At 40.0% G+C, this 72,089-nt stretch overlaps 1 protein-coding gene and 1 long non-coding RNA gene across 2 annotated transcripts; one reads left to right on the top strand and one right to left on the bottom strand.

Moving 5' to 3' along the window:
• Positions 1-28,767: 28,767 nt before the first annotated feature.
• Positions 28,768-32,920, bottom strand: SLITRK2 (SLIT and NTRK like family member 2). Its single transcript, XM_068152208.1, has 2 exons — positions 32,751-32,920; positions 28,768-32,248 (listed from the first exon to the last, which is right to left on the bottom strand). Exon 2 carries the CDS (start codon positions 32,203-32,205, stop codon positions 29,632-29,634), a length of 2,574 nt encoding a protein of 857 aa, XP_068008309.1. The 5' UTR covers positions 32,206-32,248; positions 32,751-32,920; the 3' UTR covers positions 28,768-29,631.
• Positions 32,921-51,775: 18,855 nt separating this feature from the next.
• On the top strand, positions 51,776-59,272 carry LOC137448089 (uncharacterized). The gene is made up of 3 exons (XR_010988979.1): positions 51,776-51,902; positions 57,849-57,920; positions 59,208-59,272. It is a non-coding gene; the product is annotated as an uncharacterized lncRNA (long non-coding RNA).
• The last annotated feature ends 12,817 nt before the right edge of the window (positions 59,273-72,089 follow it).

Consider the following 72,089-nt stretch of genomic DNA (forward strand, 5'->3'; position numbering starts at 1 on the left):
TGGTTGTTTTATTCATTCCTAACCATGACTCCAAAGGACTTATCAACTGAACGTCATTATTTCACTCCCCTCTAGGGGTGGGTGCTTACCAAAGGAGAAGAGTAGCAAGGGCAAAATGTTTCAGATATTTCCTTTCCCTGCTACGTAAGTCTTATAGAGCTGCAACTATGCATCCACCCACGTGCCACACTTGTATCAGAAGCACATTGTTGACATTTGCAAGTCTTTCCCACTGCAGTAAAAAACACAGGTATAAAAATGGTAAGCACTGAGACATTCCCAGTCTTTAAATACAGTTTCCTGAGTGTGTAATGACTGTTACTGAAGCATGAAAGAATAGTCTTTGCTTTGCTCCTATTCACCAAATTCTCCTCCACTTTCCCAGAAATTTGCTCCAACATGCCAAAATATATAGTTTTCTGAGTAACAGCCTATATTAACAAACACTAAGGTTAAGAGAATTTGAGATTCTTGAAATGTGATTTAATTTACACGACTGTAGTCCGTGAATATTAACTACTAAATTAAACTAAATTATTCAGTGACAAATTACATCAGGCACCTACATAATATCAATAGGTATTGCCATTATAGTAATTCTTCCAAATAGTAGGATGCAGGCAAACACTGCATTAGTACTTTGGCTCAAGGTGTTCATTTGCAAATGAACCATTTATCATGTGAAAGAAATGAGAAACAGCTCCAGGTGTCAGATTGCAGCAGTGTTAACTGCTGCTCTTTGATGTGACATCCTCTAGACCTAACGTCAGTAGGAGTAATAGAGGGGGAGAGTGGCCATTCCATTATTCCGGATGAATTAAACTCTTGGCTGCTGCTATCCAAGTATAAAGCTTCTAGTGATCCATAACTTGCATTAATGAAAAAGACTGATATGATAGGTGTTTTCTTCCAAACTTTAAAAATATATCCTCTATAAATACAATATCCTCTCTTGTCTTCATTTTTTTTTCTTTTTGTAATAATACTAATTAGAGGTGGCCTGACCCAGGGAGTGCTGAAATTAACAAGAGCCATTCTTTTGTTTTCTATTGACTTTACACTGGCTTTTATAGCAACATGTAACCGAATTTCCATCAGGGACATAATTTATTCTGACAACTATAGAATAAAATTAACAATTGGAAGGTTATTGCACAGTGCAGCATAAGGGAAAGATGTGCATCCTTAGTCACATATAACTGTAGAGCTTATTGCCAAGACTTATGCTTACAGAATCTAGGTAGTATGAAAGAAGATAGTATGAAAGAAGTTTGTGCTTCATCCAGAGACTTCTGCAAGGCCTTGAAGGTTCTTCTTCCCCACTGGTTTTCATAAGTTTAGAAATAGTTTGTTTCAGATGAAAATCAACAACACAATCTCCCCTGTTTACAAGGTGCCTTAGAGTAATACCTTCAGTGCTCTTAACAGAATATTGATGTTACATGGAGAAGACCTGCTGGATTACTTTGACCTGACAGTTTGACATTACAGCTGTATTGATAAAGTTTACTTCTTTGCCTGCTCTCCAACGATCAAAGATGCTTTTGTTTCTTCACCCAAGAGCGATCTGCACAGTACAATGGACTCAGGTTAGGCTTTTTCCCTCATTTATTGCTGAGTCTTTTGAAAATAATAATTATTTTGTACCATCCTAAAGAAGTCTCATCTGTCCTTAGCATTTATTGTCCCATGACATGCCTCTCTTTTCTCCTTTGGATAGTTTAAACACATTTAGATATGTTTCACAGTCTCCCCTATCTAACCAGAAGAATATGGAGGTCAGAGCAAAATTAGCTCTTCTTTTCTCAGCTTTGTCAGTCTTGCTTGTAGTCAGTCTGCAGTGGAGCCATGTCAATGGGAAACATTTCACATCCCAACAGTATGATGTAAACCTGGAGCTATTTCCTTTCTATTTCAAATGCTGAATTGCTCATTTGTAAATGAGAACCCAGAGCCAAAATATGAGTCTTGACTTTGGCTGCACTGTAGTGTTCAAAAAGCCTTTCTAGTTTCCAGCTCAATGCAAGCCTGGAAAAAAAAATCTCTTAGTGTTTACTGAAAGACTGATAAAACCTTTCTAGTCAACAAGGACAAAGTTTACACAATTGCACACAATCAGTAGAGAAATTGGAGATTACCCTAACACTGAGGGAAAAAAAAGGAACTGAAAATCAAATAATTCAATAACACTTTGTTTTAAGGCCTGGGATTTAATTTAGCACAAATGTGAGGCCACCTAGATCAAAATTTAACTGATGGTTGCAGAATTGATTATTTTTTTTCCCAGTGCATGTTGCCATTTAATGGCCATTTTTAAATTTACATGAAGGACTTTTCAGTGTCCAAAGCTGCATGTAATATTGCAATTATTGAATCCCTGGTGTTCAGTATCACCTAATTACTTGTAATATTTAGGGATCTGGCTGATGGTATTACAGAAAGCATCAAAGCACTGTAAAAATTTTTAGTTAATATAAGGCCATCAAAGCAAGATAAGAAGTTTTACCCTAAGCCCTGGAAGTTTAAGATTTTAGGTACAGTAGAAGCAGATTTGCTGACAGAACAGTGTTATATTAGTGTACTAACAATTATTTCTCCTTGTTTCCATAAGCAAACAATTTATCTGTCATTCCTTACATTTTTTGAATAGGATTTGTATACTTCTAAAGTTAGTGGTCTCAAGACACTCAACTCTTCTCCCATGGGAGACCATCATTGCAAGTGTGGAAATAAAATAAGTTTCCAAAGTTGCCTAGCTTCTAAAGGATTGAGAGAGTTTTGTAAATGTAAACTTTGTTATTTATGTTAGCCCAGCTAACACTGAAACAGTGATTAAATAGTTAACATCCCTATACTTAGCAACCCTATGAAGTATATACTTCCAGACTGAGAACATACTTTAGGCATCCTTTGTGTTACCATTCACAATCTCATCATCATTTTGGCTGTGCAGTTCATTTTAGTACCCTCTATCCAATACCAGAATGGACAGCTGTTAGTGAGGTTTGCTATCAAGATTACCAAAATTCTACAAAACTAGGGTCAAGGATTTTAAAATATCAGAGTTTAAAATAACTGGCAGTGATGATTGTTCCTTTACAAGTGTTTCCCATTTCTGTTTTGATATCAAGTCAAAATTCCAATTCTGATAAAGTTATGATGACAGAATCCCAAATTTGTCATGTTATGACTGCTTCCTGTTCATATGACTAACACTACGTGCAGATATGATTAAACTACAGTAGCAATAAGTGATTTAAGACCAGTTTTTCCTAAAAGGTCTCACCAGACTGTGTTTTATCCAACCTCAAGGTTCTGCATTATCATGATTGAGTACTCTCCAGTTCTGGCCCCCACAGTTTAGGAAAGATCTTGAGTTGCTGGAACACGTCCAGAGAAGGGCAACACAGCTGGTGAGGGGTTTGGAGCACAAGCCCTGTGAGGAGAGGCTGAGGGAGCTGGGGTTGCTTAGCCTGGAGAAGAGGAGGCTCAGGGGAGACCTCACCACTGTCTACAACTACCTGAAAGGAGGGTGTAGTCAGGTGGGGGTTGGTCTCTTCTCCCAGGCAACCAGCATCAAAACAAGAGGACACAGTCTCAAGCTGTGCCAGGGGAGGTTTAAGCTGGATGTTAGGAAGAAGTTCTTCATAGAAAGAGTGATTGGCCATTGGAATGTGCTGCCTAGGGAGGTGGCAGAGTCAACATCACTGGAGGTGTTTAGGAAGAGACTGGATGGGGTACTTGGTGCCATGGTTTAGTTGATTAGATGGTGCTGGGTGGTAGGTTGGACTTGGTGATCTCAAAGGTCTTTTCCAAACTGGTCTGGTCTGGTCTATTCTATTCTTATTGATGTGTTTCTGGTATAACACAGAGCTCCCAAGTATTCCTTGTTAAATAATAAAGAAAAAATAAGAAAAGAAGAAAAGAAAATTAAAAACCAAATTAAAACATAAAAAGAGCATAAACTGTTCTTTCTAAATCAGTGTAGTTTAGTAGTGTCCTTCTGAGTCATCCTATGGCTGTGACTGTAGGTCAAGATAATTCCCAGCACTCTAAGAGAAAACCTTTTTCTCCACTCTTCTGAGATTAATATTTCTTACTAATGAAATATCAAAGTCATTTAAAAACCATATAAGTCAGTGAGCTCACTGTAAATATGAAAATTGAGGAGTTGGTACAAAAATGCTTTATATTTTTATACATTAAAAGTTTTGGTGCTTTAGAAGATAAACTATGTAATTTATTCAGTGTGTCTTCTGTCAACAGCATTATGAAACATTTTGGATGCTCTTGCTTCTCTTTTTATTTTTACTTTTGGTACAAATAATATCTAGATATTGTTATAATAAGGAGAAGTAATCCAAGGTAACCTGGCATGGCTTCCTGGAGAAATTATTTGTTAAGCTGAAGAAGTTGTGTGTCAGCAAAAAAATATCAAATTCCATCCCAAGGAGTAAAGAAACATTGATGACTTATATGACCCCATACTGTGTGCATATGGTCATCTGTCTTCAAGAAAGATGAACTCAGAACAGAGCAGGCTCAGATGATGCTATGAACCTTAGAGAAACAAAGTACTTGTCTCAACAGAAGATTCCAGATAGCTACAGCTTGTCAAGCCTTCTAAGAAAACGGCTGTGAGGAGAAAGGAGAAAACCTGTAAATTCTTAATATCTGTAAAGGTAAAGACAAGAGACATGAAGGGTGCTGCAAAGCACACTGGCAAAGAGAGACCCAATGAAGAACACATTGGGTCAAGAAAAAGTGGATATAAAATAAATATTAAATAATTAGGGGTGGGGGTGGGGGTGGGGGGGAACACCAAAACAACAACCACCAAACTATTGGAGAAATCAGATTCTGGGATTTCAGGGAAATTTGTAGGGAAAAACACCTAAGCATATTGAGAAACTGGAAATGATGATAGGAAAAAAATGATTGTGATAGTGCATTTTGAGGTTTCTTTGCTGTTGCTTCAGAGTAGGCAGCTGTTCTCTGAAGATTTGTATTAGAACTATTTAAAAAGCTGAGTGAGGACAAGAGCTTAAGAATTAATATTCAACATCTTACTTCTGGATTCCACACAATGTCAGTGGGAATAGTCAGAAGCTTCAAAATGTTGTTCTTCTTCCTGAACCCATAGACACAAGAATGATCCAAGAGGAAAAGATACATCTCTGCCACATTTCGTAGAAAGAACAAATCTTCAGGCTGCAAAATCAAAACTTACCTGAAACAATACCACTCATTCAGGAGCTCAAAAAAAACCAACAAAAAACTGTGCTTCCAAGCAAATTAAAAGAATGAAATAGAACAAGAAAATGGAGCTAAGCCATTATAAAAGCTAACACACCAATTTTATTGTAGAAAAAATAAAAAAGGGGGGGGGGGATATTCAGCACAAAAAGCATCAAAGATCTATTATGAAAAAACCACTGAGCTTTAAAAGCACATTTAAGCCAAAAATAAAATGACCTGTTCCTTTTGGTACTTGCCTCATGGAAATGCTGCTCTGAAATTGTTTTCCTGAGCATGGAACAAAGACTATGCTTTATTGTCAAGCTTTTGATATTATATTAATAACCCATTTCCTTCCTGTTCAAATTATATGTCCTGCTGTGGATGATGCTTTCTCTGCTAATAATATTAAAATGAAAATAGCACAAACTAGTTATAAGTCAGTTATGGCTCTTGCTCGCTGTTGGAATCTTCACTTCTAACCGTTCCCTCTGCCCTGCCTATCAAATCTATTCACAGCAGCAAACACAGCTTGTGCATTGCAGTGCAAGTTTTCTTCTTTTTCCAGGCTGCATGAAATTTTTAGCAATTTTTGGTATTTTAATGTAGATAACAAAGAGGCTTATAGGAGCATGGGCTAGAAAGGAACTTCTCCAGATTAGAAACAACCTGATACACTTTATGCATAAACCAGAAGGCTCAACACAGATTGTGTGGAGCAAGGAAGTAGAGACCAGAGAAGCTGGGCATTATAGCTGTTTCCAGCACAGCAGCACCTGTAGTTTCCTATAGTGCTTGGAGTGTTTGCAATTATTATGTTTAGGCTGGGTGGTAGGAAGAAATTCTTCAGAGAGTGATTGCCCATTGGAATGAGATGCCCAGGGAAGTGGTGGAGTTGCCATCACTGGTGCAGTATGGGAGGAGAATTGATGGGGTGCTTGGTGCCATGATTTAGTTGATTAGATGGTGTTGGATGATGGGTTGAACACGATGATCTCAAAGGCCTCTTCCAACCTGCTTTATTCTAGTCTAGTCCATTCTATTCTAGTCTAGTCTATCAAATGCTATATGTAAGCCAAAGTCCAAAATTGAGCAGAATGAGCGAAGAGATTGGTTATAGTCAGCAGGTTAGAGCTGGAAGTTCTTTGTGTTTTTCTCCCTGTTTTGGCTAAATTACTTCTCTGTGTGCAATAAATATCTGAAATGAGATTATATGGAAATAACAATCTGAGTTGACAATATGGTTTGTAAGTGGAATCATACTAAGTTTTGAATTCTACACCTCATTAGTTTCCAGAGACAATAAAGAGAAGAGAAATCCTAATCCCTATAGATGATGTCAAATTGGAAGCTCTGAAAACTGACACAGGGTCTTCAGTGGATCCTTCTTTCTAATATGTTTGTTTGTTTCTGATGGTTTAATTGAACAAGAAAAATCTTAGGTATGAAGATGAAAAAATCATCAAGAAGGTCTTTTGGAAAAGACAGATAAGTCAGTGACAGAGCTGGATGTATGATGATCACAGTTGATGTCTGTTCACATGAGCAGAGGTTATAAAACTGATGGGAAAATGAAACACCAATGACCCTTCACAGTGGTGTTTGAATATATGTTGTTTTACACACTTAGGACACAGTAATTAGGAGATAAGATGAGTAGTTATTACTGTTTCCATTAGCATAATCACCATGGCTTTCTGACTCATGTCAGTCCTCCCAGTATATTCAGCCAGTTTCTAACCTGATTTGTGCCATTTGTGCAGCACTGACATTGACTTTTCTGCTGTGCTTGAACAGCATTGCTTGTTAGTCGGTGGTTTCCTTTGCTCATCCCTGTTGACCTCAATGTTTCAGTTGATATTACTGCCTGTAGCATTCTGGCACAGGCGATTGCAGTCAGTAATTTTTGTTTCTGTTTTCTAAAACTAACTCAGTAACATACTCCACTGACATTGCATTTACATTAATGACCGCCTGCTAATGGGGGAAGGTGGGGAGGAGGTGTGTTGCCTTGCATTTCTTATCTGACCTAATTCTGGAAGTCACCAGTTTTTGTGTTTGAGGCTTAGGAAAGGTCTGAGACATAAATTTTTGGGAGCCAAGAAAATACTCCGAGGAAGTAACACTGACTTGTTCATATAATCCTTTAGACATTTGCTCTTGCCCATTTCAGGGAAAAGTTGCAAGGAAATGGTGATCTATCTTCTGATTGCAAAGGCAATTCAACCTGTTTGTTAGCTTTTAAGCAGATACTGTAGAGATCCACAGCTTTCATCTTACCAGGGTTTTTTTTTGTTTTCCATGACTCCCTTCAATTATGTTTCATAAAAAGATGCAGGTTGCAATTTTTGCCATCCAGAAGGGGTAGAAAGATCCCTTCTGAGCTAGCATAAAGGGAAAATAACTAAATAATGCAGATACTGATTAGCTGAAAGTAGACAGAAATGTGTGTTAACATATGGCGACAGCTAATGATGGCTTGCTTTGTATAAAAGACTTCTATTTGTCTGTGCAAAGGATCTCACCACAGTAGCATTGGCAATATTTAGTGTGATGCCTCATTTTTTTCCATTTTTTTTTGTTTCCATGATAGCTAGAGCTGAATTTTAACCAACTCTATTTTCTGTGGCTTAGCAGTAAATCTCATCTTTGGTTATACATCTCATTTGCAACGCACTTTTTTCTTGTAGTGATTTAGTGCAGTTCAGTTGAAAGATGCAAAACGAACATGATTTGCTGGCGACTAAACCAAAACAAATGTCCTTTTTTTTCCACCTACCAATCTTCACATTTGCCATTAGCATTGTGCAGAGCTAAACAGAGGCTGTGGAACATATGTGAGGACTCAGTGTTACGGGCAGAGGAGAAGCACACCCACTGGGCAATTCAGAAACTAGGGCAAAAATTGCTGTTTCACTCACTCATTCTCTGTAATTAAAAGTATTTTATGAAAAGGCAGTAGCACTTATTTCAAAGCTGTTCTGTAGCTGGGTGTTTGTGGCAGGTAGGCTGAGCACTTTAAAAGAGCAATGGATGCGTGATAATGGGTAGTGGCAAACAATTCAGTGCAAACAGGAAAAAGAATACACCATGAATGGTCACTTTTCTCTAAAGACTGGGTTAATTTACTTACAGGCCATTTCTGTTTGCACTGTTCCCATCCATCACTTGAAGTTTTGCAGACTGAATCAATCACCTGAAAGGTAGTTGTAGCCAGGAAGGGGTTGGTATCTTCTCCCAGGCAACCAGCACCAGAACAAAGGGACACAGTCTCAAGCTGCGCCAGGGGAAGTTTAGGCTCGAGGTGAGGAGAAAGTTCTTCACCGAGAGAGTCGTTCGTCATTGGAATGTGCTGCCCAGGGAGGTGGTGGAGTCACCATCCCTGGAGGTGTTCAAGAGGGGATTGGCCGTGGCTCTTGGTGCCATGGTCTAGTCATGAGGTCTGTGGTAACAGGTTGGACTTGATGATCTTTGAGATCTCTTCCAACCTTTGTGATACTGTGAAATCTTACACCTCAACAAAACCAGGTATACACAAGTGGGGTTACTAGCAGTCTTAGATTAGTTCTCTCTATTAAATATTTCTTTCCTGGGATAAGCATGGAAATAAAAGACCCTGTTTATTATCTCTTTAAAACATAATTTTGAGCATCCTCCTTTTTGTTACTCTTGTTGTTTATTTACTAGAGTCATTATGAATGTCATTAAATTCTTCCTCTGAATGGTTGAGGCGTTTTTGCAAACAAAGGTGTGGGTTTTGTTCAGAGTTATCAAAATTACCCATTGACAAGGGAATATTTCCCAATCAGGCCTAATTATAATACTTTACATGCTATTCCCTGTTCTATTCCTTACGCTTCTTAATGTCTTTTTGGATTTCTAGCCATAGCTAAAGTCTTCATTAAGCTGTCTGTAATAACATCCAAATCTCTTTCCTGAACTGAATAATTAATTCCAAATCCTTTCCAGTTTCATTGATGTTTTAATGCTTTTCATGTATTGATGGCAAGTCTCATTTGCTGTCATGATCCTGGTGAAGCTCATCCATCAGTACACAGTACCAAGTAAGACCACAGGGCCACTAAGTCTGGAAACATTTCACCACATAATTAATGTTTAAACTGCTAAAACCAGTAAGAACATCTTTTTTCCATTCCCACAAAACATAACTCAGTCTTTCCTAGTGATGGCTAACCAATATGTCTGTATACTCTGCAGGTTTTGCTGCCTTCCTATTCATCATCTTTTGCAGGAATTAGTATATAAAGTAATCTTGCATCTAATACAGAAAGTCAGACTATTGCTTTTACTTGTCAGAAAGACATTCTTAATTTCCTGTCTCTTTGCATATGGAGACCCAAGCACAATGTTTCCATAATCTGTAGCCACCTTATCAAAATAAGAGTGATATGAAAGTCAAGAAAAATGTGTTCTAGAATCTTTATATAAGTTTTTAACTTGATTCTCATAAAATATGAATCAGGATCATGAGGAATTTATTATTTATTTATTTATTACTACCCAGAAAGAGAATACATTCCTCTAAAGAATAAATTTGGACTAAGGTACTATAAAATGAACTGAAATTCAGTACAGAACAATTGAAAAGTTTTCAAAAATAGAAAACTTCCAGTCTCTCTTTTGAGCACAGAGGTTCAGAGACAGCAGCCAGAATGTGTCCAGAGAAGGGCAACAAAGTTGGTGAGGGGCTTGGAACACAAGCCATGTGAGGAGAGGCTGAGGGAGCTGGGGTTGCTTAGCCTGGAGAAGAGGAGGCTCAGGGGAGACCTTCTTGCTCTCTACAACTATCTGAAGAGAGGTTGTGGACAAGCGGAGGTTGGTCTTTTCTCCCAGGCAAGCAGCACCAGAACAAGAGGACACAGTCTCAAGCTGCACCAGGGGAGGTTTAGGCTGGAGTTTAGGAAGAAATTCTACGCAGAGAGAGTGATTGCCCATTGGAATGTTCTGCCCAGGGAGGTGGTGGAGTCACCATCATTGGAGGTGTTCAGGAGGAGGCTTGATAGGGTGCTTGGTTGCATGGTTTAGTTGATTACGTGCGTTGGATAATAGGTTGGACACGACGGTCTTGAAGGTCTCTTCCAACCTGGTTTATTCTATTCTAAAGTCCATTCTAATCAGTGTACAGGAATTATGGGTAAGACCTACTGTGGGTGCAGCTTCAAGGTGAAATATACCACAAATTGTAAAATATGTTGTGCTGAGCATTATTAGAGACATACAGAGGATTATAAGCTCAGTGAACCTTAGGATAAAGTTAGTGTAGTGTTCCTATCTTCTTGTCCTTTGCGTGTGCTAGATGAAAATTAAACCATTTATACATGAGGCAGTATTTAGACATGAGCTCTTTGGATGGAACTTGGGACTGGGGAATAAAAAAGTGTCTCATAGCTCAGAGCAGAATGCTACAAACATGAAAAAGAAAATGACATTATTAAACTACAGGAAACTTGCTGTGTGCTGTTAAGTGAAAGACAAACATTTTTTAAGTTTGATGTGAAAAAATATATACTGCATTCAATAATTATTGCAAAGCAGTACAGGACCTGGTTAATATGACTGCACTCCACTGGCCTTGCTACAGCTCCCTTTAAATGAAATGATATCACTTTTAATTTTAATAGCTTTATTAGGTATCTGCTTGAGGCTGCACTTTGAATGGACACAGTCCAAATTTCCCACTGGAGTAAATTAGTGTACCTCCATAGGGATCTTAATAATTTTAGCATTAATAATCTGACCCAAGCTAGTTCAACATAGAATTTCCCTTTGACCTTGTAACAGGTTTTATTATTAATTTGATACAGAAAGTAAACACAACTGAGCAGAGAATTGACTCTACTGCATTTGTAACAGTGCTTTCCACAGGATGATGAAGCAGCAGAAAGATCACAACCTCCATGAGTGAGGAAAGGACATAGTAAAAGACTTAGATGGGATGGAAACAATCACTACTTAACTCTGAGGGCAAAAAAATGCATTATTTTCTTATCCCTCAGCTAGAGACAATGAAATACTCAGTGCTTTGCCATCCCTCTGGCAGTCTCAATAAATTCTCATTTTCTTTTCTTGCTAATCAGGAACCTTTGTTTTTCTTTCCCATCTTTTCACATATCTCCACCTTTTGTTTTAAATCCTGTATTCTTTACAGCTCTCATCCTATCTCCAGCTCCTTTTTATTTTGTTTGCCTTTTTTTCACTTTCTTCTCCCTTATCTTTTTCTTCCCTCTGTCTCTGGAAAGTTCAGTGTGCAAGTTAATCTAACAGCATGCAGGTAACCGATATGATCAGGACGTGTGAAATAGAAACTAAGCTCTCACTGACTTTTAGAGCCTACCAGTGGCAAATCACACATGACCAAATTGGTTCTTGACATTTGATCTGAGCCTGCGTGCTTCTTAAAATATGCTTTAAAAACAGCATGTAAGCCTGATTCCCTTTTTATTCTGAAAATGTTGTATATTTATTTCACAAAATTTACTTCTCTGTAGAATAGTTCTTGACATGGCAACTATAATCAGTCAGTTATAGGAAACTTACAGTTAGATGGATTCATTATAACCCCATCTATTAATGGAAAGTTATAGTCTCCTTCTGTGTGCCTATGAAGATTCAAGCTTTGTCAGAAAAAGAGTATCTTCTGTACATGGTTGAGATATATATATATATATACACTCTAGTCATGAGGTCTGTGGTGACAGGTTGGACTCGATGATTTTTGAGGTCTCTTCCAACCTTAGGAATACTGAATATATATATGGAAAAAGCAGAGGAAATTAGAAGAAATTTTAGTGTTAGAACAACCTGGAGGGCTCCTGGAAAGGAAGGTATTCTGCTTACCCCAGTCATATCCCCTGGATTAGTTTGTTTTCCCTGTGTCTTTGGACTTAAACAATGCACCACCACTGCCATTCTGATGACTCTGAATATATCTGGCAAGCTGTTGCCTATACAGATTAATTAAATAACTGTTGCCACTTCAAGGACATAGAATAGGCCTTAGCAAACACATCATAAAAATTCTTAATTAAAATAACTAATTAGTTTCAAGCTTATGCTATTGGGGAAACAGGCATAGAAAGAGTCAGATCAGCATAAACTAACCTCTGTAGCCCCTCAGGACACAGGATTGCAGGTCTTACATCCGATCCTGAGCCCAACACATGTAGCATCCTGCTTAGTCCTGTACTGGGCACAAGATGTGATATTAGAGAGTCTTTTCTCAGGCACAGTGACTCAGCTTTGGATTTCCAGTCTCTCTTTTGAGCACAGAGGTTCATAGATAGCAGTCAGAATTAAAGTCCATTCATATCAGTGTACAGGAAATATGGGTAAGACCTATATAGATAAGCACAAACTTTTGTTTTGCTTCACGGAGACAGGAGACTGGCATTGTTTCACTTAACTCATCCCATGAAAGTAGTGAACAGAGTATGTTAAAGTGCACCTGTATGTTAAAGTTCTGCAGCTGTACAAGCCACTGTTCTGCATGAGGCACCAGGCAGGTATTTGGCACTGATGGTATGAAAGTGAGGCAGTGTGAAGAACAGGGGTTTGCTGCAGCTAATTGGGATTCTGAATTTTGCATCCATTTTCCAGAGCATCTTTTACTCTGGATTTTATCTTGAACTAGCAAGTTATTCCTGGTCTTTCCTCTCTTTATGCAGAGGATGGCATTGACTGTATATATTTCTAGCAACTGCAGTAGTTCTACTAAATTTACCCACAGTTCCAAATATACAGAGTATCATAACCATAATGCCCTCATTCTGTCATATTTGTTTGAAATGTGTGTATTTATATATTAGGTAGTTTTGCCCTGACTAGGAAAAATTATTACAAACAGAATTAACTGTTCCTCAGTGTTCAGACCACTTACTTCTGTGAGCACAGTTGAAGAAAAAAAATAAAAGGATTGTGTTGAGATCAGAGATAATTATCTCAGAAGCATGTTGATATTGTTTTCCTTATCATTTTGATACACATTTTATTGTGTTGGCTCAGTAATACATTTTAAGTCTCCTCCTTTAATGGAAATCTTATAAGAGTAAAGGCTTTAAAAGAAGAATGATTCAATGGGAAATAACAGAATGACAAGCTTCACACATCTATTTTGCCACAGCAAAGTCAGTCAGTACCAAAAAGGCTTTGTATATTTCCCAGAAGTACAGACACAAGATATTAAGTTGGTGCCATAACCACCAAAAGAACTGATGCTTAACTAGCCATGGCATCTAATGGGATGTTATGGCTGGCATTTCAGAAGGAAGTTATTCAAGTTCCAGTGTGCAGTACACTATTGAAAAAGAAGCTCTATGTCATATGAGCAATTTCCTTTGCAATAACATATATTGGTTTTATGTTCATCATCTTATGGGATAATCAATGAATATAAGCAACAGTTTATTAAAGAGTTACATTTTTTCACATAGGTAAAGCTCTTGTTCAACCCCAAGCCCCTCACAGAAGAGAGGAAAAAATGGTCTGCTTGAAAGAGAGCAAGAAGTCAGATGCACTGAGGGCTGTGATTCCAGCCTGTATAGTACATGCATAAAAGTCCTGTGGAAATCTCTGGGACATATATGGGGTACAAGTGATGTCCATCCTGACATCTAATGGAACATTTCCACTTACTATATTGTTGTTAAACTAGGCTCAGAAATGTGTGTGTATCTCCTGAAATTTTTGTGTATTTACTTAATCTGGCTCTAGGATGTAAAGATCTTCTTATAAAGCAGGTGTAAACTCAACTGTCTCTAGTTTCCTGAACTAAATGGCAAAATCTTTCAGTAGCAGAGATTTGCTGAGCAGTAGAGGAAGGTCTGCTGCTCTAAGGTGTCATATTTAGGGCACTCAATAATACTGCTAGTTTTTGCAGGTGTGATGTGATCTCACTGTGAAGGTGTTCATAGCAAGAAGGAGAGTTGAGGAATACAGAAGTGTTGAACAGCCTTCTTCCATGTGAAAAAATGCAGGATCTGAAACTAGTAGCTTTGTCAGTGCACACTGCATAGTTTAAAATTCTCTTTTCAGCCACAAGCTCAGTGTCACCTTACAAATAATTTTGTTGCTGGGGGGATTTTCAATTATATGAAAGCTGCCTATAATACATCACTGCTTTTCCAATAAAGTCCCTAATCCTACTCCTACTGAATTTACATGGACTTCAGTGATATAGGATTGCTTCCAAAGGGTGCAACTGGCTTATAGCTATGAACACTGATGGGTGCATTTCATCCTTTCTCTATAATGAAACAAAAAGTAGATGATGGGTTGACATTTCTACAAGAGCTGTCCCTACAGCCTGAATTTTCTTTTATAGTTAGCATCCTTCGCTGTGGAAAATGAAGGATATCAAATGATAAAGAGCAAGAATAGCAACATATATTCTACACTTCAGTAGCTCTTTTTACCTGGGACTCTTAGAACTCTCTAAACACTAGCTGATGGAATCTAATGACTTGTGACAAAAACTACATACACCCTTTTTGCAAAGAAGGGAGTGATTTTGTAATTAATATGACTCATCTCTATGACTTCTAAAGAACTGCTGTAAGTTCTCAGTTTGAGATTCTTGCTATAGAAGGAAATTGATGACATGCATTTTTGTGCATTTACCAAATTTACATTCTACTTGTGCTTGAATCTCCCATGGGGAAATTCTTATCTTCCTTACAGTTCTGGTTAAGCCTACAATTATGCAATTATTTCACAGATGAATTGCCCTATTTGATCATTTTTTATCTGAATGTGTTCCTTCTGGGGAACAAATGTTAAGGAATAAGAAAGGTAGTTATTGCTGGCTTATTTCTTATATAGAGGAGAGAAGTGTGTATAAACCGGAAGACAAGATGGGCTCACCTACAGCAGGAGTACACTCTGCATTATCTTTGTGTCTCCTTAGTACTAAGCAGAAGAGTAAAATATGCATCTTTTATTATTACAGAGAGCAAGCAATAAAAGAGAATGACTATTTACTTGCTATAGAAAGTAATATCCATGGCTTTCCAAATGAAGATTAATGGTGTTGAATCTGTGAGTGAGATGTTAAAAAAGCTCAGTCAGGGATGTCTTTGTTTTATGCATTGTATTACACGTTTTGGCAGTATGACTCACAAGAGGTGGATGGAGGCAAGCCTCTTTGCAGCGGGGGGGGGGCAAGGGGAGATCTCTAGGTACTTGATCATTTCTTGTTCCTTGACTTTTGACAAAAAAAAACCCGACTCAAATTCATGCAGTACAAACCAGGATTACTGCAAAGCCACCTTTTTCCTTATATGAGCCTCTTGGCAAGGCTGCAGCAGCTACTCAGACTCGAGTTTCTTCTTGGGAGCTGGGATAGAAACCCCAGGGATCATGAGGATTGTGTGTCTTTCCCGAACTGAGTGTTCCTTAATTGCCTGAGGCATTGATTATCTGGACAAATGTGATTTGTGACAAACTAGCAGCAGCTGACTAAAAAAAGAGTTAAACCACCACATTTTATAAATTCACATTGACTTGTTTGCATAACAATACTTCATGCTTGTACTTCTAAAGCAAAGTGGGCATTTAGGTGTCTTCTAAAACTGTTCAGATCTTGAGAAACAAATGAGCATCATTTGCTGAAAAATACTTTGTATTCCTCTTGTGACCAGCTGATCAAGAGGAAAAAACCCTATTGACTGTAATTAGGTTAGGAGGTAGATTAAGACCTGTATCTTAGGTGTCTGTGTGGGATTCCAGAATTAGCTAAGTGTTCCTAGAAAAATAGTTTTCACTGGAGAAATCTGAGCATAGGCACCGAAGATTTGGTACAGCATTATCAGTTGGGTACCTTCAGGGAGGGAAGTGGATGAAGGCATAGGGAGTCTTGAGAATTTGTGACTGTGGACATGAAGGAAAGAGGTGTAGGGACTGCATGCCATTAACTGTATGCCCTTCTCATAAAAATGATTTCATATAGGAAAACATTTATTTCTTCTTCCTTTTAAAGCATAGACTACTCATTTGTTTCTACAAGAAGCTTGAATATCTGAGTGAATGTGACTTGAAAATAAAACCTGCTTTGGAGGTTTCATCAGTTCAGTAAGACTTTCAGCTCTTAATTTAACTTGGGGAGAAGACTAACTTATAAAGGCATAAATAGTGTGCAGACAATGACAATTTGCTGAGGTGGGTGAGATGAATCAACTTGTGCTGGGGCTGATTTCTTCTATTAACTATAAAAAGAACACAGATGATTAAACCAGACAAGACACCTCCTGATTAGGTACCTACTGTTAAATGACATGAATCCCACATGAATGACAAAATCAAAGAGCAAAAAAGCAGCATTTATTATAGAGAACTATCTGTAGAAGCAATAATGCTTACAGTTACCTGTGAAACGACCTTCTCCCATTATCACTGGAGCCTTTCAGCAAATCTCTTGCTGCACTGGACTGGAGCATACACTACTGCCCTGTTTGGTGTCAAGATCTGTGTTTCACTACATTAAAATGGTACATCAGTGTGAGAGCATCAGTGTTGATGCTCTGTGATCCACTTCACTCCAAGGGCAGAGGCAGTACAGCATTCTTTCTGTCATCCATGCTATTAGGAAGCACTTTGAGCCATGGTCAGTTAACAAAAATCACAGGGTTCATTTGTTCTTTCACTGTTTAGGTTGTCAGGGAGTCTCATCTTCAGATTCAGGGTGGTTCTGTTCAGATATTCGGGACAAATGAAAATTTATCTCCGTCTATAAATGTGAAGTTGTTCTCTGCTATTTCCCATATTTTCTATGTACTCCCCCACACTATTTAAAAGCAGTTTGATTTCTGAATATGACATTGCTCATCATAGATGAGGCAAAACCTATTAGAATACAGTATCAAGTGTTGGCCTATTAACAGAGAGGAGAGTTAAATTACTTGGAGTAGTTACCCCCAGGGTGTAGCATCTCATGGGAAAAACAGTACTTAGCCAGTAGCCTGGGGTTGGCAACATGTTTTCCTCCACAGTCATAATGCCTGTTCCTCCAGCAGAACTGCACCCCAGGCCTCCTCACAGTACCTTCAAATGCTGTGGCAAAGTGGGAGTCTTATTTGTTTGACTGGTCAGGTCAGTAACAGATTTTGCCGCTCATGTTTATACGTACCCTAGGCACAGAGTGAAAGCACGCCAACTCAGCATGAACAATGATGAAGAAAAACCCAGACCTTTGGAAATTGTAGGAAACCTCTGTGTGTGCTTTCCTAGTGGTGGTAGTATCTGTTGTCACAGACAGAGCAGCAACACATACCATTCAAGATCATACTCTGGGTTTCCAGTTTGTGTTTAAATGGCTCCACCATTGGATTCCTTTTAGACTTGCAGCACCAAGTGCTTCCTCTAATACACCCATTTTAATATTTCTCTTCCTTTGTGCTCTTCTTGAGACGTCTTACTTAGATTTTATCTTTAATGGTAGAGATTGCTTATTCAATGAGAAGAGAATGGGGGCAGGCTCCTAGCTTTCTCTCAAGAACTGTCTGTGCTCTTCACACTTTCCCAGTCAGTTGGAACACAAAGCACTGGATTCCTTATCTTGAGGATTTCTACCAGCCCATCTGATTTTTTACCAAATTAGCTACATTTAAGAGACTGTAGACAGCCTTGGATGGGTAGACATTGACCCAGTGCAAATGGCTGAATTTGTATGCCCTGCAAACAATTCTTGGGAGAGCAAAAAGGCCAGGTGCCCACTGTTTTGGTTATGCCAAAGCCCACCAAAGCCTGGCTGTGGAACATGGTATGGCATGTCCTGTTTGGAGGAGCCTGTCCCTATGTGTTAGTGAGGCAGCCTTTCCTAGAAGGGCAGTGCTCTCCTCCCTGGTGGTCTTGCCCTTCTCTTCAAGGCTTTGCTTTTGTGCCTTTGTTGAAGTACCACTTCTGTCCCTTCCAATTTGTAGAAGTAGCCTGGCCCTTACCCAGCATGACTGCTTAGGCCAGTGGCAGCAAAATTAATTCAACAAATAAGCAAAATTCAGCAGACCAGAGAACTAGCATTGCAATCAACACTGCAATCCACATTGCTAACTGCAGTTACTTCAGCTAAGAGTATATGCCCTCTTATTTCCACTTTAATGTTGTATTCATTTGGAAGAAACTGTTATGGGTATTATTAGATTGGAATCTCACATGGTAGCAAGTGTTCTGGACAAACGCTGGCAAGTCTTGCAAAGTTTTGTTAATTTTACTCACAGTTCTCACAGCTTTCAGGGTGCTTTTTCACAGAGATAAACTTGGAGGATTAGCATTGCTTTCCTCACGGTACTCTGTTTACCAAGGGAATGTTGGTCAAAAGGAGAAAAGTGGACAACTTCAGACTTTCCATGTCAGTGCCACTTATAGAACAAATATGCACTGGCAGGGTAAGAGCCTGAAGAAGAAGAAGAAAAGAAGCTTTCTACCTATTGTGTAATAAATCAAAAGGCTCCAGAGAATGTCTTTGAGTGTTAGCAAAACTGCTTAATCTAGGATTTCAAAGAGTGATCAAAACTATTTTCAATTATTCCTGACTTGCTGCTTGTATTCCAGACTAAGAAGAGTCCTTTTCCCTAGTACATTGCTTTATTTAAAAGCTATAGAAAAAAAGAGAAAGAAGTGAATTTCAATGATCAGAATCCCAGTGTGTGGGAAATATGACTTCAGTTCTTCGTCTGAAAACCCTGAATAAGACAAAATAATTACAAGTTCTTCAGTAATAAAAATCAGAGGGAAAAAAAAAAAGGAAACAATTACAGAACATTTTTGGAAATTGGATTGCTGTTATCTGTAGTAATACAGGAAGCTCATCTATTGTGCAAAGAGCAAGGCTGGTTCTAATGTGGCATAAATATTTGCATGACAATGAGGTTATATACTTTAGATGAAGACCATGTATTGCTCACAAAGAAAAGGAAACAGCTGTGGCTGTCCTAGGGGGAACTTGACTTTCTAAGTGTGACTTTGTGTATGCCCCAAGGCATAGTGTGACTTTGTGTATGCCCCAGCCAGTTTTCTTTAGATGTGCATTTACTGTTCCAGTGTAGTTGCCATTGATTACAGACTCACTTCCCATCTCTGAGGGTGGCAGAATGGGTATGCAAGAGTTGTTATTTAACAACATACTTAGCTTTGATCTTTCAGAATAAGTAAGGAGTCCCAAATGGAGAAAACAAAATTATGCTTTTCTGTCTGTTTTTTATTCCTTACAGTAAGATTTAAGAATTGAAAGGGCTTGTAAAGCACTAACTGTGTAAATGCATCAACCAAAGAGTTTTATTGCACAGATTCCTCATTTCAGGTGATCCTTGAGGTCCCTTCCAACCCTGACAATTCTATGCCAAAATGTACTAGGCAGTGAACTTTCAAAGATCTCTTTTTTTAAGAGGCACAGCCCTCAGGGATATGGGTCAGGCAAAGGGTAAAGTCAGGACCCTGAATATTAAGAAAACAAACTTTCCTAAAGGTAGGTTTTAACTAGATATAAGAAAAAAATATCTCGTGTTGAGGGTCGTGAAACACTGACACTAGTTTCCCAGAGAAGTGGTAGATGCCCCATCCCTGGAAAAACTCAGACAGCCTGGATGAGGTACAACCTGACCTAGTTAAAGATGTCCCTGCTTACAGCAGAGGTTTTGAACTGGGTGACCTTTACACGTCCCTTCCAACCCCAAATCATTCTGTGATTCTAAATGTGGCTAAAATTTCCAAAAAGTGGCAAATTGTATTGGATCTAAAGCAGTGCAATTAAAGTGAAGAACATACTGCATTGCTTATAGTGCTGCCCCACTATTGGTATAAATGTTGACTGTTTAGGTTAAATGTCCAAAAAACCAAAGTGTCTGCATCCTCAATTACTATAAACTATTACAGGGATGTTTATGGAGCTAAACACTATTTACATCAGTTGAGGATCCAGATATTCTTATTTGAATAACAGCCTCTGTTATTCTTAGGACAATAAAAGTTAACACTTAAAATCCCTAAGATGAAAACATGGAAGGATCATTGAATGTTTACATTCCTTGATCTAGACTTCTGTCAGAACTTAAAGAAAGTCATTTGAAAGACTATTTGAACTGCTCTTTTGATGTACTTCTGCTAGTCCAGGACAGATGGCTTGCACTGCACTGCTAGAAACATTTCCTGGTATATTGTTTATCTTAGGTTCTATATAAATAGACTCTAAAGAACTTAAGGCACTTACCACATCCAACCGAAAAAAGACAACTCCATGTCATTCACAGTCTACAAACCAGGAACAATTTCACATGTCCCATTTTATAAATAAGCAAGGAAAGTGAGAGCATCATTCTTAGCAGACTCAAAACTTGGATGGGCACAAAATCTAAACCTAAACAACATGAAAGAATTTTTGTCAGTTAATTTTAAAGAGCCTCCTCTTTTGTGTCTCTGCTGTATTCAATAGATATTCTGCGATAGATTCTTGTAGCATGTATTCCTGCTTTTACAAATTATCTTTCTGTTGCACAGAAGCATCCTCAGACTGCTAAGCATGACTTGTCCATGTACATTCTGGAAGACTGTCTGTTGAAAATGGTAGAGTTTCCAACACAAATAGTTGGATTTGACAGTATGCAGCTGGGCTGTCACATGGAAAAATATGCTCACACTGCATTCAGTGGGTGAAAGAATTATTACAGTAACCATGGAGCAGAAAAAAATGAGAGGTTACAGAGTACAGGGCAGAGACAGAAAAGGAAAGTCAAATGGATTTCTTTTTCTCCCCAGAGTGCCAGGTTCTTATTTCAGCAGCTGTCTGCCACTCAGAGCCTCTTTTGGCTCACTTACTGGCATAGAACCTGTCTGCAATAGCCCAACTGACTTCATGCAGAAGAAAAGATGAATAAAAAATAAAATGATGACAACTATTGCTGAAACGATTCCATAGGGCAGAAACAGACAAGGTGATGCAACTCAGCCAAAGAGGAAACATTCAGATGGAAGACTGTGCATTTTCCAACAGTTTAAACCCAATCTGTAGCAGGTATTTTTTCCCTATTTCATTCCATGCACAAGGAGATTGTATTTTTTCCTTTTTCCTTGTACAAAGTAATCTTCATGGTCTATTTTTAACTGTAAAAACAGAAAACCAGACTAAATCCAAAGTGTACACATCACATCCTTAGATCAGAGTAACATATGCCAGGGAAAGAAGCAGTAGACTATTGCTGCTTTTGGATGAAGCTGTAAAGCCATAAGCAGTGGCTTTGAAAAACAATTATACTTAACATTTCTCATCAGTAAATCTCATTAGAAGAAGGTGGAAAGTATCATCCTCCTCATTTAATGATGCAGAAATTAAAGGATGGGGACACAGGTATGCCTTTGCAAGGTCACCGGCAGAACTGAAAAGCAAACACTACTTTCTCAGTTCTCAGCAAATGAACTCTTAACTAGGCCCCACTGCCTCCCTGTCTAGAGCAAATAAATAAATAAACATAATAGTATAAACAAAGTCCTTGGTAGTTCGATTTTAGGCATGTGCTATGAATTATCCATTAGGGCTTGACAGCTAGGAATTATTCCCATGCATTATTTGGAGAACAACGAGAAGCCATGGAGAACATAAGCCACCAGCAAACAAATTTGTAAACATTGCATTATGGAAAAGAAGGCCACTTTAATAAATAAGAATTATCCACTCAGTTCTGTTAAGTAGCTTATGAGTTAGATGGGATGGTAAATATGGTCTCAGAAAGCATAAGCTAAAAACTGTGCCACTAATTAAAATGCAAACTGTAGCATTAAGCATTTTCCCCACTATCATTGCCTTTTCATATGAGACAGGCTTATGTCTGAGTTGCAGTATATTTGGTATAACTTTAGGGCTGAGATTTCTCAACTGTTCAGGAGAATTGCCTGTCCAGGTCCCTTAGCAAACAGGGAAGCAGTCTGTGTACTATTTCTTTTAGAAGTATGCATTGGTGTAAGCACTTTGAATTATGTCCACCGAAGTCCTTAACTTTCTGGTAGTCTCCTTTCTTGACAGTTAAAACAATTTCCCCTGATGTCCCTACCCCTTCCCCCTTATTTTTATTTTTTTCCCACTATCTTGCATAAAAAGGCAAAATCCTTTACACAGCAATGTTGTCAGGCTTCCTTTTGATTCACTAAAAATCCTAATAAGCCCCTCTGAAACCTTCAGGGGGGAAAAAAAGACTACAAAATTTGAAAGTCTTTTCCCAACCTCTAACCCCCTCTTTTTTTTTCTGTTGTAAGTAAGCATGTAAGCTGAATGTTATAAGGTATTCCATGGATACTTATCAGTGTGCATGTGTTTCAAGTCAGAATACATCCGAATAGAAGCAATGGCTCAGAACACAGATGTGATGGGAACAGTAAAGCTTTGGTACAGCTTTGCTCACTTGAGTAGATCACCGAGTTTCTGAAACTCTTCTGAGCAGTTCAAGTCTCAGTTGTTCCTGTACTTCAGGAACTTGTCTACTTGTGAAAGAAGGAAATGGAAAGCTTTGGCTAATTCTTTGGAATTAGCTGAACATATTCCATTTGCCCTGCATAACAAGAATACAGTTAGGAATAATCAGCAATTAAAATTTAGCAGAGATATAACAAATGAGATTCCATACAGAACCTCACCCTCCCAGGAGCAGGAGACATGATAGCAGTTAAGCTTTTGGCTGCCTTTTTAAGCCAAGGGGTTACATCATGCAGCACTCAAACATTACTGAAAAGCTGATGTGTAGAGACTGAAGCGTAAACTTCACTATGCTAGCTTCAGGTTTATGAGAATGAGTGTTCAGTCTGGAAAACTCCCAAATGGCATTTTAAGTGATGGTAAGAGCACATAGCCATTTTGCTCTCTCTTCTGCCATGCACACTTTGGTGAGTTCAGTGACTGGTTGAGATTCTTCTCACTAGTGCCAATGCCAGAGGTCTCCACTGAAGCCACACAGGTGTAAAGCAACAAAGATACTCTGTATGTGTAACTGAAAGATGTTGAGTTGCTTCTATGTATTCTGTATTCTGGATCACTCAGATTTTGTTTTATCTTGGAACCTTTAAAAGCCCCTGTGACAGATTTGCTTTAGGTTTATGATATTATGTTGTTTGTTCTTTTGTGATTAGAAGACTATGCAATCGTTACATTTTCATAGCACTCTCAAAAATTGTTTTAGCTGTCCAGCTAAGATAGTGGCATGTACCAAGTCAGTAACATATCCCTGAGAAGAAGGAAAAAACTTCATAGCATGGGAGACCAACAAAAAAAACCAGTCCTGACTCTACTTCCTATGCCTCTCAGATGAGAGGCTCAGAGAATAAAAATCAAGCTGTCTTAAAATAGACTGTCATATTATCAGGGATCTCAAGGGGATTTTTTTCCTGGCTTTTGTATGGAAATAGGTCTTATCTCAAGAAGAGTTAACTGCAACAAGTCTGTATACATTACTCGTGTCTTTGCCAATGCAGACAGCATTCTTAAAATAGCTTTTCTGCTCCTAGTCAGAAGATAACTGGTGCCTAACGCGTCTGGCACTAGGGAGCAATAGGTGCGCTGGGCAAGAGAAGATGCACGTAATCTTTGTTGCCAAGATGCAAACTTATACGTGTTCTGTTGCTGTAAAGAATCCTGCCATCGTATTGCAGGCACTTCTTAACAGCACCAATTTCTGTTATACTGCAAATACAGATTTACATTCTCTCCATTTCTAAATGGCAGGGGCATCTTCCTTCCTTAAGACCAGGGACAATGGGTTTTGTATCCTTCCTGTTCTGTAACTAGCCACATACATTGATCTGAATGGTTCACTTTTCAGTTGTATTTTATAAAGGACCTTAGAAGTTAAAAGCCAATGGTGGCAATTACAGAAATGGTTAATTAATTTTCTTTTTAAAAATATAAACTAAAAAAAATAATAATACATATCTGGAAATACTGCAACCAGTTTTACTCTTCCAAACTTTATCTTGACTACTTTTTTCTCGCACAGTGAATTACCAGCGGTAATACAGATGTGTGCACAAACAGGGTGACAATTAGGGGTGAGAACCAAATTCTGAATACTTCAGTCACCTGAACATCTTGAAAGGTAATGGAGGTGCATCTGGCCTCTAATTTCACCCCTCCAAATGTTTAACAGCACGCAACAAAAGCCACTGCTGTACAAAGATAGGGCCCCTCTGTGTTTAGGGTCTCAGGAGGGAAACCAGTTTTATGATGTCTTGTTTTTCAGACTTCACTCATACTCTTGAGTCTATTTTGTCTTCAGAATGACTGCATCTCCATTTGCAGTTCCAACATGTCTTTTCATTCAGAATAATCTATTCATCTGTATTCGTAAACATGTCAATCTGCTGGTTGCAAAAATCCAACTAAACCTTCTATGACAAAAAAAACCAACAAAAAACTTCTTGTTAATCCGCCTCCCTCATTAGCTAGGATTAAAAACCTTAGTCAAAATCACTGGCCTTGTGCCCAGAAAAGCTATAAGATCAATAATCCAAAGAGCCTTAATGATCCTCTTACAAAAGAAGAACTTTTGTACTTCTCCTACAGAACATTTTGAAGAAGTGAAGGGAAAAATACAAGAAGTGTCACATCATCTGCATAAGCTATCTCTTGGTTTGGAGTTGTACAGTCAGGGGAGGGACTTTGGGAAACAGGGAGCTCTTTCTTCTCTTTCTTGTTAAATGACATTTACTGTCTGCAACAACAGTGATATGAAAAATCACAAACTGTATCGGTGATTAACCTGTAAGAGTGGAAGAAGTTTCATTAACATTTCCAGTAGCTCATTTCACTCATGAGCAGTTTAAAATTATGGCATTTGTGTTTCTGTACAAGATCAGTATTCTTTAAGACGTTTATTTAGGCAATTTAACTTGCTGGTATCTTTACTATGACACTACTAATTACAGCCTTCTAAATTAGAAAAGTTTGATTTTTATTTTACAAACTCAAGTGTTGATGTGAAGAAAACCAAGCTAAACCCTACTGTCTAGTTCTCCATCAGCACAAGAAAGTGTTCTAAAAAGTCAGTGCTTTTGACAGAAGCGGGCTATAAACTACATGGGGAACATGCTGAAAATAATCTGGCTGGGCTGAAGGCAGCTATGTGGGAATTAGCTATCTAATCAGTGCTCATCATCTATCCTCTCTACAGTCACTGGAAAAAATTCAAGCATATCTGTAGCCCAGTCCATGCCATATATTTTTGGTGGGAATAAAATTACCTTTTAACAGCCTGCCATTTGCTATTTACTTTAGAGGCACTGCACAACTAGTCTAAGTCTTAAATGTTAGGACTTAATTTTGGGGAAATTAACCCATGCTAAGAAAACTTCCTGAAATTATAGCAAACTGTGTTGTGATGCCAGTAGTTTCATATAGCTCTTCCATTTATTTGCATAGCCAGGGCTGGCACATGGGAAATCCTGCATGGAAGCTGAAACAGCTTGATCTTATGCATCTGTCCTCTGCTCAGTGAGTGGAAGAGGGAACAGCTATGCAGCCCTTCCTCCAGTGGGACCCGCAGGACCACTGGGATCACCTGTCTCATTTCACTTGGATATACTCAGCAGTGTCATGGGAGGAAGTAAGGGCTGAGCTCTCAGTGAAGCAGGGACATTAGTTTCCTTCAAGGATGAACTACATCCCCCATAGCTTGCTAGGGAAGAAAAGGAGAACCCAGGGGAACAAGAAAAAGGTTGGGCTAAGTTCCCTAGTTCTGACACAGTGAGAGCTAGGTGAACCAGACAGTGGAGATGAGGCAGGAACCGAGTAAAAGACAAACTGAAAAGATTAAATCTGAACAAAGAGACAGACTGCAGAAAAGACTACCAATGGGCATCTGAAGTGGCTCTAGAGCTGACTTGAGAACCCAGATAAAAAGTACAGACCTCTTTGCAAAAACAGCATTTGTTTTGTGGAGAGAAAAAGGGAAGGCAATTAACCTGCCATCCTCAAGGTGTGTTCGGTTGCTAGCAAAACCACAGCGTTGCCCCTGGAGATAGGTGCCTGCCTAGGAACCATAGGGCAATCTGGGCATGATAGTGTAAGGTCAGCATCTCTTTCAATTTCGCCATTTTAGTTACTTACTGAAATCCAGTTTCTATGATCAGTTACTTAACGGTTAGACAGAAAGATCTCTTCAAAATGTATTAATGTATTGGAATTTTACTGCATCTTATTGTTACTGGAGATAACGGCATAGTTTTAACAGTGCTTCAATCTGCACTGTTACTGTTTCTGTAAAGGTCATTATGTCTGCTTTCACAAAAGAAAATGTAGGCAGAAGGAAAACTATTAGGAAAGAAATACTTTTGCTAACTTGGTTACATAATTTTCACAGTTCAACTTTTCAAACTCTGAAGGAAAAATTTTTTCAGTCTCATTATCAAGCAGCTCTCTCCTAACAAGCAGCAGCTTCCAGAGCTGCTGCACAGCAAAAGAAACGTAGAGACCTTCTACACAACAGCTGCCGACACACTTTCCCTGTTGAACAAATCTCTTTAAGCATAACTGAAATAAAAAAAATCTTCTTTCACCTAGACACACTATGAAAAGAATTGACTAACAGATGTCAGCTGAAGGGTATAAAAACAAACCCAAAAGATCTGCAGCAATAATGATTTTTTGAGTTGGTATTGGTGATGCAAAATAAAATCTAGTTACTAAATACATCTCACCAGGAAAGCTAAGGAAATGTAAACCAACAGCAATCTCTGTAAAATATGGCTGTGCTCCCAAAGCAAACATGATAAGACAGTCTGAGACTGAAACAGTAGAACTGAACAATTTAAAGCTACCAAGGGAATCAATTCCCTATCTCTATTGTTTGCAAACGCTGAAGAATTGAAAACATTTTTGTAGGAAAAAGTAGATTATTTTTTTTTGTCTGAGCAAAACCCCTGTAATTAGTTCTGCTTCACTAGAGAATAATAAATAATAATATCCTAGCTGTTAGAGTGCCAGACATAACATGGTTCTTGTTTTGTAAGCAATACTAACATTGTATCCGAAGAGTTAGTAACTTTCAAATATACTTTTCTTAGGGTTTCAGTAATAAATGCTTTTAGTTACCCAGGGAAAGGAGCCATAAGACAATCACTAGTGGAAGCTTTCAGACAAGTACCTCACTCCAAGATGGATGCTATTCCAGTTAAATGTTCCAAGTTCAACTAATGTGATACCATTTTGCCTCCTCCTTGAAGCGAGACCATTTTGAAGCCTGTTTCTTCAGTAGTTCATTGCAGCACTTCAGTTTTAAACCTGATCTAAAGAACAGCCATAGATTCTATGGACTCTAAACATAAAGAATTGACGTGTTAGCATATTAATGTACTCAGATGCCACATATATCATTAGAAGACAGTTTACTGAGTGACTCAGATATCTGGCAATAAAAATGCAAAGCCTCTTTAGCTCTTAAATATAAAACAACTTCCTTTTGGCAAAGTCCTGAGTAGAACAACATTGATTGTAGTTATTTATAGCTCAAATGCTATTGCTGAAAATTTCTCAAAGTTGTAGGTACCATATTATTAACTATAGTAGAGCTCTAAATATCAGTCAGCAGAGGCCACTTCAATCTCTGCATGATAATAAAGGATTATTATGTGCAGTAACCTATTTATGAAAAGGAAACAGTGTGCTTCTTTCAGACTCCATCAATTGCTTTAATAAGGAATTGAAAAGCCTGGCCTACTTTATATGCAGATCACCATCCCAGTTGCATAAGGATTTACAATAGACAAAACAAAACTGTTTTTGTTGTAAATAAGGGCTGTTTGTTTAAATCACACAGTAATGTTTGCATCTAAAAATTATTTAGAAGCTAATAAGGCTTAATAAAGTTTGACTGCATACTTGTTAATAAAAATGGTTTCAATATTCTTCAGGAAGGAAATGTAAATTGAAGGTGATGATGTAAAGCTTGAAGCAAAACAGGCCCAAGATAACGGAAAAGAAGACTTACTATGTTTGTTCACTGATGGCTTAAGAAAACTAATGTTGAGAATAAATTCAGTTAACTTACAATGGTTTATAAAATTTCAGATGAGCCTAATAGTAGTTTTCTCCAGCATATCAGAATGATTGCAATATTACTTTTCCTTTAGAGACTGAAAACTTGGCGTAGCTCAGCTTATTCGAGTTAGGGTGATGCACATACCGATTTCTGCTGCCTTGACTTGGAGGGCTCCAGAGACCCAGGTTAAAATTTTACCTCTGCCATTGGTTCATTTGTCTGTATGTTAATATATTTAATGAGGTGTGGGATGACCCCTGCTGGTGTCCCTGTTTATATATTAAAAAACCAAATGGATCTGGCAGGAAAAGGGTATGTTAATTTCAGTTCAAAAAAGTTACAAATATAAACTCTCCCATGAAATGTATAAAAATACCTACTTTAATGCATAAAATATTCTGACTAATGTTCCCTTAAGTATGAAAATAATCTTAAGCCACTAAACATTACTGTGTTAGAGCTGCAACGCAGTGTATTAAGAAGGACATTAATTGTTCAATTCACTATGACATTGTGTTAAACGTCTTTTATTAATGAGCTGTTACTCCCAGCTGAGGCATTTGATAACCTCTAGTCCATTGCTAAATCCTCTCAGCTGATTTGAGTGAATCACTCCAAACAAACCTAGAGGGAAAAAAAAAAAATACCCCAATAATTTACATTTGAGTCTATAATGTCCTAGAACTAGATTCATTTAAAGAAGGGCAGCTTTCCTATAAATCCAACCTTCTGATTTAATGCATCTGACATATAGATCTATTTTACAATGTTTTTTGTTTTTTTAATTTCAAAAATACAACACATTAAAATAGGCTCAATTTATCAAAGCTAAGAGCAACAATTAAGTAATAATGTACTTAAAGTGCAAAGGCACTTTAACACAAAAAAAGTGACGCCCAGTGGCTATACTTGGTAATTGAAACAGCAGTACTGTATATCATTATTTACAAAAGAAAGTCAGAGTCCAGGAAAAAAAAAAAAGATCTTTGGAGATCTTCTACATAATACATTAAGTTTCCACTTTGAAATGAAAAGAAATAAAACAACAGAAAAGCCAAAGACCTCCTTCCTCGCTTCCTTACAAATCAAAAATAATTATGCAAGATCTATTACAGAAACATACATTTGCAGTGACAATTCCTACAGAAGGCTCAAAAGGAGAGAGAGACAGAAATAATTTAAAGGGAACGTTGCAAAAGCAACATCACATCCCTGCTATGCTGTAAGGGTTCCATTTCTCTCTTGCTCCCTTTAGAATTTAAAAAGTGGAAATGTAGGGAGTGCAATAGATGATATCAGCACTGAATTCTGACTTAATCAAATGTGATGCTGAGCTCATTTAAAAATGTTCCTTTATCTCCCACTTTTCCCCCCCTCACAGCTGACTGATAGCAGTTTGTTTTTCCAGAACTTCGAGGTAGTCTGGTTCTGTTTGTAGCTTTCCTTGGAGTAAAGGATGCTCGGGTTTAGACTGTTCTGCAAAATATTTCCTGGGAGTACCATATAAAACAGTTTTATTTATCCTGTCCTGGTTTTGGCGTCTTGATTCATATGAAGGGGCAAACTGCCTTTTCGGTAAGGTGCAAAAGTTATAATGAACTAATCCTCCGGCGGGCAGTTCCTTGACCCTTTCTGCAATATTTTGATACAGAAGCTCTGGTTCCTGTGGTGAGGATTGCTTTTCCAGTAATTCAGCTGCACTGATTGTAAATGCGAGACTGGTGGGGTCTTCCTTTTTGTGGTCAAGATTGCTATAGCTAAATTCATGGAGATTCCTGTAATAGGCAACTGGATCCCCTTCTTTTTGCATGTAGATTGGGTTTTGGCACATCTGTCCAACAGGAGGGGGAATGTAATTATAAACATGTCCTTCAGTTTTATCATGGGTCTCAGAGTTGTAAGACCCATACTGGAGCTGAAATGAACTTATATCTAAGTTGTTTGCGCTGCTGGGCATGCTTTGCACCCCCTTCCGGCGCTTAAGGACAAAGACAAACAGGCCTGCCCCAAAACAGACTGACAGAATAAACACAACCAGCAAGCCTAAAATTAAGACAGACAGTGGAACTTCAGTGTGTATTTCTGGGTAGGAGCTGGGTGAGACACCAAGAAGATGGGGTGCATCTGTGTTGTGGTTCATGGAGAGGAGAGAAGAATCTGACAAGTTGGGGTTCTCTGGGCAGATGGCTTCTTTGCTTAGGAATTTCAGATGCTCTCCAGAATGTTTGGTGGGAGACTCACATATGACTTCGTTGATAACTACAGGGGGATTTGACTGCTGCTTTTTCTGGTCAGTGACTTGCTCTATCCAGTTCCTCAGCCCCAGGATGTCACATGTGCAGTCCCAAGGGTTCTCTTGAAGGTCAATCTGAATTAGAGCTGAGAGCTGGTCCAAGACTCCTCTCACAGGCAGGTGTGAGAAATGGTTGTTTCTAAGGTTGAGTCTGGTGAGGGAAGTGCCACCAAATACGTTATCAGGCAAGGATCTGAGCAAGTTGTTATTGAGAAATAACAGATGAAGATTACTCAGAGCATCAAAGGTGCGTGGTAGGATCTCCTTAATGACATTGTACTCTAGGTAGAGATACTGCAGGCTGTGCAGCCCGTTGAACATAGATGGGTACAGAATCTCAAGATAGTTGCCATTAAGATAAAGTCTACGTAAACTTGTGAGGTTTGTGAAGGCACCTTCTTGTATCACTGCAATTCTGTTATTTCCTAGATGTAACAAATCCAGAGAGCTGTACTCTATGAGATCGGTTCTATAAATGACTTGCAGATAGTTACTGGTAAGGTAAAGTTTCTTTGGACTGGTTGGCCTAGGGTAGAGATCAGAGATGTTACTTATCTTTTTCTCTTGGCAGTTCACATTTAAGCCATTGTCTGAGTTCTGTGAAGTACAGATGCAACCAGCTGGGCATGTGATGGGCACAGGAGACTTTGTCTGGTATACCATAATAGGTCCAAATATTTGCCTGTCTTTTGACACAGCGACACGGGGTGTGGGGCGGTTCCTAGTTTTGGGTGGACGGCTAGCTTTTGGTGCTCTGGTAGGATTGATGGCAGAATTGGCTGTGGGTGACAGCCTTGAGATATGTGGGTCTGAGAGGACAGGGTGTTTTTCTCTCTGGTTTGAATCAGTGGAGCTTCTCCTAGGGCAGAGATCTTGCCTGGTGAGCTGGGTCACATCTTTCCCATGAAGCCTGAAGGGGGTTTCACAGACTATTTCACCCACAAACACAGTGATGGTGTCTAGCCAGGCTTTCAGTGGCAGCAAGTCGCAGGTGCAATTCCAAGGGTTTTCCTCCAGTTGGATTTCCATGATGCCACCAATATGCTCCAGCACACCAGCAAAAGGCATCATCTTCAGCCGGTTCCCCCGTAGGTCCAGATGAGTGAGGAGCACAAAGCGGAAGACATTGCTGGGCAGGGACAGCAGGAGGTTGTCATTGAGAATCAGCACCTTAAGCTTATTTAGCTTGCTGAAGGCCCCTGCCTCAATGGCACTGATGTAATTGTAATCAGCCTGCAGGTACTCCAGACTCTCCAATCCCAGGAACGTGTCCTCCTTCAGCACTTCCAGCTTGTTGTTATTGAGATGAAGCCTCTTGAGTGTGCGGAGGCCACTGAAGGCTCCTGTACGGATCTCCTGCATATCGTTGTTGCCCAAGTGGAGGGTCACAGCATTGGAGTAGTTGACAAACTCGTTGGGGAACAGGCGAGTTAGTGCGTTCCCGTTGAGAAACAGCTGGTATATTTTGGATGGAGGTGGCAGGAGGAGGCTGACGGTTGTAAATCCTTTGTTTTCACAATTAATGTTCAGCACGTTCTCCTTCTCCTCACAAGGGCACCGGCTCTTGCTGCAAATGTCTTTGGCAGGTTTGCGACTCTCTGTCTGTGAGATCCCAGCCACTGTTAACAAACTGAGCAACCAAACACCCTTCAGCATCTTTATGCGCCGTCGATCCCCGCTCTGGTACCTACAGTCAAACCTTTTGAGACAGGTGAGGAGAGAAGGAAGAAATCCCCAGTGAAAACGGCTATGAGTAGAGGCTGCAAGACGAAGGCAAATTAGGTTTCGGGAAGGGGGGGGTGGGCGGCAAGGCAGCAACTTGCAAAACTCTAAAATGCCTTCTCCATCCCTTCTTTTCCTCTCGGAAATCGCCTGCGGGTCTGCTGTGGGGGAAGCCCCGTCGGGGAGTCTCCGAAAGCCGGTGTCCCCAGCGCTGCTCCCTCTCCCAGCCCGACTCCTCCGCCCGCCGCAGCAGCCGCCCCCGTCTCGGCGGCCGCCAGCGGAACCGCTCCGTCCCCTCTGGCCGCGGTTCTGCCCGGAGCGGGGCAGCCCCGCTGCCAGTCGCCTGACTCCCGGTCACTGTCAGCATTTAAACGGGGGGTGGAGAGAGAATAATTGATCGCAAGCCCTCTCTATCCCCCTCCCGGCAGCATGCCGCCTCCTGCCCGCGCTCCCCGCGCCTCCCTCCGCGCTGCTCGTACCTGCTCTCGGGGCGCCCGAGGGGGCAGCAGGGGCAGGGGCCTCTGCCGAGTGCCGCCGCCGCTTGGCCCCGGGAGCCAGGCGCCCAGCGGCGAGAGGCATCGCCCGCCTCACGCCTCAGGAATAGCCCAGCCAGGCGCCGCCGTCCCGTCCGTCCCGTCCCGGCCGCGGCTCGGCGGGAAGTTGGGCCGGGCGGGGGGCGAGAAGCGGCGGCGGCGCCGCTGCGGGAGCGCGGGCGGCTGTGCGCGGGGCGCGGCTGTGCGCGGCGGTTTTGCCGCTTGCCCCGCACGAAGCCGCGCTGACGTCACGCCGGGGGGCGGGGGGGGGACGGGGACACTCGTTTGTCCCAGCCCCCCTGTCCCCCTCCCCCCCAGTTCCCCCCCCCCCCCCCCCAACACGTTCCCGCACGCCCCACTGGAGCTCGCAGCCGGCTGCCTTCCCGGCTCGGTTGCACATCCCTGGAGCGCTCTGATAGCACCTGCAGCCGCGCCCAGGACAGCTCGGGGACTCGGATCCGGGAACTGAAATAAGGTAATGAGCGGATTTACCTGAGTCCGGAGAATTTTTGACCCTGAGTCCCTAAACCTATGCCCTCAAAATCGAGAGCAAGTCAAGCAGTTTCTTCTGAACAAACCAGCCGGCGAGCGCGCACGCACCGCACACCCCGCACACACCGCACACGCACAATCTGGCTCTCGGAGCAGGGGTGCCGCAAAACCCGGATCTGGCACCAGCATCCACCCGCCATTCCGGCTGCAGCACCTCCCTTCCCCAAATTGCTGTGCCGAGCTCTGTCCAGAGAGTTGGCGTTTTCTCCACCTTCAGGGGAGTTCAACACCTTCCATCAAAGTGGGCTGACAGGTAACGGCAGCCGTGTGCCTGGATCCCTACACGCTCTGGAAGACTCATCCAAGTTCTGAGCAGCTAACATCACATCTAACGTGCCCGTTCACACTGTCTGAACCAATCCCGCTGCCAAACACCAATGTTACTGATACAGTGTTTGGCTGCCTTGAAAAAAAGAGCAAGATGTTGAATGTGGGTTATTGTGACTTCACTTAAACAGTATGGGGCTGTTCTTGATCTCTATCTGGAAAGTGAAACTTTAGGTTCACACTGAGGGGAGAGAAAAAAAACAAAGAAAGACACTTCACAATGAATTTTTAAACCCTGGTAATATGGCAGGGTTCACTATTAACAGGCCTTTATAGGGAACTATATGCACTTCATTTATTCTTTAGAATGTGGAAGGTTGCTGCCAAAAGACTGCCAAACTTGGCAAAAGTGATACTGTCATCTTGTGTTATTCTTTAGCCATGACGTATCAGAGCCCACATTTTAGGAGCCACAGAACTGTATTGTCTGTTCTTAGGAGGTGCTTGAGATCAGAAAAGGTGGCATCCTGCAACAGCCAGCACAGATGCCTTTGTGGTGCTGCTGGACAGGAATAGTGCTGGAATTTACATTTGGGATTGAAGCAGCTGCAGTTTCCCAATCTAAAATTTGGAGAGGTTGTGGGAAAAGCAGGAGCATCCCACATTGGAGAATGCTTTTGGTCTGCTGCTGTGTGAATTTAAACAAGACTTTGATTCTGAAATGCACTCAGAGCTGCTCTATTTCTTTATCCATCTGAATTCAGGAGCAAAAAGTTGCTAAGATCAGGAAAGGAGCATGTAGCAGATCTGAGGTTTTATAGTCCTGGTATATCAAGAGCCAGATTATTATTTTTCTGCTTGTTTTCTGATTTAAACATTGAAATATCATGTTTGAGGAGCAAACTAGTTGCAGCACATAGCAAATCTTATTTTTAGATCTTTCTAACACAGACTGGGGACATGAACCTAAAGAGAGAAGTTTAGACCCGTGTCAATTGTATGTTGTTTTTCTGAAGGGAGTTTATTCATGCACATGCCTGCCCACACTGACACACGCATGGAAGCACACACATATTCCTGTAGCCTACCTTCAGCATGTCTCACCTGAGCAGCCCTTCACAGTGTTGCTAGCAATCACAGGGCTCCCTCCAACATGCAGGAAAAGCTGAAGGCAGAAGTCCAATGCATTTTGCTTTCATCTCAAAGAACACATTTGTTTCACGTCTGTGAGTTTCAGCGCTGTGCAGCTTTCCAGTGAGCAAGAATGACGTCCTGGAATTGACTCATGGGGCAACATGCACCGTCCCACTTGCCTGTGTTTGGTAGTACGTAGGAAATGTGTTTGTGGTAACTGCTGATGCTGCCTTGGAAAGGAAAGCGTACTCATGGCATGCCTCAGCAGTAATTACCAGATTCATGTGGGATGGAAGGAACAGCATGTTAGGGGATTGCAACAGTAATAAGACACAGAGATGATACTGATTCTATTACACTGCAAATGCATGCATATAATAACCACTGTTGGAGGAGGAGGAGCAGAGATTATTTTACTGAAAAAAAAAAAAAGGGGGTGGGGAAAAAGCTACAGTTTTTTATTTAGGTACAAAGTCATGATTTCTCAGCATGCCTGAAGTGTTTTATAATCACTTCAATTAAAAACAACGTATAAATGAACAGCTTCCCCTCCCCCCCTCCCCCTCTTGTTTCACTGTCTTTTTATTTTTCATGCTGAACGTGGGAACAGTTTCAGGCTGCAACTATCTGGGAGCCTCCAGAAATGGCAGACCAGGAGGCAGGTTGATACAGCAGCCTATGAGGGCTTGGGAAAACTCAATATTATGCTTGATTTGTAAGTGTTGTGAAGGCTTCTTTTTCTCCAAATACTTTGCTGTGTTTCCTCACCTTCCTTTTTGGAGCAAAGTTATGAAGACTGAGCATAGATTCATAAACTTAGAGCTTCATGTTTGTAAAGCTTCATGGAACCATTGTGGAGTTTGGACCTTGCATAACTCAGGCCATCAGCTAAATTGGAATTAATTCCTGCTTAAACTAGATCATACTTCTAGGAAAAAAAGAAAAAGTCCTGAAACAACAATAACTTATCCAGGCATAGTTTAACAATTGCCTATCATGAAAATTTGCCATAATGTTTGGTAAATTGTTCCAATGCCTTTCATCTCCCATAAGTTAAAGACTGTATTTTCTTTACAACTCTTCATCTGGCTGCCTTCAGTTTGAATTTTTTACTCTTGTACTATCCTCATCTGCTGGCTTAAGAGCCCTTAATTATCACATACCTCTTTCCCATGGGGATACCCCCAGATTGCTGCAGAGCAATCATGAACCAGATATTTGCCTGATACCAGCCCTAACCAGCTTCAAATAGTCTTTGTTAGTCCTGTGCTGGTACATACACCAAAGAAGCTCATGGCTTCTGCATGGTCCTAAAGCCACCACTTCATCTATTTTCTGGCAAGAAAACAAAAATCCAGACCACAGCATGAAGCATAAGCACATAAAATTTGGCACAGATCATTACCCTTCCTGCTTAGTGCACATCACGCTGCTGTCCGTCTGTGAGAGTAAATATCAAGGAGCAGAGTAAGTCTGGAAATGTGAAGACAATTTCCTTCTCCACATTGTGCCTGTAGACAGATGATAAATGCTACTTACTCATCTTCACCTGTCAGTTTACCTGTTTCTCTTTCTCTGTATATAAATGAAGAAGGAACAAACACGTCCACCAAGTCTCATGGAAAAAAGAAAAGAATGCAATACAAAATGAAATAAAGGTATCTATGAAATAGATAGGGAGTGGGATTTAAGTTTTACTGAAGATCAGAAACTATCAAGGTAGCCTGGATGCTGATGGCAGGTAAGGAGGGATTTACTCAAGTAGCACAAATAGATGCTAGTATTGATTTTTATGACCAAAGCATGATGACTGATGTGGTGAAACAATGAGAAATTTTAAATTTGGGTATTTAGTGATCTTATTTGTTCTTTATCCTCTGATCCAAAACAGCGTAATAACTCTTGGCCAACTGCATTGGCCAAGAGGGCCAATGGCATCCTGGCCTGCATCAGAAATGCAGGAGCAGGGAAGTCATTGTGCCCCTGTACTCTGCACTTGTTAGGCTACACCTTGAGCACTCTGTTCAGTTCTGGGCCCCTCAATTTAAGAAGGACATTGAGAATCTTGTACGTGTCCAGAGAAGGGCAGTGAGGCTGGGGAGGGGCCTCGAGCACAAGCCCTATGAGGAGAGCCTGAGGGAGCTGGGATTGTTTAGTCTGGAGAAGAGGAGGCTCAGGGGAGACCTTATTGCTCTCTACAGTTTCCTGAAAGGAGGTTGTAGCCAGAGGGGGGTTGGTCTCTTCTCCCAGGCAACCAGCACCAGAACAAGAGGAGACAGTTTCAAGCTGCACCAGGAGAAGTTTAGGCTGGAGGTAAGGAGAGGTGAAAGTTCTTCCCAGAGAGAGTTATTGGCTATTGGAATGTGCTGCCCAGGGAGGTGGTGGAGTCACCATCCCTGGAGATGTTCAAGAGGGGATTGGACATGGCACTTGAAGCCATGGTTTAGTTAGTCATGAGATGTTGGGTGATAGGTTGGACTTGATCTTTGAGGTCTTTTCCAACCTTATTGATTCTATGATTCTATGAAATGCCTGCTCTGTGTCAGCTTTTAGGGCTGTAAGATGATGATCATTACTATTCAATAAGTACTCTACATGCTTGGTTTCCAAAGGGATATTTCTCTGTATGCCCATGTTTATGTGTGTTTATTTGTAGCTGGAGAGATTCTCCCTCCATGAGTATGTACATTTCTGGAATCTTTCCTGTACTGTGTGGGATATTTTTGTGCCTCACTTAAAAGTAATTATTAAAGAAATAAACAGTTTCCCAATTTAGAAGTGTGCAGCATGCAAAATAATTGTTACTTGCAATCCAGGGTTTTATCGCACCCAGCAGCACTAGAGAGGGTGAAAGAGGAGACTGCTTTCTTTGGGCAAGGCACAGGCAAGGGATGGGTGAAGGAGAGTGAGCATGAAAGACAGAGAGGAAGGAGCTGGCAGGCTCTGCCCTCCATGGCCCTGGCATCCATCACTGCTCACCCGTGCTGCCCAGCAACAGCAAACTGGTGCAATGCATGCCCAAGAGAGGCAGAGAGAGATGTTTGTCTCCATGGAAAGAGAGCTGGTAGATGTGCCAATCTGTGTTAGAGCCACTTCTGAGTGACAGCGGCTTCTGAGTGTGTGGCAGATACTGAGTTGCTTAAGTCAGTAGTTGTCTGCCTTCGCTATTACCTGTAGTGAATTTCATTGGATTCCAGGTGCAGGTTTTAGATCAATTTCCCCCAACCACTCAAGCATATGGAGAGCCATGGGCTACTTCAGAATATTGTTTACCAACACCTCCTGACTACCTAATGCATAAATATAAGCATTTAATGAACTATGGCTTAAAATCAACATGCTTTGTAATTCTTACCTCAGTTGGTGCTTTCTGCAAGGACATTTTTGAGACCCATTATCTAATTACAACACATTCTTTTGCAGGGAGACTTTACCATGATTTGTTTCGGTGTGTCTGGGGTAATCTGTTTTGTAACAGGATAACATAATTTTACACCAACAGTGTAGCAGTAAAACTTTCAGTTTCTGGTGTGATGTTTTGTGTCATTAATGTGGATTCCTAACTGTTTTCAAAAACAAGGTGTTTTTGTGAGTTTTAATACCAGTAATATTGATTTCGGCAGGAAATGTGATAGAGAAGTTGTCTGTCAGGTAGCATCACAGGTAGCCTGTGCATTGGCGATACTGATGGACTTACTGCTCTGCAATCATAGTATCATAGTATCATAGTATCATTATTCAGGGTTGGAAGGGACCACAAGGATCATCTAGTTCCAACCCCCCTGCCATGGGCAGGGACACCCCACGCTACATCAGGCTGGCCAGAGCCTCATCCAGCCTGGTCTTAAACACCTCCAGGGACGGGGCTCCGACCACCTCCCTGGACAACCCATTCCAGGGTTTCACTACTCTCATGGTGAAGAACCTCCTCCTCCTCCTCCAATCAAGACTCCACTTTATTTTAGCTGTAGCCCCCTTTTTTTTTTTTTTTTAATTATTTCTCTCTTGCATATAAACCCAAGACTTTCCTCTCCTTGTACACACATATCTTTTAGCATAGGAGCCAGCAAAGTACTGTAAGACAGTTGAAATTTATGGATCTGTTCATCCTGTTCAGCAAAGCAGTATGTCTGATCCAAAGCCCTTTGGTGTCAGTGGAAGGACTTTTACTGATTTTAGTGGGGTTTGGATCAGATGTTGAAAAAAAATAATATTTAACTTAAAAGCATGCACTTAGGTCTTATTGAGTGGGTCAAATATTTTTGAAAGTGCTTTGTTTCATCATGTCAATGGGTCTTTTCCTCTGATAGAAACGGTGTGGTGAATCTTGCCGGTGATAGATATTCTGTGATGACATTGCTGAGCATCAAGAACAAAATAAATGGTTTTCTTCATCCTTAAAACAGCAATGGATTTATCGGCCCTTTCCTTTTGAACGGGTGAATGTTGCAGTAATTGGGTGATGTCTGCACTAGTATTTACCACTACCCCTTATAAATGCAATTTTTCAGATTTTCTCAGAGTCATAATCTGTGTGTTACATACTGTGAATTTTTTTAACTAGAAATGTGCTGTCATACAAGCCAAAGTGCACACAATGTTTCCAGTAATTCAGGAAGTCTTGTTAAAATTATCAGCTCTCTTCTTGCTTTACTGAATGCACATGTCTTAGTAATGGGGTTTACATTTGCATAATGCAGTTGATGTATGTGTATGATGAATGTTCACTGTTGAAAATCTGGTGGGGTGATAGGAGAGGTTTCTTCCCTTTATTTATTAGTAGCAAAAATAACATAATGAAATGTCTCCATATCATTATTTTTGTGGCAGTAAAGTTGAAAGAATCCATATCCCACTGTGCTAATGACATATCTAGCAATATGTGAAGAGCAGGAGCAATGGGTGAAATTCAGTCCTGGGCAGATGGCCAGCCCAGAGTGATTCATCATGAAAGCCCCCAATTAAGACCTCAAAACAGGGCTTAAGTGGGACTCTGGTGCCCTATGCCTTCAGTTGGCCTTCTGCAATGGTGTGTGTGGGAAAGTTCCTCCAAGTGAATTATTCGTCATAAATAATGCATTCTGTTAGTTTAGTCTCTTTCTCTTGATTCCTTGAATTTATTTAATTGAAATTACTCACCAAATAATTTCTATGAATAATCATGGCCTGAGGATTATTTCTGAGCAGTTCACAGTGAGCATTTCACATTCCACATTCAGAATGAGAGCCATGTCATTGACTTGTCATTATGCAGAGGTCACATATTTCTGGGTTTGCTTCAGAAACAAATGAGATGAGTACAAAACACCCAAACCAAAACAAAAAAACAACAACAGTATTTTTTCAGACTCTCCATGTTCCCAAAACATTTTTGCTTTAAGATCATTTCATGAGATGTTTGTGAACAGTACTGGAGAACAGTTTGGGCAATTGACTTCTGTGTTTTTCACCTGATTTCTAACAGAAATGTAATCATGCTTTAGGTATGTGCACAGTATGTGGATATGTCTGGTTGCCAGTCAAGGTCCCCTCTCTTTGTTAGAATAAACCTTTATTAGAATAAACCAAACCAGGTTGGAAGAGACCTTCAAGATCATCGTGTCCAACCCATCAACCAATCCAACCCACCCAAACAGCTAACCCATGGCACCAAGCACCCCATCGAGTCTCCTTCTGAACACCTTCAATGACGGCGACTCCACCACCTCCCCGGGCAACCCATTCCATAGCGCAATCACTCTTTCTGTATAGAACTTCTTCCTAACATCCAACTTGAACCTCCCCTGGCGCAGCCTGAGACTGTGTCCTCTTGTTCTGGTACTGGGTGCCTGGGAGAAGAGACCACATCTGGCTGTCTACAACCTCCCTTCAGGTAGTTGTAGAGAGTGATAAGTTCACCCCTGAGTCTCCTCTTCTCCAGGCCGAGCAACTCCAGCTCCCTCAGTCTTTCCTCATAGGGCTTGTGTTCCAAACCCCTCACCAACTTTGTTGCTCTTCTCTGGAATAGTTCCAGCAAGTCAACATCCTTCCTAAACTGAGGGGCCCAGAACTGGACACAGTACTCGAGGTGTGGCCTAACCAGTGCAGTATACAGGGGCAGAATGACCTCCCTGCTCCTGCTGGCCACGATTTGATGAGAAGTGGTGGATATTAGAGATTTTTAATTTCTCACTTCTTCAGTGGAAGTAAGTAACGGAGAATTGCCCCAGCCTTTGCTTTTGCTTTATTAAATGGCCTTTATTTTGACCCCCAAGGTTTTTCTGTCTTATTTTCTCTCTTCCCCTATCTTGCTGAGGAAAGGAGTGAGAGAGCAGCTTGGTGGGCCACTGGTGTCCAGCCAAGGTCAATCCACCACATTCATTCACTCTTATGTGTCAGAAAAATCCACCTCAGAATCTGGCTCAAAACTGAAAATGTGTATTTTGGCTGCTCATCCAAATGCCTATCAGAAGCAGGGAAAGGGTTGTGTTCTTAAGTATTCTTGTTATTTGCATGCTCCTTCAATATCAAGTAAAGGATTGGAGTAGCCCTATAGTTTGAAAATGTTTTCACTTCAGATGAGACACCATTATTTGCAGGAATGTTTCAAGGTCTTGTTTCCACTCAATGTGACTACTTCACTGATAAAAGTTATGGAGTTGTAAAGAGGCTGCACGACTGAGATGGTCGTTTCTAGTATCAGAGGTGAAGCTAGTTTATGGCTGCTCACGCAACACAGTGCAGACCAAGGAGCCATCTTGAGTTGATAGAAAAGAAGAAATTACACTGAAAAAGCAAGCAATTTGTCTCTGAAAAAGTGGTATAAGTCAGAATGGGAAAACAAAACAAAACAAAACCCCAAAACCTTGATGTTGTAGCTTGTAGGAATAAATAGTTTCTGTTATCTTCCTCCAAAGATAAAGAAAATTAAGTCTCCAAGAATTAAGGACTTTTTTTTTAACTAAATAAAAATATTCCCTGCTTTCTTGTAATCTTTTCCACATCACTTTAGCCAGAAGTTTTATTGTCTCTGAGCAGTAGTCATTTACCTGAAAAAACTCTATAGTATTTCTTTTTGTGGAGGAGAGTTAGTTGCAAATAAGGACTTTGAAGCGTGATGTGTAACTCAAAGTGACATGAGAAGAAATTGATGAGACAGTTAGAACTTATGAGAACGATGGTTGCATTAATACATTGGGGAGAATCACTTGGAATATAGAATTCCAAACTCCAGGGAAACCTTAAAATTTATTTGGCATCTGAAGTAGTACCCTGAGTTGTTATTGCACAAAGCACAGTACAAACATACATAAAATCCTCAGCTAGACTTCATCCTCTGACAAATCGTCCTTTGACTTTGTGAGGCCAAGATTGCAGCTGACTTCTACTCTGGAGAGTAACACACAAACATACACGAATCTTGAGTAACTAATAAAACATTTCATGGTACTATTTAGGTGCTCAGGTAGAAAATAGCCATACTCAGAATCTCCTCCCCTATTGACAATGATCAAATTAAGATATCACATAATTATAAGAACCATCATAATTTTTCACGTCATAGTTTTCCTGAGCTTGAAGTTGTTTGCCTGGGCATTCTTCAATCCATCGCTGCCTTGAGAGGCTTCTTCTGAAGCAAAGCAGGGATGCACCCAACATGGTTCACTAACTGTCAAGACAACAGGAAGGGAAGAAGTTCCAATAACACTTCTTCACATTGTAGTCCTTGTGGTCCAGGATGCTGAAGATACTCAGTCATGTTACTTCTATCCTAAATGTCCAGGGACCACCTGAATGTGTGGAATAGTTGATAGGTATGTGTCCTAACTGACACACATAGGGCATCTTGTCTCTTGTGCGGTGTTTTTCTAGTCTATTAGATTCCATTAGGTGGAATGGAACAGCTCTGGCAGCAGGCAGTGAACATTTGGCTTCATTCTAAAGCGTGTGTGTGTATTCCATAAAACCTGTGACATTTCTTTCTGTTACAAAATATATAATTAATTAGTAATTGCACATCCTTTATGTGGCATAATTTTTTTTTTACCTCTTTTAAGTCTATTTCCTGTAAAGTGATAAAATCCTTTGCACAACAGGAGCATTTGCTGTCCACTTCACGACTGAGACACAAGTGAAGCTTGTAGGTGAAGAGGACAGCTCATCTGGCTTTGATAATCAGCTCTGGTGTGCTTGGAATATCAAAAACTGAGGTCAGTTTTGACTGAGCTTTGGAACAGGTTGTCCAGGGAAGTGATGGAGTCACCATCCCTGGAGGTGTTAAAAAAATGTGTAGACATGGCACTTCAGGACATGGTATAATGGTGTTAGGTTGATAGCTGGACTCAATGATCTTAAAGGTCTTTTCCAACTGAAATGATTCTATGATTCAAAACCAATCATCTGCACACGTATTTGCTCCAGAGTACTTTTGCTTTGTAACCACCATACTGGTTAGAATTTGAGCTTTCTAACTAGAAATCTTGCTGTTGTTTATGCAGATTGAAGTGTTTGACTATTATTTGTAGCTGATGACACTGATGCATGTGGAATTACATGGGGATGAAATCATTCCTTTATATCTATCTGACTATGAACTGGTCAGTGGTCCTGCACTCAAATACAAGCGCTGCAGTATTGCCTTTTAGAGCTATTGTGGCTTTCTGAAGGCTTTCTTTCCTTATGACAATTGTTTGTTTACTTCTGATGGTATTTTTCTGCTAATACAAATATCTTTTCTTTTTATAGAACACTTCATCAATAGCTAACACATCTCATTTTGAAAATCACAACTTAAGCTGTACCTGTAGCAAAACTCATCTCAAAGGCACATGCATCTCACCTACACATTTTACAAACATTAAAAATATTGTAGTAGCCATTTTTTACCTTCTTTTTTTTTGGCAGTAACTTTTGTAGTCAGTATTATTAATATCTTGATACTGCAGGAACATCTGATAACATGAGTCATGGACCCAGATCTCATTATTGTGTTGTTAGCTATTGTTTTGCTTATCTCTTTCTTTCTTCTGTGGAATGAAAGTATATCTGTGAGAAAGTGTTCATCTAATTTTTTACTCTATACCTTAAAAGTATTTGTAATATGAATTTTTAGATCTAGAGTTATAATTGTGTGGGATGCTGCCTGCATAAGAGAATGATAGCAGTTGCTGGGTAGTTTACAGTGATGTACTGAGAACTTTGCTGGGTTTTTTTTAAACAGAGTGTACAGGTGAAAGATGGTCCTGTCTCTGAATTGCTACCATTAGATTGACACCTTGTATGTCAAGCTTCTTGCTGGAGTCATTTAAAATACCTGGAAATATAGTCTTGCCACTCCCTCCCTCCATCTCCTGAAGTGAAACTTGTGCTGGAAATGCTGACAAGACCCTTATCTTTTGAGATGGCACCGTGCACAGCTTTAAATACTGGTTATAAATGTTAATGTGTTATCTAAAGGATATTTTTTTCCACATGTAGGCAGCTCAGGATAGAGCCTCAGTACTAGATTTAACAAGTTCAGGGGAAAGACACAGTATGCTTATGTGAGTATTATAATGATTGGCATTTTTGCAAACAGCATATGATAAGTGGTGCAATTTTATTTTCAAAGTTTAATCAATAGAGCGCTCTTTGATATTGCCATGTGCTCTGTAAACAGATTCTTCCTCGGGATGACAGCACAACAAATTCTTTATCACAGTGTGTTTATGCTTAGGGTTTAATCAGTTTGCTTTAGTGATTGTCATGAATTTTGATATTCAAAACAATAAATAGAAGCTATAAAATAATTATGCTCCAAGGTGTCATCCTGCTGTTGTTAGCTTGGGTTATCTGGCTTTACAAAGGGTTGAAAGGATGCAAAGTACATTGCTGTGCAGGGTAGAAGAGCAATGACTATATATCAGTTTGGTCCCATGTACTGTAAACCTATGCCAGCTGTTCTATAGGAAATTGAGGTGGATTTTTGAGGGAAGGACTTTGACTTTAGCAATGCCTTGTGTTAGTTTTTGGGAGTGAATTTCCTCTCAAGTAGGAGTCAGAAATGATCTTCACCCACACTACAGGGAGGTCACAGCATTATACTGCAGCCCTCTCCCATAATTGTGATCCACATGGGTAGGCAGAAGTGGTTGAAGCTCTTTCTATGTGACTGTGAACATCCAGCTAGCCTGAAAGGCCTGGGATGGTTCATTCAGCGGGCCCTAGCACCAGTACTGCTGCTCTTCATGGAGGCAGAGAGGAACAGAATGTCCTTCACCCTTCTCTGGGGTATTTCAAGCCAACATAGAGGACTTTGGGGAAGCGCCTGCTGCTCTGGATAAGCTTTGTTCATGCTGAGCAGACTCTGATTGTCTGTGTCTCTTTTGTTCTTGAAAACAACAGTAGCGGTTGAAAACTGAACTTTGAAGGATCATTTCACGACTATTTGAAGGCTGACCACAAAGAGCTGAGGTGCCAGACCATCTTGTCCTCCATATTGCAGCAGCCTGCTCGGTTTATGCTGGCCCCACAAAACTGGTCCCAGGGAAATCTGCTCAAAACAGATGGCATTAGCATTTTATTGGATGTGTCAGTGTAAGGATACACAATATGAACTTGGAGACAACCTTTGACAAGGAACTGTCTCCATCTCTCATTCTTTCTGATTAAAATATAGTAACTGGTAAGCATTTTGGAAACAAGGAAGCTGCAACATTTCAGGTGGCTTGACCTGAATTTAACGGACTGCCACTGCTACTGATGCAAAACCTCCAGAGATGTCAGTAGGAGGTCTGTGCCTGGCACCACTGCAGGGTATGCCCCGGTCAGTACCAGGCTGGATTCTGATCTCAGCACAGAAATTCCTCTAGAGGAATGAGCTTACAGCAGGCTGACATCAATGCAAGATCAGGGTTTATGTGTGTTGTGCATACTAGATGAGTTGTTATAAGCACCCATGAAAAAAATGGTCTTTGAAAATGTATTTATTTTTAACACTTTTTACTTGCAGTGAGAAGGTATTTATTCAAGGGCCATATGCTGCAGCTTCAACTGTAGTTGTGCTTACTTTCATGCAGAAGATTCAAGAGGTCAGGGTCATTACCTAAAGAGAGTAAAGGGGTATTCTTCCTTTTTTCAATATAATTTTGTTGTGATATATGTGTGTGAGCTATACATGTGTAAATATATACATTTATTTATGTACATCTGTTTGTTTAAACATCTTTTCCTTCGCTCTCTCTAGCCAACATCAATTTCTGTGCTGCCTTTGTTACTCTGCTGTAATGGCTGATTCTTTTGTATTCTTTGTGCTGTCTTTGCTTATGCTGAATAGCAGCTGACACTTTAATTGGGATGACTGAGCTAAGTCCATTTGCCTTTGGAGCTGGAAACCTTTCAGTGTGAAGAGAGAGTACCACAGACTGACTCTTCTGTCTTTATCGTACATCAAAACTTCATTAAATCAGACCTGTAGCTTGTAGCAAGGGACATTCTCCTTTGGATTGAAATGCATGGGAAAGGCTGGGGACACACAGTTTTTAAGGTTAATTAGATCCTGAAAAGGAGAATTAACTGATTTTGCCTATCTTTTCCCTACTTTTAAGAGCCTTTTAAAATTACCTTCATCTCTGTTGGCATATTCATATAAACTTTTCCCTTTATAGGAAGAATACCATGTGCTTTGGAGTTTATTAAAAACCTTTTTGATAGACAGATTCTGCTAATTTTTGTTTTAAACAAAAATGAACACAGTGCTGGTACATTATGTTAAAATTTATGCATCAGGTCTTCCCATATATTAATATGAATCATGCAGTTAATCTTTATTTATTTCTATGAGTGCTAACATTATTCACTGCTTAGGAGCTAAATGAGAATTTGGTTTTCAGTCGGCTGCATTGTGTTTGGAAAATAAAGGAAGGAATAGTTTAGGTCATGAACATTCACCAATACTCTGGCAGGGATAGCAGTTTCAGCAACCAAGAATTTTATGGGCTGCCATTATATACCTGCTGTGGACCCTACTGTTGATTCAGAAATGTAAATTATCTTCAACTCTAATTGGAAGGTTACCTTTGGATGTGTGAAAACATGCATCCCCAGAGAAGGCTCTCGAAGTGTGTCTAACACTGTATCAGAGCCAGTCTCATCATAGGAGACCATGCAAGGTTTGAGGCAGTAGAAAACTGTTGGCTGTAATTAATCCTATAACTTCATTTGCATGTTTCCCCCAACTTATTTAATTTTTTGCTTGACTGAAATTGGAGCTATTTTTCATGCTTACCCTCATGTCAGTGTACATGACGAATGGAATGTAGGAGGGAGACATCATTCTTTTACTCAATTTTAGTTGAACTGATTTTGGAGATGAAAGCTGCATTCACAGCACTCCTGCCCATTCCAAGTTTCCTTGTGTGGAATTCACTTCCAGCTCATTCCCCCACATCTCTTTAAAGAGTATTGTGTATTCAGTTCTCTAAACTGAATAATCCAGCAATAATCCAGGCATGAGGTGGCTTCAGCAAGTTCAAGAAAGACACTGTAATTTCAGTGGTTGTGGCTTTTTTTGTTCTAATGAAGTTTCTTGCTCCATGTTAGATAAAAGCAGTTCTCTGTGGCCTCTACTGTTGCTGTACAAAACACTTCAGTTATGAAAGAGCAATGTTCCCATTGGACTGATTGCAGGATTTTCTTCAATCCTTTTTTTTCTGTTTCTATGATCTCTTTCTTCTCATCTCAGTTCTAGGTTTTCGATCTGTTGTACTGAAAGTAAAATGCCTGACAAGAGCGGGAGTGAACAGAGACCGACAAGTTGCACTTCTGATCAATAATGTTACCAAAAAAAGTAGTCAGACTGGAAGAGGTACAGAGAAGGGACTGCTGCGGTAATGCAAAAGAAAAATGGAGTGAACTTCATTTTAAGAGCCAGTTTGGAGATCCTAGGGTTATCAGAAATAATCAAATTCTGGAACTGGAAGCCATGTAAGTGTAAAACAGTGCTGAAACTAATTGTATGGTGTGATGCTGAGGTGAGCTGGTAGCTCCCTGGCTTTATGAGCTACTACATGCTGCACTTAGCTTTATTTATTGGAGTAGATCGAAGATCTACCAGCATATGACAGCAGGGCAGTCACAGGATTGTATCTCTTTTGTAACTTGAAGCTCTGATGTAGTGATTATCAACAAGGCAGAGACAGGTAAACAGAAGCTAGTGTAAAAGCATAGGTCCTTGCATTTTTTGTGATGTTCTAGTGGTCTGTTTAAATGTTCACCTGTAGGTTTCAGAGCTAATGACCAGCTTGAGATGCTGAATGAATGCAGTCATACAGTCCATGAACCTTAGCTTCAGAAATTACCTTGACCACTATTAGAGGTGGGAGTTTCACTTTTCCATTCTAGCCTATGTTTTACAAGGGCAGATTTGGTGTGACAGAGGGGCAGCCTAAAAGGCTTCTCCGAATGAGTACAACTTGGTCCCTTATATCATGATGTTACCAGCCTGGCTTTGGATCCTTAGAGTTGAATGTCAAGCAGCTATGAAGAATTTGCAAACAGGGTAGTTTTGCAAAACTGTGTAGTTCTTGTGCATTGTTTCCTTCACGCTTTGACACTTCACACCTGATGTTGTCTACAAGTTCTTAAACATAGCCTCATTGATACATCCTTAGGCATCCAGGAACACCTGGGAAGTTACTGATTTCAACAAATTTACAGTGCACTCTCAAATCTTGGCATTCTTGTTTGGATAGCTGTGCCAGGGTTCTGCCATGTCAAAGCAAACAGGCATCAGCTGACACAAACAGATACAAAAAGATTTACCGGAGGTACAAAGCAAGGATGTAGGGGTGTTCATCATTAACTAGTGGCTTTTAATGGAAGCTGACTCGTGGATTCCCCCTGTGGCTTTGAAACTGCCAACAAAACAAATTTCATAGCTTCGTTGACATCTAATGCAGTTCTACAGTTGATACTGGTACAGTGCTCAGGAACCTTAACTGTGGCTCAGGCAGTCCATGCTCTGAGGGGCATGGGAAAACATAGAATAAGATGCTTCCCCAAGCATAACTATTCAGTGAAATAGAGATTCCTTGATGTCATTTGTATCAGAACAGCCTCCAAAGAGCACAAAAAAAAAAACCCCAGTCTCCTTTGAAATATATACTTATTTTTCTGCTGATGTTGGAAAAAGAATTGTTTGGATTCCATACAAGGGAATCTTATAATGAGTCACTTTCATACAAAAAAAGTCAAGATGCTTTATGTAATTCCTCAGTGTCAGAAGAAAGCTATTTTAACAGATCTTAGCAAGTTATGAATCTAAACCCATCCTTTTATGACATCTCCTGAAAGTAGTATATTACTTTGCTAACAGGCAAAATGCCATCCAAGCAACTGAGCTGAGGAAGGCAGTCTAAATACCATGGCTGGGTCCATCAAGTGTTTGTTGAGGTCAAAGCTCCGGGAAGGCAGAGTAACAGAGGTTCTGTGTCCTGAGCTTCTGAGACTGCCGCCTGCTAATTGGATAGACTGTCTCTGCCTTAGTGCTGATCAGTTAATGTCTGAGATCAAAAGTTATCTCAGTGAAGATGACATGCAGTATGAGAGAATTCATCTTGTAATTAAGTTACTGGAATATGGAACAAGCAAAGCATTGATACTATGTAGGTGTGCATAAGAACATAGTAATGTGAGATCCCGAGGCACTCACTGAATATGATCAATTTGCAAAAGTCTAAAGAAAATTAAGGATCCTAATTTCTGTTTGAAGTTATAGGCTATGAGGAGCAGAGGAGGGAAGACTCCTGCAGCTAAATTGCATCCTTGCTAGATATTCCCATTATGTTAAAATTCCTCCCTCAACTTCTCTAGAAATGGTCCCACACTCTTAGAACATACCACAAGACTTTCTGATTGCTGTGTGATCTTTTCAGAGGTCCCAAGGGAATTAGCACATCACCATAACAGCGTGTAAAGACTGTTTCTGTACTCTACCTGCCATCTTTTGTGATATAGAGAATTCTGGCTATAACAAAACCAGAGAAATTCCTGAAACTGAGGTAGAAATGGGGAAACATAGTGTTGGGAATACTACTTGTCCCCATTAAGCTTCAGTTTTGTCTTTCATCACCAGTGAAAATTTATTGTCTTGCAGCTGAGTACCACTTATCTTTGTCCTGAAGGTCTCCTTCACTCAGTAAGGGAGAGAACATATGAATCATGTAGGCTGAAATGCCTGAGTTACAGAATTTTTTCCTTTTACAGTAGTCAGCAAAGTTTTCCCCATCCCCTTTCTTTGGGATCTGTGGTAAGTGGAGACTTTTGATGAAGAGTGCAGTCTAAATTGGAAAGGTGGTGAAGCTTTATTTAAAGCAGGTGTATGCACACACATTTCCTATACATACAACCTCTATTTCACTCATATGAAAAGAAATGTTTTCCCAGAATTTGCAGCCAGTGCATCCTGTGTGTTGCACATTCAGGGCATCAAACTGTGATCAGCAGGATAAGGCCAGAGAAGCCAGAAGCTTACTTTCTGCTATGGAATATCCTGGCAGGATGTAAGACAACAAAGAAACCTTTTTGAAGACTCCTGAGGATGTCTGTGCTGTACATGTAGTGCACACCATCTTCTGAAAAACAGTAAAATGCTTCCTTGTAAGGAAGAAGCTGGACATACCAGGAGCATTTTGTGGTGTGTGTGTTCCGCTGCTTCATTAGCAGTACTTGGTGTATCTTCAGTGCTCTGACCCTTGATGGCCTGTGGGCATGAGGTTTCTTCTATTTTTTTTTTTTTTGCCTCATCTACTCCTTTCTGATCAGGTGGCCTGTAGCAGACAGTTAGTCAATGTCACCCATCTTGGGCTTCCTCCTGATCCTGACCCATAGGCTGTCAGCTGGCTTGTCATATGTCCCAAAGCACAGCTCCATGCACTTCAGTTTCTCTCTTACATCAAGGGCAGCTCTCCATCCTTGTTGTCAGTGTACCACATTGCTGCGGTCCCAGCAAGATCACAGACCAGCCCAGGACCTCTAATGCCTCCTGTTTGACCCCCATGGTTATGTGCCACAGCGTACAGGCACTTCTGGGAACAGTTATGAATAACTATGAACCAGTACTAAGGCAATGCACCCTGCTGTGACCCCAGCAGCTGCAAGTGTTGCAGAGACCTACCAGCTCCATAAGAGCTGTTCTTGCGCAGCACCTTCCAATCCTAACAAACTACTTGACATCAAGAGGCAGCTCCCTCACTGATAGCTCAGCAACACCTGCCCCAGCCCATCAATTACACCATGCTGCACTGGGATGGCAGTGTGAGCTGAGCTGTGTGTTGGTGTGTTTCACAGGTGTAGCAAGTGCACAGAATTTAGCAACGCCATGACCTGAACCCTCTGCATAGCACTCATTAGCAGTGGGCTCAGCGTTCAGTGTTGTGTGGTGCATACTAACGACTTGTTTTCATCATTCTAGGGCATAGGGACTGCCTCTGTGTGCACTGGCGTCCTCGGCCATTCCTCTCGTGCCATTTGGAGTCTGCACTGCTTTGCCTGGTGTGTTGAATGCCAGCCCTCGAGGCTCTGGGGCAGCCCTCAAGGGACCCGCAGAGGTTTTGGTAGGTTACAAGCGATCACATTTACAAGGGACAAAAAAGGAAACTATTGCTTGTTCTGAAAACTGTCTACAGAATTGGTGACAAGAAAGGTTTTTACATTTCTTTTTCATAATGTGTAGACCTTTTTTTGTAACTTCTTTATTGCCTTGAGGTGAGACAGACTGCCCACTGCTGTGGTGCTCGAGAGCAGGCAGCCTTTCTTTTTCATAACCCCACACTAAATGCAGGGCAAACAGGCAGGGAAAAGAAAATCTGAAAAAGAGAAAAGATGCAAGATTCTCTTTTCCCTTCCCCCATTTTCTGCTTGCTCTTTTCCTCAAGTCTTTTGCTCCAATACAAACGCTGAGTCTTAGCTAGCAAAATCAAGAGAGATGTAGTGGGCTCAGTCAGTATGTATCAGCTCTAATTTCTCTTTTATCTCAATCTAGACAAGTCTTGCATGTTTTCTGCTCCATCTTTGGGTCAAGAACACGCTGGTTAATAGCCAATTATTTCATACCCTAAGGAAGTTTTAGGAAAGAAGTTCCTGGGAAGAATCAACTTGCTCCATAAAATGAGACTTAATATTCAGCAGGTGAGATGTTTCCCTTTGCTATCCTTTTTAGTACTGTCCCATTCCAGCACTGGGCTGAATTTATTGCTATGATAGGTATGATTCAGATAGAACATAATAGTTTCCCTTAGGGTTTTGGTTGATTGGTTTTGTTTGTGTGTTTTTTTCCCCACAAAAAAAAAAAGTGCAAGTTTAGCCAGGGTATCATGGCAAAATTCCAGTTAAGTAATTAAATTCTGCTTAGTGAAAATTCACCTTTTAAAATCTCTTTCAGAATACAGTCTGCTTTTCCTGAGAGCACTTTAAAAGGACTGATTCATTTTAACTTTGTAGGTATCCAGATTCTCAAGTCTATTGAAATTATCATGGACTGCCTAAACCAGAACACCTGAGTTTCCACCTGAGCTATCGACAAGCGCACTTTTGCATGTTCAACCGTTGCCTGCATTCTTGTTCAGACACAATTCACAGTATAACAGTATCATAGTATCAGTAGGCTCTTCACATAGAACAGGTCAGATTCTGCTGAGAAGCAGAAGTAAATGAAATTATTTGCACATGAAAAGCAAGCTCTATTTAAAACTATGGTTTTAGTAGTGAATAAACTGAACTTGTGCATTGAGGGCTATTTTGCATGTGCAAGAATAAGGTTGTGAAAACCAAAAAGGCTGAAGGTGTGCACATATGAGGTGTGCAGGCTGGAAAAGCAATCCAGGGCACATGATCCACAGTATAAATTACTACATTTTTTTTGTTTTTATTTACTTGCACTACTTTAATTTATTATTGTTTATTCATTTGATAGATTGCATCTAATTTCAGTGTAAGAGCTTCAGGATGAGCTTTTGATGCTAATGGTTGGAGTTTATTCCTGGGCAGAAAGCCAATGTGCCACAACCATGTTCCACTTATGCCCTCCAAGCTGTATTTAAGTGGCCTTCTGTTGCCCTTGGGGTATATTTTACACAGGAAGCTTAAAGGCTAATGCAGGCTTGCAGCTCACTTGCTGGAGCAAGGGAAAGATGGCTTTCTCTCTCTCCTGTTCTCTTCAGCAAGAAAATCAAATAATTGGATTACTGGCCCTTCGATTGTGCTCAGCACAAATGGCTCAAAATCCTGTTGTATTAGACCTCTGAGAAGAAACCTACTTTGATAAAGAAAACAAATTTATTGCTTTAATATGTCAATAGCATGCTGTTACCTGATTAAGTGGAATGGCTATGATTGGTCTTCTAAACAACTAAATGCATGTAAAACATCTGCTGCTAGAATGGCCATTAACAAAACCCAAAACACCACCCCAACAAAACAAAAAAAGAACCACCCACAGGAGTGTAATAGAGGCATATTTTAATGTAGGGTTGTTTTCTTTCTTTCCTTTTATCTCTGGAACAGAAAATCAAAACAAACAGATCAGTCCTTTGCAGGCTTAAAATTACCCAAGGATCTGTGCAGCACATGAAATATTGGGGCTGTTAGGTTAGAACCTGACTTCTTTGTCTACTTATACCTTCATACGCATTGACTTGAATTTGAATTTATTACTCTCTGTCATTTTTTGTTACATGCACATTTGTTTTATGTATTTATTTAGGGCTAAATTCTATTTGTTACACTGTGTTTTAAGGCATAAAAATCAGCTAAGTCTGGTAGAAACATCCTAACAGATTTGAGACTGCTTTATTGTTATCATTATTCCACATATTCCTACGCACATATCACGATCCAAAATATTTTGTGATAAATCATTCAAGTTAAATAGGTCCGCATGAAAGTGTAGCTGAGGTAAATCTCTATACTTTACACGGGGGAGAAAACTTTAACAGCCAAATACTGACTTCTTACATTTTATGTTAGACTGGTTTCTTGTTAAAATCATTATCTTACTGTCCTTTTGCATTTATGTGTCCACAAAGCAATTCAAATGAGACTGTCATCATGGCTGTGTGTGCATTTATTTGACTCCACAATTTTGATGAATACAGTCTATGCAGGGAGCAGAGGGCTGTAACCTTAGATGATGCAAGTTGGTATCTCCAGTGTTCAAGCCAATATTTTTGCTGGCTGAATATCTGGAGTAGAAATTCTAATGACCTGAGTTTAGAATAGGGCCTCCGAACCCAACTAATAAAGTAGACATTAAACTAGAGGCTGAGATGTCTCTGTGGCTCATTGAGATGCTAGCACATACTTGTATTTATAAGATAATTAATACATAATGAATGCAACAGTTACCCACCTGAACATTTTTGAGATTAAAAAAAAAATAGACAACACATTCCATTAGTTCTTCCTTTTACAGCTAATAAACTTCCAGTTCATTAAGTTATTGCATGCCATTCCTTGCCTCACAAATAGAAGCCATAATTCAGTTTTTCCCAGGGCTGCACATTCTTTAAGTCTACAGACTAAATTACATTTTGTCAATAAAGCTTCTGTTTGGTGGGGGAAGGAGGGGGCAGTTAAGTAAAGTAATATGAAATGCAAGCCATTTTTTGTGTCAGAGGTCATTATTTGCTTCAATATTGCTTTTATTCTATTTATACATTCACTAAATGATGATTGTTATGGAAGGCCCATGGTTAATCACTGCATTACATGTCAAATGTTTTGCATTTTGTTGCAGACGCTTGCACTGGTGAATCTGTAGAGTTATCTTGAACAGTAAACTGTCCTTTCACAATGAATCCCTGACAATCTAAGGGTTCAGCTGTGGAAGATAAAGGTTTTGCTCTGTGAGCAGTGGGAAAGCCACAGAAGTAAACTAAAATCATCCATATTCTGCAGTCCTAAACCAAAAGACTTGTCGTTGCCTGAGCCAGAATTGTCCAGTGCAGATGCGGGCAGGCAGACGGTTAAATCTTCTGTATTGGAAGTTATATGGGACTAATTTGTCTCCTATACCAAGTTTCCAACACTGATCTTCTCACCAGGGCTTGAAGTAAGATTGGTGTGCTTTCTGTTGAGTATAATATATGGTATCTATTTGTAAAAAATACAACCTAGTGATAAAATGCTTGCCTAGGGAGTGGGATAGAGCAGTCTGGGCTCTTCGCAGCTTGCAGTGATTTAAAACCATTTCTGCTGTCCAGAAAAACAGACAGTCATGGCAGGGAAAAATGCAGTGTACCCTTTGCTCTTCCAGCTCCAGCATTTAGGTGGATGATCAGATAAGGGTCCCAATAGATTGTAACTAACCTCCTCCCTGAGACAGCAAATGGTCTTTGAGGTGAGAGATGGGATGAGGATCAGGGCATAGGGGCCACCTTGCAGCATGTTTAGCTCTATTTTGGGGAAAGCATTGCAGTGCCTTCCTTGTGGATGGAGTTGCTGTAACCCTGGGAATGCTCAGGGCATGATTTCTTCCCTCATCTTACCCTCTTCTGATTAAAGCCTGCCTGTTCTTTTTTCCTTTCAGTGGAAATTAGCAGCTGCAAGCAGCCATAATTTTCAGCAGAGAGAGAAATCATTCCCTCGCTCAAACTGTCCCAGGAGGGTATATGGTTCAATTTGCTGCAAGCGTGATGGAAATTAGCATCACCCATAGAGAGGAATAAGTGCTAAATCAGTGTTAGTCTGAGTAAGAAGAGGAATGAAAAGAGATCAGCACAGAACAGAAATATTCAAGCCTAGACACCACTAGGTGTGTTAATAAAATTTTGCCCAGTCTGGATCTGTCCCAAACACTGTCATGTTGTGTCCACTGGTATTTCTTCTCATTAAATTTGTAGTTAACACATACACAGGTGATTGTTGTCAACTGAAGAAATAAGGGTGTCAATGGAAAGCAATTTTTGAAAGTGAAGAGTTGTAAAATGGTGCTAAGACAACTGTATAATGGGGTTACTGTTGATGGCAGTTACAGACTGTGAATTATGAATGAATGAAAAATATGGTGGGGATTTTTTTTTCCCTTTTCCTTTTAAGAATGGAAAATGTAATAATTGAAAGGAGAGCAAAACATGACTCTAGCCAATCCTTTTCCCAGAGATCACTCAGAGCAGTTCTCATAGAGCAACAGATCTTTGCTACAGATGCAATTAGTGCTATGTTTGGCCTCTGCAACAATCCCTCACAGCTGCAGCAAAGTATACATCTGTAGATCCGTATTGTTGCTTGCTTTTTAGCTTATCTCCTTCCAGACTTGAAATCCCACTTAGAATATTTCCTGACTTCACAGAATGGGAATGATGCTCCCTAGGCTATGTCAGTGCCTTAAGCTAACCTCTGAAATGATGGCTTGCTAGACTGTCATGGACATAATAATTTTGACTTATTGAAGCACTTATAAAATCAGATTTATCTGAATAGTTAGTGAAATATATTCATCATTGTACTGGAGTTTCTTAATCTACTGTAACACTTCGCTGTGATTGTAGCCTGTGCAATTTGATTAGCCATTTATAACTTTAGTACATATATAAAATTTACCAGTAAGCTGATAACACTGGAAAGATTCACATGAACCAGAAAAAGCAGACTGGGAGGCCTTCTGACTGGGAGCCATAAGCCTTCTGTCCACAGAAATTTGTAACTGCTGGCATCTGGAGTCTAGCCTACAAACTCCTAGCAAAGAGTAATTTCATTTACATGAGTTGATGCCTCCTGAAAATACTGCAATTTATCCAGTACTTTTGAGCTCTTGACTTGTTTAAAAAAAAAAAAATAAAAATGAAGCTACTATCTTTAAACTTCTTCCTGTTTGGGTTTGTTTGGGTTTTATTGCTATTTTTTTCCCTGTTGCTGGTTTTGTTTTGTTGTGTTGTTTTTCATTTATCAGTGAAAGTTTTAATGAGAAAGTTTAACTTCTCAGTGTTAAGTTTTCTACTAATTAGGTAAAAGTGGTTTTCCCTCTGCAAGCAGTTTCTCTTATCTGGCACTCCTGAACTAGTGAGTGGCATCCATGAATAGTGATATCCTGCTTTAGTCTTCTTTGTTAAAACTATCTAAGGACTTATTGACTACTATAGCATTTATATTCTGTGGACACAGTTAAAACAGACACTTAAGAACTGTGTGTTGTTTCTGTAATTCCACAACTGAAGTAGATATGCTCAGCCTTTCTGCTATTTTGCATGCAATTTCAGTAGCAAGAAGATTTAGGGTTCAAACCAATGCATTTGGCAAGATAAGTGAGTGGTCTAGGTCACATCTAGTAACTTAAGCACATATTAGTGCTCATTGTTATAAGAAAACCCAAAGCTAGTTAACAGATCAGCATTCACCCCTGGCACACTGGCTGTTTCTACATGCTGGCTGTTTTTACATGCTGGCTGTTTTTATTTTACAAGCTTATCATGAGCTGAATATGGTAGTCACTTTCTTCCTACTGAGTGAATAAATTACAAGTCATGGAGCAGCACTCGGTGCACTGTAATTCCTGGCTACAAGACCTGTGAGATATGTTTAAACTGAATGATCCACTACTTGGAGAAGTGATGGTTTCTTTTATAGCCCTCTTGTTCTTGTAAACGCTAAACCAATGGCATAGACTATGAAGACAAGGGCACGTTCATCATATTCTGGTCTCGTCCTGAGTTTTGCATGTATTTTTGTCTGTGCTATGGGACAGCTCACACCTCACACATTTAAGACCAGCTAGGTCCTGTTATTAATAGTTGTATTTTTGTTCCAGTCTATATTTTGAATCTTAAAGCATTTGTAATTTCCAGTACTATTTGTGTCTCTCTTTAAGGCAAATATAAGTATGTGTTTCATAGTCAAGCACAGCTGTAAATACATTACTGTTCCTTGAAGTGTTTCTTTCTCTATCTGCACAGAACCCTTCCTCCCTCCTATTTACTCAGTTACCTTGTAAACATAGAGCACAGCTTTTTCACCCAATCTGAGACTTTGACAATTGCACTTATTGTGATATTTCTTCTTTCCATCTTGAAAGATCTAGCAATATAATTGTATCCATTATATGACCTTCCTACTTGACGTTCCTTTGTTTTTGTTCTAAAGATAGGCATGAAGTACTGCATATGGTTGGGACATGTGGGAGAGGCCATTTAGATCACAAAGCAGAAGTGCCTGGTATGTAACACTGCATTGAAGAAAATTGCACTGCATGTCTGTCTAAATGCTAAAGAATGACATATGTGCATGACTTTTTCATATGTACAACTCTCTTTCATTCATAAAAGCAATGTGACACGTAACACTTTTTTATACTCTCGCTGAGTCTTATGATTGAAAAATTCCCTCCCTCAATACCACCAACCCCCAGCCCAGACTTTACCAGGTTTCTACTAGTGAGCAATATGCTTTAGAATCTTGTGCACCAAACTGTTTTCATTTATTTAAGCATAATGTCTGACTAGGTACTGATTTTATTTTTCTGTTTAATTTATTCTCCAGATTCTCTGGCCTTCAGTCAATGCAGTGGCTGATTAAATTATTATCACAATAATGAGATTTGACACAATCTATGCCAGTTACCTATGTGACCTGCTAAGTAGGTTAATTGGCAACCCTGAATAATTATCAACCATCTCATCTTGCTGACTGAGAGTCTGGCAACAAATGAAACATAGAGATGCTTAAGGAAGTCATAGTTTGTCATATTAATTTCTGAATTGTTTCAAAGGACCTTTTAACTAGTAGGTTATTAATAAAATGCAGCACTTAAAAAAAAAAAACAAACCACACCCCTTGTGAATAATTTGCTTGTATGAAAAGATAGGTTTTCTCTTGTGCATCATCGTGGTTTCCTGGTAGAAAAAGAAGTCTGTAGCATATTATATAAACAGGTCACCCTATCCTGCCAATTTCTTGCATGAGCACATTGTGGCATCCTCAGAGCAATCTTAGAAGCAGGGAAAATTAAAGAACATGTTTTTAAGTGTTTTTCTGTGAAAACTTGAGAATTAGAATTTAACTATTATTTAATGAAAGCTATGAATCTTCTATTCCTATTCTTCAGGAAATGGAGTTAAGAAAAGTATATGCTATGGTACCTGGTGACACTGACATGTATTGTATGCATATCTGTCTATCTTTTCTACCTCATTCATTCTTGAAAAGCCAAAATGGTGTTTCTTCTACCCTAGAAAATAGAAGATTGGTACTTCAAGAGGAATCAGAATGGGCTCCTAAGGATGAACCGATGGGGGGAATATATACGATTTAAACTTCTGATCTTTTCACATACTAATCTGTCCAAATTAGTGGTTCAGAACAAAGAACTTAGTGAGACTTCTCAGAATGTAATTTCTCTGCCCTGGACAGAAATCCCACCAAAACTTAGGGTGGAAATAATAATCAAAGAATCAATTTCTCGTTATTAAGACTTAATGGCCTCAACATGAATTCTCTTCACAGAGACACTTTGGAAAGCTCTGCTTGTGCTCCTGGAGAGAGGAGGGCCTTCTCTACTTTATTTTCAGGTATGCTTGTGCTGTTTCCCCTGAGCACAGCCACTGCTAACCAAACCACACAAATAAAAATTAAGTGCACAATAATTTTGGCCAAGTTAAATCTCACAAAATGTTAATGAAGTTTTCTACAAATTAAAAGCTTGCAGAATCCCTGTGTCACAGAATCATAGAATCAATAAGGCTGGAAAAGACCTCAAAGATCATTAAGTCCAACCTATCACCCAAGACCTCATGACTACTAAACCATGGCACCAAGTGCCATATCCAATCCCCTCTTCAACACCTCCAGGGACGGTGACCCCATCACCTCCCTGGGCAGCACATTCCAATGGCCAACACCTCTCTCTGTCAAGAACTTTCTTCTCACCTCAAGCCTAAACCTCCCCTGGTGCAGCTTGAGACTGTGTCCTCTTGTTCTGGTGCTGGTTGCCTGGGAGAAGACACCAACCCCTCCTGGCTACAACCTCCCTTGAGGTAGTTGGAGACAGCAATAAGGTCTCCCCTGCGCCTCCTCTTCTCCAGGCTAAACAATCCCAGCTCCCTCAGCCCCTCCTCATAGGGCTTATGCTCGAGGCCTCTCCCCAGCCTCATTGCCTTTCTCTGGACACATTCAAGACTCTCAATGTCCTCCTTAAATTGAGGGGCCCAGAACTGGACACAGAACTCAAGGTGTAGCCTAACCAGTGCTAAGTACAGGGGCACAATGACTTCCCTGCTCCTGCTGACCACGCCATTCGTGCTACAGGCCAGGATGCCATTGGCCTTCTTGGCCACCTGGGCACGCTGCTGGCTCATGGTCATGTCACGTTCCCTCTGGCTGCCATTATCATTCCTCTTCCTTCAGCCTCTGTGTGTGTAAAAATAAGTTTCCGTTTCTAAGTACATGCAATAATGGAAAGCAGAGTGTCCAATTTTCTGTGTCCAAAAAAAGGATTCTCAGGTACATATCCAGTCCAAAGCCATTTGATTTTTCAGTTAGTTGACTTACGGGCCTTGGCTTGGAGCAATATAATTCAAGAGAAGAGCTTGGCTGTGATGAAGTAACTTAAACCTGAGCAAGTAAGTGGAGCTCTGATTTTGAGAGTGACTCACATGGTAAAACATATTAAATATGCTCAAATGTTTTTCTGGAATATGGCCATATTGTACTGTAATGACCTAAATGGATTTACTCCCCAGTCCAATTTACTCTTCCTTTTTCTCTTACCCGCACATACATTTGCAACTCAATCAATCATTTCTGCCTCTGTTTCCTGTATGTTACTTTTATTGAGAACTTTATGAGTTTTTTAATCTTTTCTAAGTATGGCTTCACAGTAGTATCACAGTATCACTAAGGTTGGAAGAGACCTCAAAGATCATCGAGTCCAACCTGTCACCACAGACCTCAGGCTTTATTTCCTCTCTTGATTTCTTCTGTGATTCCCCAACATGGCTTTTTACCTCTATCCAAAGGATTTCAGTTTTACTGTAATAACTTAATCTAAGCAAAATTGTTGAGGCTTATTAAAGAATAGAATCATAGAATGCATTGGGGTGGAATGGTCCTTTGAAGGTCATCTAGTCCAGTCCAACCCCTCTGCAGTAAGCAGGAACTTCCCCAACTAGATCAGGTTGCTCAGGGCCCCATTGAGCCTGACCTTGATTGTCTCCTTGTGCTCTTTCCTCTTGCACCTCTCCCATGAAAAGATGAATAAAATGGTGAAGATGCACATCAGGTAGCATTACTGTTTACAAACAACAAAAATAATATCTTTCTGCTCTCTGCCTGTGAATTTTTATATATATATATAGATTTTTGCCAGTATGTGGTCCTGATGTCTAAAATTATAGGCATTTAGATGTCAGGTAGCAGGAGAGAAAAAAAGAAGAGGTATTACAGTGAAATAGCAAAGAACTTCTGTCTTGGTGATAGGTCTTTTATTCCTTAAAAATAGCACAGCATTATAAATATTTTATCATACCTGATAGAAAATTAAGGGCTACTGATATTTTGCAGCTCATTACTCATTGCTTGTTGATTACATAAGTGTTTTTGAATGAAGGAGCACTGTAAGGTCCTGTCAGAAGCTAAGCTGACATGACTTCTGCCTTTCCTTTTTATTACGATAGTCAATAGCTCAGTTGTAAGAAATAGAATTGCTCTTTGTCACTGTATTAGACATTCTTTTGGGAGAGCTAGCTAAAACTTGAGAGCAGAAAAGCATTTCTGGAAAAAGAACAACTAGGCATGCCAGACAAATCAATAAGTGGACAGAGTGAATCTGAGACTTTTGGTTTGGGTTAGAACGTAAATCAAGACAGCATTGACTCTGTAAAATCTGTATTTTTAGAGGTTGGCTACATCAAAATCGGTATTGCTTTGGTGCTTTATTTGAAATCTTCCTTAAATTGGTGCAAACAATTATATTTCTACGATTATATTTCTTTTATTGAGCTGAAGTCTTCTGTTTGGCGTGTGTGACCTGTGTGCTGTGCCTCTACGGACGTTAACAAAAGGTGGATTGTTTGTGGAATCTGTTGCCAGTGTTCTGTACTAATGACATTTATAAGGGAAATGAAATATTTATGCAAATTCTTCAATGCATAAATTATGTACAACTCATATATATAAATTCTCTGCAAGCTCTTCACCATTACCTCAGAAATAATTATTTTATGGAGAAAAAGATACAAGCATACATTGATCATCAGAATGTGAAAGCTTAAGCTGTGGGCATTAATGATCTAATGCTTCACATTTATGCAGTTTTCCATCCAGGTTCTTTTTATTGCATCCAATATATCCAATATGACATTATTTAAACATACCATGCTTTTGTGAAAGGTAGATATTTGTATGCCCGTTTTCCAGGTGAAGGTGCAAAGGCAAATGCAGCTGCACTTAGTTAAAGCACTGAGGCTGATCCTGACTGTTAGGAAAGCTCAGAGGGGCTTAATAGCTTAGGCATAGTTACATGGCTCCTGTTCAGAGCTAGCTTGTGTTGGCTATTTCAGAGCATGCCTAGGGAAAGTCTATTTCTTTGGGTACCTGCCTATATAGACAAGTTAAACCATTAAGCACAACAGCCCCAGATCCCTGTCTTCTGCATGTTTTAGAATGAAAAAAGAAAACCAAAACAAAACCAAAACACTGCTAATATTTTGATTAAATGCTTTATAGAGCAAAATCACTGCATTCCCAGTAAGCTCATTATGCTAGAAAAATGCATCTCTCACAGGTAACATTTACTATCTCCCAACACCTCTGATTTTCGCTTGTGCTACCAGCCTTCCCTTATCTTGCTCATAAATACTCTGTGTGTGGTATTCATGAGATAATATCCAGGTATGATGTTTAATCTCTCTGCAGAGAAAAAAAGAAATATAAAAAGAACAAGAACAACCCACAGTGCACCTACTCAGCAGTTCCTTCTGAATAGCACTTTGAAGATCTGAATTTCCATCCCTTTCTATGACCAAATTATTACATCAGCAAAAATGCAGTGCCAAGACACACACAGCTGAAGTGATGATAATAGTTTGGTTTATACATACATAATGCACATATTCCAAATTGCATTCCTAAGCACAGAAAACCTACTTGATGACATGAGCATGAAAGGGATTTTCTGTACAATCAATGCAGACATACTGTTTGATGCTTGGTATTGATTGTGTCTGCTTCTGCAGGAGATAATATATATTTTAGTATGTAAATATATTAAACACTAGCCCCTTGTTTCCAGTAAAATGAAATTTCTGAGCTGGTAGATGTGTTTTCCCTTTTTTTTCAGTACATTTTAATGTCCCAGAGCTTACACCAAATTCTTCCTGAGTTATGAGAACTCAATTCACCCTTCTGGGTAAAACATTCCTTATAGAAGTGGTTGAAGTCAAGTCCTAATTTTGCATCATTGGGAAATATGATTCACTGCAGCATGATAAAATGGTTAACCAAAGACAGGTAAAATACATGAAAGCTGAAATGACTGAGACTACCTCAAAAATGTGTGCTTGTAATTATGGTTTAGGTAAAGTTGTAAAGGTGGCGGTGAGGGAAGTGGTTTATAGATACATAGTCATGAAGTTAAATAATGAAGCATTCATTGCAGGTAGAGAAGGTCAGAAATGTAATGCACATCTTTTCTTGATGGATTACTTTATGAACATTTCTGAGAGCATGTCAGAATATCATGGAATGTTTCTGCCAGAGTACTCAAAGTGTGCAGAAACTCTCCACATAAAGAAAAACTGCATGGGAAGCACACTGCTTTGCTTACAACGTGCCCTGTGTGACTAAGGAAAAGTTCAATAAGATGTCAGATTTATTGTCTAAGTTCCACAGAGCAAGGAGCTGGGCAGAAAGGTTTCTCAGCTTCCCACAGTTTCCTCTCCTCCATGCTGGGTACCTGTTATTGCCACTGTGTCATCTCTGCATTTTGTGGGGTCACTTTGACGAGGCAGATCAATGGATTGAACTCAGTTAAGAGTAATTGGTCAGAAAGATCAATGTACACATTGAAAGTCACATCATAAAATGAAATACATTAATTTGTACCACTAAAGGAACTACCAAAATCTGATGGGCAATCTCACAGTTTGGGCTTAAGAGATCTAATGATCTTTAAGAGATGTAATGCTAACCAGCAATTATTTTATTAGATAACAATAAGCTATTACTATTTCTTGTTTGCAGTTTAGGAATATCTTTGGTTCCTGGGAGTACAAACTAAGCCAAATAACTAGCAAAGCATTTTTACTGCGCTTCAAATAGATATAAATGCTCTGGACTGAATAGGGCACTCTCTAGTTTTATATAATGAGTGATAAAAGTAGAAAATTGCTGTAGTCTTAATAAATAAAATTTGTCTGCAATTTATTTCTTCTTGTGAAATCTGCATGACAGATTAAGATCAAATTACTGGTGCACTTAACCTGGGAAGCAAGTAGTCCCACTAAAATATTTTGCCAAGGTTCATAAACCAATGCTTCCCAGAACTCCATCCTTGTCAAGTAAATAACTTTTTTGTTTCCTATTAAATACAGAGAGTACAGGTTACTATGGTGATCAGTGAAACACAGAATAAACTCTGATTCATCGTAATTACCACATGCAAGAGGAAAAAAAAAAAATAGCTGAGCATCATCTTGTAGTTTCAAGCAGGATCCATGGAAAGTATTTTGGAAATATATAATGATTTGATGAGGCCCAAATAACAGTGGGGGAAATATCACAAAAATGAGTGTTTCAGCAGTGTACCCCTTCAGAAGAAAGTGCTACAGGTCTCAAATATCTTAAAACTCACAATCACAAGCCTTAGGATTTTTGGCTTTTTGCTTGGTTTTGATGAGAGGGAAAAAATGTATAGAACTGTGACAACTGCAAAGACCTCTAGAGAATACAGTGAAGCACATTATCACACACATATATTATCTGGGTCATGGACACCCTTGTCTTTGCCTGTGGTGTACAAGTGCTCAGTTGTTTTCAGTCCTATTTACTCTGTATTTTACGTTCAAAGGGATGAATCTTTAACACTGGGGAGCCACCAGACAGAGATTCTAGCCCTCTGGAGTACTGTGCTCAGGTCTGTGCAAGAAAGAACACAGTTACCAAGGTGTGGCCTTGCTAGTGCTGAGTGCTCCTGCTTGTCACACTGTTCCTAATGCAAGTCAAGATGCTGTTGGCCTTCTTAGCCACCTGAGCACGCTGCTGGCTCATATTCAGGCTGACTGTCAATCAACACCCATGGGTCTTTCTCTGCTGAGAAGCTTTCCAGCCTCCCTTCCTCACTCCTATAGCACTGGATGAGGTTGTTGAGACCCAGCTGCAGGACCCAGCACTTGACCTTGCTCAAACTCATATTTGGCCTTAATGCATCAATTCACTTCCCTGTTCAGATCTCTCTCTGTACAGCCTCCATACATTCAGGAAGATCAACACTCCCTCCCATTTGCAAACTTGCTGAGGGTACACTCAATCTTCTCATCTAGACCACTGAGAAAAAGAATTTTAAAAGCAGTGGCCCCAGTACTTGACTGGAATGTTTTAGATTGAAGGACTGCAGCGCTAGAATTAACAGAACTGAGTTGACCTAGGAAAAAGCTACTTGTTGCATGGCTTTATTTCAGCTTTTTTAATCCTCACTACTATACCAGAACAACAAAATTAAACCAGAAAGATCATCTTGTTGTTTGTATACTGACCCTCAGAACTCATCTCTTCCAAGTCTGTATCAGAATCTGTATTTACATTCATTAATGCCTGAAGAGCAGCTTTGAGACGTGTCTTTATTTTTGTCCTAAGTAAGGGTATCTCTTCCTGCTACCTCTACAGGTTTTTGAAGGGGATGATAACCTACTTTTTAATTGTAAGGCTGCACAGGGGACTTGGTGAAAGTGATTACAAAAATTTACTGTCCGTTGTAAGGCGCTTCTATTTTCCATTCTGGTTTAGATCCCCACACAGTTATTATCTAAATGGGCCCTTTCTATAAGTTTTATCTCTAGTCCCAAGCATGTTCTCCCCAGACATTCATGGTAGTGAATTTAACTTGTGCATCATGAAAGTGTTCTGCAATATTCACAGTTTAAAAGCACAGGCCTGTAGGGTTGCAAATATATGAAACTTTTCCCTCAAAATGATTAAAAGTAGGAGATTCAAAGGCTAGTCAAATCCAGAGCAGGCAGAGTAAAATCTATCACTTGCTGGTGTTATGGAGGATGTTTTCTTCCCATCTAAATCTTGCTTACCACTAATGTCCAAGTTCTCAGATGGGGTAGCTCCACTTAGATACCTGCATGAGAATTACACTCTGTGTGACACAGTGTCTCTTCTGTATACCTAAAGTGGAGGGGGATTGAGAGAGAGACAGAGGTAAAAGGGTAATCTCATTCACATTTCATGCTATTGGCAGCTTTTCCTGAATTTCTTCAGGGCTTCAGGACAATGTAAGAATTCTGATTTATACCTTAGATTGGATGGTATAATCTGGTTGTGTAATCCATGAACCTGGTGATTCAGAATGTAAGAAGTATCCTTGTTATTCTGCACGTCCATTCAAAAGTAGCTTTTATTTCATAACCTTTAGCTAATTGTTGTCACTCTGGTGTCTCTTAACCCATCACTTCTCCCTACTGTGGATGCCTATTGTCATTAAAATGCCATGTCAAATATCATCAGACTTGCAATCCTCTGGCCAGAACATTTAATAGTTGTGGCAAATATATAGAGACACTAAAATGGAATTTATTCAATGAAAAATCTATATGGATGAACAATTACTGCAACACCAGCTCTCCTCTAACCCAAATGTCATTCTACATTATGGCCCACCTGATATGACTGCATGGCAACTGAGCCATAACCTCTGAAAGCATCAGCCATGTCAACTGTGCTTTTAGTAAAACAAAAAATTCCAATACTTCCAATAACTCCCCAAAACTTAGTTCCCTGCTTTTAATAAAGGGTTCTGCATTTTATGTGCATGACTAATATCTGTGTATGACTAATAACTTCAGTGGCAAGAGTATAATCATTCCTGCTAACTGTAGGCTTTTAGTTGACGAAATATCTGAATAATAGGGACCTTAAGAATTACTGAGGCTAAATCTCCTCTTGTGGCTCACAAGCATTAGCCTTTTATGGGACCAACGTGCCCCAGACGTGTGTGGATGGGAATGCCTGCGTGATGCTCTGGCTGTGCCTCTCTAAGCTCTATTCTGCATAAATACTATTTATGCCTTCCTATTTTTTACCTGACATGAGCATGTCAAGCAAATGTATTAAGAATATGAGCATACACACAAATGACTGTTTTTTATCTCAGAAAGAAATCTAGTGATTTTTCTCCTCATACTCCAACGTCACCAAAAGTTCAGGCAACCAACAACTGTTATTTGTACCAAACTGTAGGCAGAATATATGCTTACATTTAAAATCTAGTTCTTAGTTTGCTACTAAGTTTTGTCCTCTGTGGATCTGAACAAAAGATTTGTTCTTCCAACTCAGCCTCTCTAAACAAATACGAGCTTTCACAGCTGTACAAGCAGCAAAGGCTATGCACATGAATGATGGGAAGGCAATCAGGCACAATAGTAAGTCAGATGCAAGGGCCATTAACAAAAATCTGGATCAGTTTGACCACACTTTCTTGAGAGGCTGCTATTATTAATTTTTGTTCTGAATTATGTTCTCCAATATAAATTAGAGGAGAAGAAAATAATAAAGAATACTCATAAAGAACATTTGATGAGGCAAGTCAGTACCCTAGTGAGACATTTCAATAAGGATGATTTCTTAGCAGGCATAAGCTTCAAAGCGAGGGTTACGCACAGTGCTTCAGATGGAGAAACTGACGCTTTGTGAAAGAACAAAAATCTACCAGCTGCAGAGACTCAAGCTGAAGGCAGGTTTTCTATGAATGGAGAAAAAGGTAGAGAGAATAAAGTTTTTAAGCAGAGCTGCTCAGCCTTTGTAGTGTTCTGAGTCAAAGCATGCATTGACACAGGTCCAGGATGAAAATATTTTAACAGACTTTTCCTGCAGGAACTTCAGCTTTGAAGTTGCACACACCCCCAGATAGCTGTGAGGACAAAACACAGATTCTGGTGCATCAGACTGTGGGGTTTAGCTGTTTTACCTAGAACACTGTATGTGCTCAGCATCACACTTCCCTTGGGTGGGGATGAGAAGTAATCTACCTCTTGCAGCCCTCTGGCTCCACAAGCAAGTAGCCTGCAAGAGCGTTTACATCTCCTGCTACAGTCAGCCTTTCTAGTCCGCCTCCTTCCTTTTCCTAGCTCAAAGATCACAGGCTGTCAGTACTTCACTGGCTCAGGAGAGCCTGTAGCACCAAAACAAAATGTTTTTTTAGTGTCCTGGTCATTCAGAGTTGCTTCCTTGATGCACTTGGAACAGCTGTTACTCTAAAAGGCAAATTTGCTGTCTCTCTGTGCACTGGTGAGACTTCAGGACTCAGTGACAGCTGAGTTCACTAGTTCACTGGTGACAGTCTGTCCTGTTAAAAACAGGGGACTGTTTTTAACTTGAGTGGTAGGAATGCCTTTTAAAAATATTTTTATTTGCCTCGTTTGTAAATCTCTGGAAACTTTTCACACATGCAAATTTTATTCCTTATTTCCAGCACGATCTCCTTCAATGAGCACTTGAAATTTTGCCTACCTTATTGTCATAATTTGAGCCCCTCCAGCTGGCACCAAACACCACACAGCCACTTGCTCACTCCTACCCCACTCCAGCATGATGGAAGGCTCCTAGCCTCTTCCAGTGGGATGGAGAGAAGAAAATACAACAAAAAGCTTAACAGGGACAGGGAGGGCTCACTTACCAATTATGATCACGGGCAAGACAGACTCAACCTGGAGAAACAAAATCAATTAAATCAACAAACCCACCACCAAATCGCCATTTGAATCAGATCAGGAGAGTGATAAATACAGCCAGATCTTCCCCTCAGTCCTCCCCTTTTCCCAGGGTCATCTCCACTCCCAGTTCTCTGCTTCCTCTGTGCTAGTAGTGCAGGGGGACAGGGAACTGGGGTGCAAAAACTGCACCCAAATAAAGTAAATTTGAACAGTGGAACTAATAATATTCCCATTTATTTTGAAACACTAATTCACTAGTTTTACCACAAGTGAAACATTCTGCAATCATGGTATTTTTTTTATTCAACTCCACCAAATACCTTTTTCCTGCTTTGTAACACCTGATGCTGACTCAGGAGGTGGAAATAGTTTTTGGAGTGATCTGTTTATATGCATTTAATTAATTGGAGCTCATTTACTACTGATCTTCTATAACACTTCTGATTGGATTGTAAGGAACATTCCAATAAATGCTGTTATGCTTGAAGCAGGAAATAATTAGCTTTCTGTTTGCTTCAGTTTTGACCAAAATAAAGAAAAGCTATCTTAGTAGAAAGGGACTGTGAATTTCACTTAGCAAAGACTGAAAGAAAAAAAACAAAGGAGAGGTATGTGGACTCAGAACTTGAAACCTCCTCAGGCTGGGCATGAACAAACTTTTGTGGTTGATTCATAACAACATCTTAACCAGATGGTCGAAACAGGGTATTTAGAGTTCAGATGTGTATGCTTTCAAGGTGCTGGACAGCTCCTGTAAGGTCCTGAATAGGTGGACTCATAACTGGAGGGCAGGGAAGCAGCTATTCGAACCTCCTCTCCTGTCACCACTGGCATGGTCTGAAGGACATTTTCACTCTGTCTTCCCAGTTTCTTTGGCAAATAGCTCGGAAGCCATCACTGAGCAAGGACATACTCACAAAACTGCTGGTTCTGTTGGCTTCTGCCTGGTACTAAAGGCAAGCATCAGACTGTGGATCTCAGACTAGTTCCAACCTTGCTCTGCTTCTCTCTTAGGCAAGAGATTAGAATAATATTCAGAAGTATTTCTTAATGACAATTTGGCAGAAAATGATTCATCCACCATAAAGTCTTTGAGGTATGTGATATCAGAGAAGGTAATCTGTATGAAGCTCTCCATTTTATATTCCTTTGTCAAATACCTGTCATTTATTTATCCAAGGCTACATAACAATATAGATGCATACAACAGTAGTGATCATCAATAAATGCTTTTAATCATAAAACTATTTTGGTTTGTGGTTTTGTTTTGTCTTAATTGCTACTTATTTCTCTTCTAGTTCCAGCATGTTTTCCATTTGGTAAGAAGGTAAAGAAGTTCCTAGAAAAGTCCTGCACGTATTTCCTTCGAGTAACTTTTCTTTAGTACCTGCCTTGCTTTTATTATGCATTACATCATTGCAGGATAGATGGGTTGTGGCAGAGCAATTCCACAACCCATTCTGGATCAGCCCAATGTATGTCACACACTTGGCCATAGCTCATTGCTGTGACTTTCTGACACAGCCTTGCAGGATTTAGTGCCTCAAGGACCCTGTTGGAGTCCACATATTTATGCCCAGAGGAGCAGGAAGGTTGTAGATAAGAAGCTTTCTAACACACGGCTTTCACTCTCAACCCCAATCCAACCCCAATCCGGTTGTATTTCATGTTCCTGGTGTAAATGTTCCAGTGGAGGCACCTTTCACCTGAGGGCAAATTAATGTATTATAACAATGTTGGAATTATTCTGAACAGCCAGGAAGTGAGGAAGGAGGTCCTAATTTCATAAAGGTAAATAGGATTATACTCCTTGTTGGATGATTCCTTTCATTTCTTCACATAACCTGTGGGAGATCCCCTGATCTTTCAGGGGCCTTGATCTCAGTTATGTCACTTAGAAGGCAAGGCAATATGGAAGCAGCAATTGCTTCTTTGACCATTCAGTCACACATTCAGGATTTTGCAGTATTCTCCTTAGCAGAATGAGCCAGTAGCTCACTGAAGCAGACCTATTATGTTTTTTTTCAGAGAACATAGACCTATTTCCCTGAATGCTGGAGGAATCAACCAAGAAGCAGCAGCATCTTTGCTCCTGGCTTCTGCCTCTAAGCACACACACACAGAATCACCAAGGTTGGAAGAGACCTCAAAGATCATGAAGTCCAACCTGTCACCACATACTGGTCTACTCACATGCTTCTCTCTTTCCAGAGACTTTTTCTCAAGTCTTCACTACAGAGAAGTAGAGGTGTAGGCTTCCCCTGTCTCATGCACATGTAATAGTATCCTTTGCCTCAGTTACTAATGGTCTAGAGCAATTCTCATATGCTTTGTTTTGGGCAGAAAATGTGCTGTCAGGTTATTCTAGCACCTTTTATCACTGACGGTGATAAAAGCTCTCCAGTTTCAACTCAAAGTTGACATAATAGTTATTAAAGGAACTGTCCTGGGCCACTGCTTGCAAACCTGTTGAAACTAAGTCCCCAGACTGTGGAGCTAAGAAGGTCCAGCCTTTATTGATCACTACATGCATGCATATTGTGATGGTTTAACCCGCCTACATCAACAACTGTCACAGATATTTTTCCAGCTGACCATTTTTCCTTCAACTGGATTTTCTTCCAAGACATTCAGTTTCTTCTGTCAATTATTTTCATCTGTTAACATCCTAACATTTATCAGAATTTCACTATGAAAAAAAAAAAACAAACAACCAAACCAACCAGCAACAGACAATCCATCTGGGTCATATCCCTCACACAAGCCCCCCTTATCTGTTTTGATTAGCAGAGTGTGAGATAATGTATATTTTGTTTTGTTTTTAATGAAAAACTAATCAAGCTTCTGCACATTCTGATCTGACTTTGGTACATTAAATGAAGGTACATGGCTACTTAAGGCTTCACTGAGTCACCAAAATAATTTGGAAGGCAAATACATTTTTATTAATATAGGAGGGCTGGGTTTAGTTTGGGGTTTTTTTGGTTGGTTGTTTTTTGTAGAGTGTTTCTGTGCTGTATGATGTAAATAAAACAGCGTGCCTGGCTTCACAAGTTTAAGCAGCATAATTTCCATTGTTTATCCAGTGGTATATTATGAGTCATGTTACAAAGTTTGCATTTGAAGGAAACATCAGGAAGTGGTGTTCATGGCAAGGCATGGGCAGTGTTGATAGAAACAAAGACTATTTACACTTACAGTTTCTGAGCTCTTATGCAGAAGTCTGAGTATGTTATTACAAAAATCCTCTCAATCCTACTTTCTAATTTACCTAATTCTTTATATGCAGCTGTGGTAAAATGGGTTGGCTTTGGTGAAAGAGAAACAGGAGGGACATCTTTATATCACTGGTGTCCTCCCAAGAGATTGTACCAGTCCACAGGATAGATATTTATATATTCTCCTCTGAGGAAAACACTGCAAGAAACTGTTAGTTCTGGTGGTAATCTCAACCTTA

This window comes from Melanerpes formicivorus, unplaced genomic scaffold (assembly GCF_026170545.1).
Source record: "Melanerpes formicivorus ecotype bairdi unplaced genomic scaffold, bMelFor1.0.p_v2 SCAF_22, whole genome shotgun sequence".
NCBI classification, from domain to species: Eukaryota; Metazoa; Chordata; class Aves; order Piciformes; family Picidae; genus Melanerpes; species Melanerpes formicivorus.

Excerpts from the sequence above, each read along its gene's own strand:
- SLITRK2 (XM_068152208.1), bottom strand. The coding sequence starts at position 32,205 with ATGCTGAAGGGTGTTTGGTTGCTCAGTTTGTTAACAGTGGCTGGGATC.